Source organism: Populus euphratica, unplaced genomic scaffold, assembly GCF_000495115.2.
Source record: "Populus euphratica unplaced genomic scaffold, PopEup_1.0 scaffold45.1, whole genome shotgun sequence".
NCBI classification, from domain to species: Eukaryota; Viridiplantae; Streptophyta; class Magnoliopsida; order Malpighiales; family Salicaceae; genus Populus; species Populus euphratica.
This window is the reverse complement of record NW_011499886.1, coordinates 301,807-371,119: the sequence shown is the minus strand read 5'-3', so window position 1 is coordinate 371,119 and position 69,313 is coordinate 301,807. Positions and strand designations below refer to the sequence as shown.

Here is a 69,313-nt window from a genome sequence, read left to right as displayed (position 1 = left end):
ACTTTTTTTTGGCAATAATTGTCTTTTTTTTTTTTCCTCTCTCTCTCTACAGTTTCCTCACCCAAACCTTTAATTTTGCAAAATAATCTTTTAACTTGTTTTTTTTTTTATATTTGATTCTTATTTTCTTGTTTTTTTATGTAAGATAATTTATATATTTTTTATTTTTTTATTTATTATATCTTATCTTTATTTTTTTAACTTTATTTCTTATTATTTTATTTTATTTATCTTTTATATCAATCTTGATCTTTATTATTTTGGTTGTTATTATTTTTTATTGATTTATTTTATGTTTTAATTATGTCCATTGCTGTTTATCTGATTTAAATTTTATAGCATACCTAATCATTATTTTTTTTAATTATTATTTATTTTATTTTATAATTTTGGATGATTAAGAATTTTGTTTTAATTTTTTTTATGATTTTGTCTGTTATGAGGTGACCTGGTTTCATGATTCATGTTAAGAGTTTAAAAAATTAGCTTAATTTAACTTTATTTTTTTCTTTAATTTTATAATTTATTATAGAGCTTTTTTTTGTGATTTTTGTTGTTTTTTTTTATATAAATTTATCTCAATCACATATCTCGAGTCATAGACTAGGAAAATCGATGAAAGTTAATTCAAGTTTTTTTATATATATTTTTTTAATTTTAGTCGTCACCATTTAATTTTTCTAAAATGAATCCTCTAATTTTTTCTATATAGAATTATACTAGCATTATAATCAAGTTACGAATTTAGCGTATGGTTAAAATTATATTATTTTTATTAAAAAATTATATTTTAATATTTATTTAATTAATAATTAAATTTTATATTTAATTTTTATGAGATTATACTTTTTTTTATTTAATTTTTATTTTGTTATAGTTTAATCACGACAAATGAATATAAGACAGTTGGAATGAAAGACTGGGCACACCCAGTACTTCCCATTTGGTTGGCTTTGTGGTATATTCTTGTTTTCATAAAAATATGTGACCTTTTTGCTTATTCGGTCAGAGAGCCACCTTCGCGGGGAAATGTTTTTGATAACACGAAAGGAAGACTTGGCATTCATTGTCTTCAAGACTCTCGAGGGAAGCACGACGAGCCCATAACATTGCTTTCCAGTACTTGCTGACTTCACCACGCATAATATTGCTTTCCACATGTTTAGATGTCATCTCTAGGGGAAGCACAATCAGCCCGCAATATTTCTTTCGAGCACACAAGTTGTCCAAAATTCACAAATAAAATTAGACAAATGAAAAACGTGCTAGTTTAAAACATGGTATCTTGCAGTCACAGCTCACAAATATATATATATATATATATATAATATGGTATCTTGCAGTCACAACAAGATGAATATATTTATATAAATTAAAACAAAATCAAAAAAAATGATATGAAAGTAAAATTATAGGATGCTTGCTAATCATACAATACATATTTATATAAATTAAAACAAAATCAAATAAAGATATTTATCTGCTAAAATACTTTAGAGTTAATCAAGTTTTATTATTATCAATGATTAATTTTTTTATTTTTTAAATTTTATTATTCTGCATTTGATGTAAGAAAATTTTGTTTAATAAGCCTTTTAAAATTCCAGCATCACTACTTTATTGGGAAGTATTCATAAAAATGAATCAATAAAATATTATTCAATTATCTCTTCATAAGAGCTTCATTTAAGCTCCGAAAGAGATTTAGGAAAAAAACAAAACAAAGCTTTAAAAATAGAAAAACAATGCTAAAAAATTAGGTGAATTAAAATGTTAAATTTTATAAAAACAGTATAGAATTTACCACCCCGAATACTTTTTCTACAGTCCATAGAGAATTTCGAGCACCAAAAACCGATGAACTCCACCAACAACTTTAATTACTCACCATAAAAATAATATTAAACTGAAATGTTTTTTTATTTAAATCATATAATTTTTGAACTGAAGAATTTATTCAAGTATTATCGAAACAGTCCTCGAAAAACAATATGTGATGTATTTGATCAGCATAAGTTAGGAAAGAAGCACAAGAAAAACCTGGAGAATTTACAAGCAGCTGCTGTTGGCTACAGTATTTCCAAAATTCTGAAAAATTAAGAATTGGTATTTAGTTTTGGAAAACTAAACGGATTGATATATGGAATTACGTGGGACTTGTTTGGAGCTTTGTTTGTACAATAGTTTAGCCAAAAAAATAATTTATTGTATTTGATTTTATATTTTTGGATTATTTTAATAAACTTTGTTGAAAATAAAAAATAAAAAATATTATTTTCATATATTATGTTGAAAATAAAAAAATAAAAAATATTATTTTCATATAATTTTTTTTTAAAAAAAACTTTAAAAACCAATTTCAACTAAAACCAGCCGTAAATCAAAGGCTCATCTCATTGTATTTTCCTTTTCTTCCCTGTCTCATTTAAGATAAAAGAAAAAGAAAAAGAGAACAAATACTAATAAATATTACCAGTCTCCTCTCTCTCAGAAAACCATACCAGACAAACACAAACCCTCGTTCCTTTCCTTTCACTACCAACGAAATCATAAACAAAATTCTCATTTCCCAAACAAACCCTAACAAACTAACTATTTAAATCCAAACAAGGGCAGGGAGAATTGTTCGTTAACGAGGATTGTTGAATCGGTGAGTTAAATCGGGATCTGAGTTGAATCAATCGATGCAGTAATGGGTGCAGCAGGTTCTAAACTCGAGAAAGCTTTAGGCGACCAGTTTCCTGAGGGCGAACGATACTTCGGCCTTGAGAATTTCGGCAACACTTGTTACTGTAATAGCGTTTTACAGGTCTCTTATTCTCTCTTCAATTTCAATCATCATCCGTCGATTTTTATTTTCTCTCGATTTAATCATTTTCTACCTTAGTTTATTTTACCTAGCTACTCTTGTATTGTGTCGATTATTTGACTTTTTTTTCCCGTCTTAGAATTTATATTTTGATTTCTAATTTAGTGTTTCAGTCAGGTTAGACGCGAAGCATTTATGTTTTAGCCTTAAATTTATTCAATAATATTAAATTGGTTTTTTTTTTTTTTTATGTTTGGGATTGAGAATTTAAATGCATAATTTTTGTTCGTAGAAATGATATTTTGCATGCTTTCTGCTGCAAGTGGTTGTGTTTATCAAGTTGAAAACTTTAACTTGTTGCTGATAATTAGTACGTTGTTAGCTTGATTCTTTGGAGAATCATGGCAACATTTTATTGTAATCCATGCAGGTCTTCTTGAAAAGTGTTTGTGAATATGATTTTAAGGCATTGTATTTGGTTTATAATGATAGCGGAGGGGAATGTACTGTTGTGCTACATAGCTCTCCGTTTGTGTCTTATCGGTGTTTGTTTCTTTGTTATGCAGGCGCTTTACTTCTGTGTACCATTTCGAGAACACTTGTTAGAATATTATGGTAATGGTAAAAGTATTGGGGATGCGGAAGAGAATCTCTTGACTTGCTTGGCAGATCTATTTACCCAGGTAGTAATAACTCCATGATTGGTGTTTTTGCGTTACTTTTTTGGTAACAGTTCTTGTGAGATGCTATGTGAAAATTGTTTTCGTCCTTTCAAGTGTTTGCAGCACCTCACCCCATAAGTTTATTCCTTTACTAGATGGTCTTACATCATGGTTACTTGGACTAGTAGGATTTCTAATCTCCATATCTTCACTGCTATTTATTTTTATTCTTTGTTTTCTCCTTTTCTGCATGTCAGCTTATGTTCTTTCTGTATCATTTTGGTGCTTGTTCTCCGCTTGACCATCTCCTTCATTTGAGTTTTCTTGTCAAAAAGAGAGGAAATAAATGCATGTAGAAGTATAGAGTGATACTTATTAAAAGAAGAGAACTGAGGTGTCATTATTGTTCCTTTTAACCCATTTTAGCTGCAAATCTTTCTCTAAATGCTTTTTACTTAGTCTGCTGATGAGGGGAAAAAAACTCTTATCAATATGCCATATTGGGATGCGTGATATCTACATCTTCTGCTAATTGTTTCCTTTATTCATGCAATACCTGTAGTTGAAGGCAGAATATTGTTTGTTCGATATGCTTTTCTGAAGTTTTATTTCCTGCTAAGAACAAATCAGACAATTTCACAGGTTTTTTGGGTCTACATAAGGAACGTAATTAAACCAGTCATTGGGTTCTAAATCTAGTTTCCCCTCTTGTTAGAACTACATTCCTTAGCCATTATTCTCAATTCTTTTCCTTCAACAGTCGTTGAACAAGCCAAGACCTAACTGTTTGTTGATATTTTTTATTTGATTTTGTCAATAGCTTTGATAGCATCCTTGCACTACACTTTTCAGATTCTTGTGCTCTTAAGTGGTGCACTTGGGAATATTTGTGGATATTTTTAAATCCAAAGCTGCTCTCTCTGTTATTGATTAATGATCTTTTTCAACAAGTGTAACTAGGTCTCCAATTCTTCATGAGCAGGATATTTCTTGGTACTTGTGTACTTTCTGCGTGCTTGTGTGCTCTGTGCATTTTCACAAAAGTACAGAGAAATGAGGGGAAAGAAAGAGTTCCCTGTACAGAACATATATTTGTTACTTATTTAGTAGTTTAGCCATGGTGCTGGAGCTAACTGTTATTTCTTTTGCATAGATAAGTTCACAGAAGAAGAAAACAGGTGTCATTGCTCCAAAGCGTTTCGTACAGAGATTGAAAAAACAAAATGAGCTTTTCCGAAGCTATATGCACCAGGTATTTGTTCATTTAATTGTGAGTCTGGGGATTGGTCAGACACAAAATGTGAAATGATATAATAAAACAACAAGAGGAGTTGAACACTATCTCTGTTTTTCATGTAGGATGCTCATGAGTTTTTGAATTTTTTGCTAAATGAACTGGTTGACATTCTGGAGAAAGAGGCCCAAGCTGTAAAAAGTGATCCTGAAACTTCTTCCCCACCTGAAAAAATTGCAAATGGACCAAAGCATGCTCAGGGAAATGGTGTTTCAAAAGAGCCTTTGGTTACTTGGGTGCACAAAAATTTTCAGGTGACTTTAAGCAGCCAATACATTCATTCTAAATTTGACATTTTCTATGTGGTGAATCGTTAATGTAGTTGAATGATCTTAATGTGAATTTGTATTTTAGTTCCTCACACATGCATTGTTGTATGGAGATGGAATTTTCCCTTTTCTTCTCTTCTTTTAGGGTAGAGTTCTCATCGTCTCTTATGTGTATATAAATCAGGGAATACTTACCAACGAGACAAGGTGCTTGCAATGTGAGACTGTGACAGCAAGAGATGAAACGTTTTTTGACTTGAGCCTTGATATTGAACAAAACAGTTCCATTACAAGCTGCTTGAAGAATTTTAGTTCCACAGAGACTTTGAATGCAGAGGATAAGTTTTTCTGTGACAAGTGCTGCAGGTAGGTGCTTTTTGCTCAATTATTTCCTGGCATTGACTTGTATCAATTCTGGATAACCCCTTCATATTTGTTGAATATTTGAAATCACTTTCTGTTCCAGTATTTGTTTCCCAGTAGTCTGTACGGTGAAGTTCAGTCAATGTTTCTTCTGGAATTATACAGGATACGATTTCACTTACTCTGGACAATTATTCCCTGCTCAGAGCCTAGCTAAGAGATAACAGTGACACTAAAGCATTCAGAAATCTCTTGAACTAACATACAAATTATATTTTATTTCATGTAAAGGATTGTGATAAATGATATATCTTTGTTGTTTTATAGGTAAAAGGCTTTGTTCCCCCCTTGTAAAACCAGATGTGGAAAAATTAAACAGTTGGATTGAGTAGTAGTTTGGTTTGATTTCCTGAAAGGTTGCTGAACTACAATTTGAATGAACAGGGCGATCTTAAATATCACTCAGCACTCGTTTTACTGGCTGAACAATGTTTTTGTGATTCTTTTTCAACTTTTCATGGCCTGATTGAACTTTTGACTGTTAACTTGGATGATTGGTCCGTCTTCCTCTGATGTTTCAGAGCATTCAAGTGATTGGACATTTCTAGTCTAGTAATTATGCAGTAAATCTTCTGTATTGTTTCCTTTGTATGCAGTTTGCAAGAAGCCCAAAAGAGGATGAAGATAAAGAAGCCTCCTCACATCTTGGTCATCCATCTGAAGAGGTTTAAATATATTGAGCAGCTTGGTCGGTACAAAAAGCTGTCTTACAGAGTTGTCTTCCCACTTGAGCTGAAGTTGAGCAATACCGTGGAAGACGCAGATATCGAGTACTCGCTATTTGCCGTTGTAGTCCATGTGGGAAGTGGACCTAATCATGGGCACTATGTGAGCCTTGTGAAAAGCCACAACCACTGGTTATTTTTTGATGATGAAAATGTCGAGATGATTGACGAGTCTGCTGTGCAGACATTTTTTGGGTCAGCGCAGGAATATTCGAGTAATACGGATCATGGGTATATCTTATTTTACGAGAGCATTGGTGCTAGTAACAACAAGAGTTGAGAGGTGGTTTTACAAGTAGGTGTTTAAATGATTGAGACTGGACTCGCCTTTTGTTTAATCTGTTATTTTTGTTTTTCTTTCCCTTTTGTCCATCAACCAATGGGAAGAGCTCTCAAATATCCACACTTGATAAGACGATGACGAGAACAACAAATGTATACTTGGGTTATTTCCATGTACAGGTGGAAGCACACCATCCTTGTGTTTTTCCAGAATAAGAGGATGAAAGAGCGGTGTATATGGTTTGAAAATTTCACAGAGATGGTTTCTATTGTTCATGGTTGAGAATATTTCAACAGCAGAAATCCAATCCAATTGGGAATTTGGTCGGAGCTATCCTCATGCTACTGAACTTGTTCTACATCTTCGTAGATCTTGTTAGGTTTGATACTGGTCATTGATCATGCATTCATCACATGTAGCATGCATGCATGCTATAGTATTCTTAACAAGCTTCTAATGTACTGTTAATCCAGGCTCTCTTTCCACGGATCCTGCCTTTTCATGCTTTGATTTGGATGTAACAGTTGCTAGATTCACTGTGGCAGGGCCGGTGAATCTTGATGTTTCTCGTGGAAGGTAGAGATACAATTTCTACTATTCAAGAATTTCTACGAATCGTCTTTGTACCGGACGCATGACGCAATCCGACCCCAGCCCGCTCCCGTGGTAAAAAGAGCAGCAGTAAAGCTTTTCTTTTATAATGCTGTAGCCTTGGGGATGCTAGCCGTGCTATAACTTTGAAGAAGCTTGGAGCAACGGAAGATGCCAGGGAGTTCTGCGTGTTAGATGTAAAAAAGCAGCAGTAAATAATGAATCTCTGCTTGGCAAGATCGTCCGCGATGTATTTTGCTACTAGATGTAAAAAAGCAGTAAATAATGAATCTCTGTTTGGCAAGATCGTCCGCGATGTATTTTGCTTCTCTCTTCGAAAAAACGAGGAAAGCAAACAAGGAACAAGGTAAGGGTTCGGTACTGTATTTCAAAAATATTTTTAAAGAAGTTTGATTTTATTAAAAAAATTAATATATTTTTAATATTTAATTTTAAAAATAATTTTAAAAAAATAAAAAAATATTATTAATATTTTTTAAAATAAAAAATACTTTAAACACCACCATTTCCAAACATATCCATGTACTTATCTGATCTCGTTGAGAATACCCTGTATTTCGAAGGTGCGGAATCCAGATTGTTGAGCCAGCAGTTGTGTTCCTAGTCATGGCTTAGCTAGGACAATCTGGGTTTATTTCGTTTAATAAAACTTTGTTTAAACAATTTTTTTAAAGAAAAACTTAAATGATGTTATTCTGGATAAAAGTAAAAAGGAATTCTTAAAGTTAATTTTGCTATAGAAACAGATTAACTCTTAATTCAATTTGAAAGCAATTTTAATTTTGTTTAGATGAATCATTAAATTAACTCATTAACCATTTATAATTTAATAATTATAGGTGGGTTTTCCTCCAAGATTTTTTTTACTAATTTAGTAGTTTTTTTATAGAATATATAATTATTTTTTTAAAAAGCAATTCTCATTAATTTTATATTCCATAGATTCACATAGCATACAGGCTAAAAACACAATCTTGGGTGCCTCTTTCATTAATGAAATGTTAAGAAAGATGATGATATTAGTCACGAAATTATAATTCTGAAAATAACAATAAAATTAAATCTAGCGTTGTCAAATTCCCCATGGAGCAAACAAAGAACCCCCCACCCCCACCCCTCCTGCTAACACTTTAAATGAAAATTTAATTTTTTTTAATCAAAATAACAAAATAATAATAATAAAACAAAGCTACAAGAAATAATAAGATCCCACTCAAAGTCGCCGAGCAGAGCAGTCAGTGTATCAGTCACTTGCAGTTTCTCACACCCCCCCCCCCCCCCCCCAAAAAAAAAATCCAAAAATAAAAAGTAAAAACCCTAAATGGCTCGGAAACACCTGATCGAAGAGCCTCCACCTGCCGTTTCGTCTTCCGAAGAAGAAGAAACCGATGACAAAGAAGAAGAACCTCAAAACGGCACCGCCAAAACTCAGCAAAACGCTGCCGGTGAGAAATCAAACGACGACGAAGATAGAACTGAAGACGACGAAGAAGAAGATGATGATGAAGAAGTGGAGAAAAAGAAACCCGACTTGCCTTCCAAACCTTCAAAGCCAAGCTCGGAGTCCGACTCGGACGCTGACTCAGAAGATACTGAGTCAACTCATCCACCGTCACCTTCTCTTTCTGGTTTCACTATCAAGCCCATCTCGCCGAAGCTCAAACCTGACCCAAAACCAGATCAGCCCAAGAAGGAGAAGGACGTTGATGACAAGAAAGCAAAGAAGGGAGCCGGACCTGAGACCGGAGGGTCTCAGCGTATATGGAGTGATGAGGATGAGATTGTGATATTAAAAGGCATGATTGAGTTCCAAAATGAAAAGGGGAAAAACTCTACTGCAGACACTGGTGATTTTTATGGATTTGTGAAGGAATCACTCTGTTTTAATGCATCCAATAATCAGTTTGTTAATAAAATTAGGATGTTGAAGAAGAAGTATTTTACTGATGTGGAGAAGAATGAGAGTGGGAAATATGAGACTTTTAAGAAACCGCATGATTTGGAGTGCGTAGAGCTTGCAAAAAAAATATGGGGTGCTGGTGCTATTGTCGTGGGGAATGAGAGTAATGCTAGTAAAAACAGTGGGAAAAATGTTAGTGGTGGTGGAGGAGGGATTATTCTGGCGTTGGCGAAATTGGGGAGTGGGGAAGTGAATGGGAAGGGAAAGGAGGCGAGTGTAAAGAGGGGGAAGAGGGGTTCGAGTGAGGAAGTGAGCGGAGAAGGAAAGCAAGGGAATTTGAAGAAGAAAAAGCGGGTTTTGAGTGAGGAAGGCGATGGGGGAGAGGAGGGGAATGTGAAGAAGGGGAAGAGGGGTTTGAGTGAGGAAGTCATTGGAGAAAGGAAGGGAAAGGGTGGAAAAAAGGAGAAGCAGGCTGCTAACAACGAGCTGAGTGGAGGAGAGGATGCGAATGTGAAGAAGCAAAAGAGGGTCGTGAATGGAGAATGGAAGGAATCAAGTATGAAGAAGCAAAAGGCAGTGGAAAATGAGGAAGTGGAGGGAGGTGAGAATTTGTGGGATAAGTATCCGTATTTGCGTTCATCGTTGCTGGCTGAAGATTTGCCTGAGGATGTGAAGGAGAGAGCAATGATGATGCTGGGGAAGGTTCCAGAGGAAAATTTGGTGGAGTTGGAAAGGGAGTGGAGGAGTTTGATGAACGCTAAGTTGGAGTTTTTCATGATGGAAAATGATTTGATTGCAAAACAGATGAAGCTAGCTTTAGATGCTTTAAAGTCTCAAGATTATTAGGATGGTTATAGCATAGAAAGGAGAACCTATTTTAGGGGGTGGACTAGTTTTGATGGACCTTGAAAATATGTTTTATTTTGTTTCTTTGGGTTATATATGATGGTTTAGATGGAGATGCAGATTGGTCTTTTTGATTCTTCAACATGCATGGTTTTCTTTTGTTAAGTTTCAAGGAACTTTGGTTTTTGAAGTCGGGCCCTGTTCTCTTTTCAGTTGATATCAATATAACAATAGTCTTTCAGCTTGCATTCCGTTTCTGGCAATCTATTATTTTTCTTAGAACGTTTTCTTTTTTTTCCCCGATGTTTTGAGGGAGACACCAATTATATACATGAAGGAAATGAAACTCTTACGGTAATGACCATAATTTTGTTTTTTTTTTTTTTACCTTCATGAATTTTCACATTATATTGTGAAACTCACCTTTAGGACCTGTCACTGAAGGAGTGAATTTGAGGAAGCCTAATTTCTTATTTGAGTCTTCCTCTATCTTTCCAGGACAGTTCGTTTTTATTTGTTTATTTGAACCCTATTTTATGGTTGCACTCTATATGCATCTTTGAATCTGTGTTTGGTTGCACTGTGCATGCATCTTTGAATCTGTTCTTTTGGGTTTTAGTTGCAAACGAAGCACTCAATTGCTGAATAGTCTTCCTCTATGACTTGTTAGGAAGCTAAGCAACATGCAACATCGCGTTAAAAAGAAATCTCAAGAAGGGTGAGGCTGCCCCCTGTCCTTGCTTGGAAATTGTTTGTGCATTTGTATTAAATTTTGATGTGTATTTGAGGATGGCAGTCCAATTTCTGTTATAAGAGTTAGTGCCTTAGTGGTCAGTAAGAATAATTTGTTTTATCAAGGTTAAATGATAGTGATAAATATAAAACGAAGGGTTTAAACCCAATTCTGAAGGAAGGAAGGTGGTCTGAGAAATTGAGTAATTTAAATGGGTCGTATTTTGGGTGTGGTTGATTGCACCGTGATAAATTCTTTTTATAAGCATTTATTGGACAACAGCTATTCAGGACTGCATCTGTGGAGGTCATCTCTGAGTGGCAGGTACGTTCTTATTGCTCTCTTTGCTCCAGTTTAAGGTATTGTAAGCTGTTGAGCAATTTATTAAAATCAAACTCGGTGAGTTTCTTGTGCGTTGTAGCACATGAAGCTGACAAGATAGACATGCTTGGAACTGAATGTCAGGTATAATGCAGTTCCTAATTGGGGAGCCACACAAGCACCTTGAAATCAACAACTAAGTTTAAGACTTTAGCAATCTTGGATTGCTCTAAAATAAATCTCTTTCGCCACTGTTATGTAATAAGCTAAAAGCTATTTGTGTGTGAAATGGATTAGTATTTTTTCTAGTGAAGTGATATGTGTCCTTGTTCAAGTGTAACAGATGACTGTTCAAAGACTCGTGAAAAGAAATGAGATAGTACTAAAACATCTACCGAGTACGCGATTTCCTATATGGTGTAGATCAAGAATAAAGTTATGGTAAAAACTTAATCAGCGCCCATATATTAAGTTAAGGATGACCTTTGACACATCTAGATAGGATATCAAGGGTGTTAGAGGACATCTGCTATAACTTATTGACTTTGATTATAGAAGAAATTTAGAATTTCAAACATAGTTAATAAATTGAGATTTATCGCTGAGTGCGGGTCACAAGAAAACATACCACTTTGGAACATGCCCCATAAACTGTTCATCAATATTTAATAAATTGAGATATATTGCTGAGTGCGGATCACAAGAAAACATACCACTTTGGAACATGCTCCATAAACTGTTCATCAATATCCCGTGCCGGATCCCTGCCTCTCTTTGGTTGTTGGTGGATTTTCAGACCCCGCACTAATGGTTCTCATCTCATACCTAACTGGGTAGCTATCATGTTAGCCACTGCTGTTGCTAATTCCGATTTGTGCCTGCATAGGATTGGGTGATGTCAAAGCTACGACAGCAAGCTGTCAATTGTAAGTCCATCAAAGTATGGAATAGTTTCAGTGTGATGGTTTGTTGTTTCCTTGATTCTCAACATGCTATTATGAGTACAATGTAAATGATCTTTTAAGGCAGTATACTTATTGTATAAACTGTATTTTGATGGAATCAAATGCACACAATTAATGGAGTATTCTGTGGATTCTTTATACACTGATTACTGGATGAGAAATGTTTTCAATTATGGTCAAGCAATATAGCAAGTACCAAGACATATAACGAGAAAACACCATAGATGTTATAAAGCATTAGGAATAACACCCACTCCTATCTCTTTTTATTCAGAATGTGAGTCTAGATGTGTTTGCTTGAGGTTTTCTGTGAAACATGACTTGTTCGCTTCGTGTTAGTAAGCTTGCAAAGTGCATGTGTTGGTATGTCCGCTTTTATTTTTTAAGTATAAATCATGAAACTGATTCCTCTTGAATTTTATTTTTGAGTCTTAGTAATTATTGGTGTGCTTGTTTTGTTTCGTCAAAATTCTATTTGTTAACTATGACATCATTGCTTATCAATAAAGGACTCTGGATTTAGGGTTTACTTCATGCATGTAGATTTAAAGGTCTGTTAGGGGTTGACTACTGATTTTGATGTATATGAGATGCCATGACGCTTTTTCTAAAGTATTCAGAGGAAGGTTAGATCTTTTGTGGGTCGAATTCTTCAGCATGCGTAGGTTGCATCTTGCCAAAGCCTCCTGTGTTGAAGATCCAAATTTTAGTTTTTGTTTTGTCATATGAACTGAGATCTGTATTTCTGGAACAAGTACAGAGCTTCTTCTTGTCTCTTTTTGATGGTAGTGTGCAAACATATACCGGCATAAAGACATGAGCTTCGTTGAAGATGATCATAGTGTGAACTTAAGATTTTGGCATGGTTTGATTGCCTTAAGTTCTCATTTCTGTTACGAGCTTGGTATTCTTTAAGTTTAGTTTGGAAGCATCTTCTGAATTTGTTTGTTAGTTTGGATCAAGGCATGAAAATGTGCCTACATGTTTGTTGTTCAATCATTATTTTAGTCAAATAGGTGGCCTGGTTTTCGTGCAAGTGCTTTTTGTGGTTGAATTCCCTTTTGATATGCTTTTTAATGATCAACTTAATGATATAAAACTGCTACTTCAGCTTTTAAAGAACGCTTGACTCATTGTGACAAGGAACATGAGCTCAGATCGTCATTGCTGCGGTAAGGTAATAAAATCATCAGCTTCGCTAGGCCAATTCTATCAACGTTTTCACTAGGTAACCTTTCTTATGTGCTTCAGCTAATAGTATTAGCCACTGTTTTTCTGATCTAATGACACTTAATTGTTGATTTTAATTATTAATTCATAAACTTCCTTTTCCGATCCAGTGATCTTTGATTGTTAATTTTCATTATTAATTCTGATAAGAATCGTTCTTTCCTTTCGAATCTCAACTGTCATTCATATTTTGCCCTTATTTTTGTAGATGCCATAAAAAACGTTTTATATTGAATGGAATTTGTCAGTTGTTGCTGCCTGTGTACCCTCCTCAGATTCAATTCCCTAGAGTTCCTCCAGGTAATTCATGTTCTCAAGAGATGATCAAAACTTCGATGTATAATAAAAATGCCATCCTTCACAAAGCCGCAGGAGCCCTCCCGCAATTCTCTCTCTCTTTTCAACAAGATGGTGGATTTGAAACGATAAAAAAGAGAGCTAAAATGAACATTAGACACGTTTTGATTCAGAGAAACCCTTGGACTTTCATTAATTCCTCCATTTCCAGGACCTGAAGCTTTGGACATTGAGAATCAGGTCCACCATTCTCCCGTTTTTCAATCTCCAGTCTTCATTATTGTTTCCTCAGGAATATGCGCGTCGTCTTCTTTGTTCAGAGCAATTTCTCCACTGGGATTAGATATCAAGCTTTGTTCCGCAAAAGCCGCCTCCTCGCACACAAAGCAACTAATTAGAAGTATGGTTCAATGAATGTTCTTCTTATGGTACTCTAAAAAAGTACCTCTCTTTCCAGAGCTATTATTTTTTAAGATTATTAATAACGAAACTATTCTTAATATATATTAATAATCAAATGATTTTATTTGGTTTCTTTTGAAAGAAAAACAATATTTAAAACATGGAATATAATTATAGCTACTGATTATCTTAATTAATCATCTTATTAACCTTTTAATTTAAAAATTTATGACCCTCCAAACCAGCTTTGGCCAGTACTGTCCGACAACTAAACGCAAGGAAAGCGTACATTAGTGTTCGACAACGTACTTGTTTTTTAAAATTATTTTTTTAAAATAATAAGATTATATTTTTCATGTTTTATTACATTAAACCAATATAAAAACATTCATTTTAAATAATTTTGTTTAAAAATTTAATGAAATGCTGTGAAAAACACGGCCTCTAATGAAAAGGCTGATTTTAGCTTTTCCCAAGCCCCAGCGATGTGATGGCTTTCCAAAGACTTACATCCACGCGCATTTTATTATTCGATACACCGTTGGATTTACGGTTTTTCAGTTTCAACAAGAATCAATAGTATCTTTTCTATAATTTTTAAATAGCTAAATAACTTAATTACCTGTAACTTAAAAAAATAAAATTATTTTAAATTTTTATCTTCATTTTTTTAATTATTAATGTTTAATTTAAATTTTTTTAAATAATTAACTTATTTTAATTTTATTTTTTTACATTTAATTTATTTAGGATTGAACTTCTTGTTTATGTTCTAATAATCTATATCACTATCACGGGTTTTAAAAATTATCTATAATATGATTTTTAAAACTAACTTATTTGATTAGGGTTCTAACATGAGTTATTGATTTTTTTTTTCATTAAAAAGCACTTACAACACTTAAATATTTACAAAAAAAAATATAACATGTACTCATGGTATAGCACGAGCCTCATCTAGTCCCTTGCTGATTGTTAATACCAATCCATGTTAAATCATGATTTATTAAAAAGTAAATTAGTTTTAGAATCAAAATTTCTTTTAATTTTTATTTAGGGTTTTTTTTAATATTTTTATCATGGTTTTATTTGTTATAATCAAGTTGATTTAAAAAAAAATTTATCTTTTAATCAATTTATAATATAAATAAAAAACAAAAAAGTAGTTGGTATATACTAGCATGTGGGATGCCTTTGTGTTTTCAGGTAATACATGTAGAGGCTTTTTATAGATAAACATGGACTTTTATAACGGCATTTGAATCTTTTTAGCGTCACCTCTATACCTAGATGGTGTGTATTGACAATAAATTTCTGGTTTGATGCTGATAATATTTTTTTCTTTTAGTTTTCAAAACAGCTCTCTATTTATTTATTTTTTGGATTTGATCCATATTTTTTTTATTTTTTAAATTTGATATAATTTATAATTTTTTTTTTTTTCAATTCATTCTCATTTATTTATATGTTAAATTTGATGTCTATTTTTTTTGTTGTTTTTTTTTGTTTTAAATCATTTTCTTAATTAAATATTTTTTAATTTTTTTCTCTATTTTATTTTATTTTTGTATCAAAGTTAATCTTTATTCTTTTGATTATTATTTATTTTATTTTAAATATTTTTTTATTGTAACTTTTTTTTTAATTTAATCCTTTAATATTTTATTAATAAAAAAATTCAGCTTCATAATATTTTTAAATTTGATTTTTTATAAAAGAATCATGATCTTAGAATCTGAAATTAAAATATTAATTAAAGTTGACTTAATTTTTTTTAATTTTCTTTTTACAATTAATTTTGTTCAATTATAACATTTAATATTAAATTGTTAAAAATTAAACTTAACTATTTTTTTTTATAAAACCATTTCAATCTCATATATCATATTACAATAAATTAATCCAAACATAAAAGAAAGGACCTCAACAACCCATCTTTATGACCCTCTACACCAGCCTTGAGTCCTAGACCTCAACAACCCCAATGTACGACCTTCAATCCAACGCTTCACATAGCAAGAAAGCAGAACTTCAACTTAGACATGATCGCAAGAAGCGTTGCAAAGCATTGAAAAAGGCCCTACTAGCCTCGTGTGGTTTGGTCAAATTTGACCACCCATGGGAAAAATTCTTTTCAAAAAGGTCCTGTGCTCCATTCTATTATGGCAGAAAAAGCTTGCTTAATCCCCACGAACTCAACTCAAGAAAGCCAACCACTTGCAAGTACTCAGAACTTAGTTTGTTTATGAATATACCATTTCTCTTATGACTTCAGTTCTTATTACAACTCAATAATTCATATTACTGTGCATAGAGATTATCACTAGGACAATACAGCACTACTGCTTCCATTTGACACATTCCTAACCTACTTCAGTTATAATTAGGATACTCAATAGGGACATTTACAAATCAATTTCAGCATCTAATCAAAGAGGATAACCCGAGGTGGGCTCAAGAATCTGTAGGCAAGAAAGTGTCACCATCCCATAATGTTTCGAGATTGATCAGGTCATCAAACTCGACCATCGCTTCTGAATTGTTAGCCCATTCGTACATAGCCTGTAAGATTTACAAATCATAAAACCAATCAGATTATAGAAAATGCGTTTGCTGCATCCCCTTGAAAGCTAATGGTTGTCGTTGATTAAAGCCTTGCATTAAAGAAGGTTTCAATTAGGGATAATTCCAAGCTACCAATTCAGAAATTTTGAACATTTTCCCACTGATTTACATGTCCATAATTCATTTGAATCTTACTCTGCAGAGTGTATGTGGGCTGAAATTCAAATCATTTCCCATGGTCCCCAACCTAGTCCGCTTACCATCAACTGTTTAAGATATTTCTACCAGTAAAAACCAGACTTGGCATAATATACTGAAGAGAAGTTGTTTTAGTGAAACAACTACCCTTCATTGTTGTCTCTAATGCAAACTGTCAAGCAACCGCAAGGAAAACAAATAAAATAATAATCCGTTACCTTGGTCTCTTGGATCTCAGCAACAACATTGCGCAGCCTGTGATATTGTTCTCTTGCCTCCGGATGCTGATGCATGGATTTCACCCTTGCAAGGGCTATTTGTGATCTTTCTTCTGTTTGCTTTCTGCCTTCTTTAAGGAAATCATCATCGTCATCCTTTGAAGATACAACTTGCATGCTGGAACCCTCAGTAAGTGCTTCAGATTTGAAGCCACGCAAACCACTTCCTTTTCGTCTCCAACGCAAGATAATTTTATCCAAAATGCCAACAGACCAGATTATCTTCCTATAGTTTTTCCTGACCTGGTGGCCTCGTACATGGGCCTTCACAATAAAGCAATTAGAGGTTAGTTTTCAAGAGTTCTATGCTTCATACAAGGAAATAACTTGCAAGAGAAAGCTGATTGTACATGGAAGTCTAAAATAAGAAAATGGAAACTATAAAATAAAGGAGGCAGGAGCAATAAATGCACCTGAATTTTAACAATTCGCTGCCGGATTATCAAAAATTCTTTTCTACCCTTCCAACCACGGAACTTGTTCTGAATTCTTATTGCTGCATGAACTGGCTCATCATATTGTCCTGCCTTTTGCGACTTGACTGCAATAAGCGAAAGAGCACGCTCATGTGACATTCCAAATTTATCATCACCGTACTCTTTTAACTGCTTCTTTTGGAAGGACTGAACTCTGAAAACTTGATGAATACGAGCAGCAGCTTGAGTAGCATTACAAACAGCAGCTAACGAATCCTTTAGGGACAGTCCAATTGGTATGTCAGCATCTTTGACTGGAGTTTCATTACAGTCTGAAACTGTCAGTGATGCTGGTATTCCAGAACTTTCAGCAGCATCACCATCCTGCTTTTCCAGATTCAGAGAAGATAGGTGGGCACTCAAAGCAGATTCAGCAAGAAAGCCAGAAATCCCTTTGTGTCCATTAGCAGAAGCTAAGTCAGCAGGTGTTCTGCCTGTGGGGTATTTGGGAGTTGGATCTGTTATTGCTCCAGGAGCAGCACCAAGATGGATGAGGGAAGCAACTGTTCGCTCTCTGATATTTGAGCCAAAGTACAATAAATGAGTACTAATTCAATAAGCATTTTGAAAAAGGTAACCGGCAAGAAATTGTAAAGAGCCAATAAATGTGGATGTAACTAGATCCCAGCTAGGATTAAAGCTAGAATTGATGCCACTATAATTAATAATAGCATGCTGTATTTGGTTTTAATATGGTACATTCATCAAGAATTCCCATGTCCAATAAACTATCATGGTATAGTGCCCTTTGTTAATCCCCAGCTTGGAATATGAGGTGCTGAGAATGGAAAGGAAGACAAGGAAATGAATGAAAAAACTCATTTCTCTCACCTGCCATAATATGCTGCCCAATGAAGTGCAGTCCATCCATTAACATCGCGGAAATTGACACTTACACCAGCAACTATTGTAGGTTCCAGGGCCCATTCATAGCCAAGAGCAGCTGCAAAATGTAGCACCCCTTGGCCACCCTCATCTAATACACTAGGGCCTTTTCCGCCTTCAGCTACCTTCTGCAAAAGCCATTCATGTAACTGTTCCTTGAGTGCCTTTTGAAGAAGCTGATCCTTCAGTTTTTCTGAGGAAAATCCCTCCAGTGAAGTAAGCTTTAACATCTGGTCCCATGTTTCATTGCCCTCTTTCAGCAATGAACTGATTTTATTGCTCAATTGGGAAATCTCATCAACATCACTGGAGTCATATTTTGAAGGGAAGGCCGAGCTCAAAGACAACAGTTTTGCTAATCGCATATGAAGATCTTCAGTAGCAACGTTAATATAGTTATAGGTAATATCTTGGACATGGCTAAGTCGATATTCAAATTCACGCACTTCACTACATGCTACCCTATTCGAACATGTAACATAAAAGGGAACCCTTCCAGCCTTATGCAAAGGAGTAGCGCAACGAAGAATACCATCAGCTAGAACCTCTGCCGGAACTTCCACTTCTCCAAACATAACTGACCATTTAAAGTTTTCTGCTGCTTCTCGGCTCTTCAAGAATCTTCCCATGACTAGGACCTGTATAAATTGCACAACAAATGAAAAAAAGAACATTATTATATTAAAATGAAGTGATTTACGAAACTCCACTGAGGAGTGGTAGCTCAACTTAGAAATCTCAGCATTCCATTCTATACTCCAGTACCTTGATCTCTGTGCCTGCATATGCCCAGTTGGGCGAGAAATCAATAATGCTAAAGAGTTGGTCCTGGGAGAGAGAAGGACCAAGCGTATACGTGTCCAGGTGTCCTTGTGAGGGATTGTCAGCATCAACCACATTTTCACTTTCAGCCGTAATCCAGTATGTCCCAGAACTGGATTGCAAATGTGGCTGATCTACATCTTCAAGTTCTTTGCTCATCCATCGGGTGAAACTATCGAGCTTCTTCAAACCTTCTGTCCTTGAATCATCCAAAATATGCTGTTTCACAGATGTAGAGTAGATGGATTTCCCCTCTAGGGTCATACCATGATCTGAATTTGCAGGCTGTATTTGAAGGTCCTTTCGGATATGATTATCATTTTCTTGTGCACAGAAAGGTTCAAAAGTATTGATAAAGTTGCCACTATCAAGTTGTTGATCATGAAACCTAGCAGTGAGGTCCGCGTCCAGATGCAACTTTTGATCCAAGGACCACTTTGGCCGATGCGAATACCCACCCTCAATAGTCTGTTTGAAAGGCAATTTAAATTACCACCTAAAACAAATAAGTGAATCCGAAAAGGAAAAGATAACACATCTTTAATTAACATATACCGAGACAAATGCATTGATTTAATAATTTAAAGAATTTTTAGGAGGCAAGTAATTCACAACTCAGCTCAACTAAGCATCAATCCCAAATTAGTTGAGGTTGACTACATGGATATGCCTCCTCCATTCAGTTCTATTATGGGATAAGCTTTTTCTAAACTATTATAACACTAGATCCTCTATTAATCAGAATGGGTCATTTCCGGTCTACATATCCCCTGGGTTTGACCATGTGGATCTGTCTCCTTCATTCTGTTCTATTACGAGATAAACTCTCTCTAAACTAATGCAACACAAGATCATTCTTTATTAATCAGCACACATCATTTCTGGTCTAAGTCCCCCCTGCTTTCTCCTAAAACTTCAATATGATCAATTTTTCTCCCCAGCACATCCATAGGTTGAAGTTAGAAATGACAAAAAGAAACCACCATTCTCAACTTCCTAATCTTCCCACAGATGTACTCATTTCTTACTCAGTCTTATCTTGCGTTATGACTCAACAATCTTACAATCACATCCCAGTCATACACATGTTACGACAATTCATCTATTATAGATATCGACATCTGATGTGTGTTATAATCAATTGCATGAGAAGCAATTATGAGATTGAGACTTCTATATAATCACATCAATTTCACTCATGAAGCATATGAATAAAAAATGGCTACCACCATTCTTCCATCCTTGAAGATTCACATAGAAGAGTTTGGAATTCACAAAATACCATTTTATCTGAATTAAATATGTGCTGCAAGGATTTATAACATACAGCAAGGATCACACCGACCTGCCATGCTTCTTGATCAAGTAGGTGACTCCCAATATCCTGACTTCTATCAAAGCTATTGGTAATAATCTTCTCCAGTATATCTTCTTGCTTAGGGATGACTCCCTCCATACCCTGCCTTTTATCAAAGCTATTGGTAAGAAACTTCTCCAGTATATCATCTTGTTTAGGGATGACTCCCAATCCCACTGTATCCGCTTGTGACAGAAAAGTTGTCTGGAAAGGCACAGATTCAATTTCACGAGAACAATTTTCTAATACATCCTCCCATGATGGTAAGTCAAAGTCTTTCTGGGGCTCAGATGCTGGTTCAGTACCAATAGTGTCTTTGGCTGTATTCACTTGGGCAGGTGAGATAAATTCCATCACAGGAACAGCTGGCATTTTTCCTTGATAACCACCTATTAAAATACAAGTATTGTTGTGTAAGTTCTTATGTATTACCTAAAAATATTGGTGCAGTTACTCTAGAAAGATAAAACATCAGAACCAATATACTTGAAAACGGCATGTGATCATAAGGAATAGATGCGCCTGCATCCATTTTCTCCATTGCTGGCCTTTGCATTTCGAGAAAAGAGTGAAATCTGGAACTGGCTTGGTTATTATATCCTGCAGTAAATACCATGGCCACATATGAGAATATGGAATACCAAAGCATTTGTCATCACATCTTCTAAAGAATCTGACCCAGAAATTCTTGTTACTCGAAACTAATGCACAAAAAATGAAAAAAAAAAGGACCTGATTCAGCATCTTCATATTCTGATGCCAGAGCACTATTCATGCTTGTCGAATCTGTAGTTCTTGTGGAAACCTGGTAACCATTAGAGCGGAAACTGGAAGAAACAGAAGTATCCGTCTCTGAATTCAGCATCATGTCTTCGGTTTCTTGGGAACAAGGTATAGGCTCTTCATGCTCTTTAATGCGGTTAACATTTGTCCTGGTTCCCTGATGAATATGAAAATTAAAGCAGTTTAAACCCAATAAGAAGATTGCTAAGTTAATAGAAGATAACCACAAGCTAAAATAAGAAAATTGAGAAACTTTGATGAGGTCAACCTTGTTCCTCTTCTAGACTAAGTGATGCAACACTCATGACATCCGTTTAGGCAATAGCCACAAGACAACAATCATAACATAAGCAACTGTACCAAATTTGAGTAACAAAAATCTGAAAAACATGAATATCAAAACTGAATCATGATTTTAAGCATCAAAGACAAGAAATAAGTGCACATGGATTCTCCTGTCAGAATGGAGCAAAAGATTCTCATGAGCATTTCCAGCATGACAATCAACAGTAGACCTGATGTTTAATTATTTGAGATGGAAAAAATTCCAATCCCATGCGAAGGTATCTTATTAAATAATTTATTTGAGATGGAAAAATCTCCAATCCCATGCGAACTTGCTAAATAATTTCTGTTTACTGTTCCTGCTCTGAAGTCTGAAACACCAATCTACTTGTTTTCATACATGGCTATTGTACATATATTTCAGGTCTAGATTCAGCACTGCAAAAGTGCTACACATATTTATCATCATTTTATCATGCCTAGAATACATCATAAATTTTTGATCTTATCCAATGACTGCTATTTTAGTCTGAATCACAAATACACAAACAAATTATCTATTTTCAAAAACCCGCTCTAACACTCAAATCTAAACATAGATTTATAATTTTAAGTACTCAAAATTCATCTATTAGCTTTTGCACCAAAGATACATGATAGTCACTTAATCCTCGGATAAATAGTTGTGTTTTCATTGAGTTTGTAAAAGACATCCATTCATTATAAAATGCTTCAATATCACACAAAAAAATATACTAGATACCAATTTAATGAAATGACACTCACAATCCAATGATCAGTTAAGGCATCATTTTCACCAAAAGGATCAAACCCCATCATATTCCTCTCAGAGCTAAAAGTCATTATTATATTCCTATTACTAACTTAAAAAAGCCAGATGTTGGAGCCTCAGAGGTGTGGCCACTACATGTTTACCATTATCCAATACATCTTGAGATTCTAAATTGTGGAGACAGATTGCTTTCCTTTTCCTTTAATTTTTTTCATTTCTATTCCTTTTTCTAGCATGAGAGGGGTTTCGATTATTGGTGCAATGAACATAATAATATGGAAAATACAGATACCAACCCATTCAGTAAAAAACCACAGAAGAAAAAAAGGCTAGGTAATAGAAGTATTGGATTCTATCTTTCACAGCACAACCTAATAAATATTTGACAAAGAATAAAGGCAACAAAAAGTAGAGTCGTCTTTAAAGCTATCCAACAAAACCAAACCTTTTGGAAGACAGGGTGACAGATTAAAATAACTAAAAAAGACAGAAAATATAGGAGTGGGCAATAAAGAGTTACCTTTACTTCCCGATAATGGACAAGTACAATGTGTGAAAGTTCCCTGCAGTAGAGTCAACTATGTAAGAAATAGTAGAAGGTCATCCGTCTCAAAAGTGGAATCTAGAAGAAAGAACCAGCTATTATTTCAAGTGGGCATTTTAAACCAATGATATCAGCTAAAAAGATCAGGTGGTGGTCAAAACTGTCAAAGCCTTTAGCTAATTTACACTTCACATGAAAGGGCACAGGCATAAAAATATTTTAAGCATCAAAGCACTATTGTGCAATATATGTGTGCTGAGAGAGAGAGATGAGTGAAAGTTAAGCATAACAACAACCAACTTAGCTTTCAGGCACAAATAAAGTTTTTTTTTTTTTTTTTGTTGGCATTGATATCTTGATAATCATTAGGCCTAAGGTTCTTCAGAAAGTTTGTGACCAAGCCTATAATTTTTCAGAAACACTAACCAAAGAAAAAAAAATAGTGAAGAATTACATGGCCATGGAACTCATGTAGGTCAATAATTTCCTTAATTGCACAAAAAACTTGAAGCCTTGATTATCATGCCTCTGATTATTGGAACCCCAAAGTAGAAAGTGAAGTCATAGCAAAATCATATAGTTACATAGTGTTCCAAATAATATAAAATGACAGCTATAATTCAGTGTGGAATCCACATAAATCAACACATTCAAGTTAGAACCGGTCCAATCTTCTAAATCTTGCCAATTATGCCACTTTATAAACCATTGCAAGTATGAGACCAGACAAATAGTTTGAAATGCAATCATTTAGATCCAAAACAAGAGATTGGAATGATCAGAAATGAAAAGATTCAAGAACTCACTCTTCAAGCATCCAATAACTGCGCCTTTGAAAATTTTCATTGTCTTCTCCATGTGCATAATAACAATGCAGCACATCAACACTTCCAGACTGGAAGAAAAATACACTTTTTTCAGTAACTGTGATTTGGAAGAACACAAAAATAAAATATAAATAATGTCTCTGCACCTGAGTAAAATATGTTAGCTAGAAGACAAAGGCGTAGGCTCAAAGATGCTAGAATTAAATTTTTCCACCTCATATTCTTGATCAGTGCTTATGTCAATAGATAAAATACCTAGTATGCTTACCTTAAGCCTCTCGTGAGCTTCTTTCACTGTTTTCCCATCTTTTTTCTTTCTCCAGTTATGGCCATCTTTTCTGAAGTATCTGAGCACTTTGCGATCAAAAAGAAACAATGAACCACCTGAAATTAGAGCCAAGATATGTTTATGACTGCAAATTACCCAGAGGAACTCAATCAAATTGAGGCCTATGTGCCCATAGTGGAGAAGATATCGCACTAAATGTAAATAAACACTAAAATAGGACATAAGCACTCACACTACAGATTCAGCTGCTATCTATGAGCTTCTCCTAATGTAAATTACCTAGACCCATTAGTATTCAAACAAGAAGGGGGGGGGGGGGGGGCTCCTTATGTGGGAACTCCTTAGATAAAAGAAGCCACAGAAACTTGAAACTCAAAACAAATAGAATTGTATATGAAAAGCGACAGGAGTTGAAACAAACAGAGTTTTATTGGATAAGCAAACTTAAACAAGCTGTTATATCATTTCCTTTAAAAATTAATAAAAAACAAAACAAAAAATCAAAATCAAATCGTTGTTTTAGAATAAATGTGATTGCAATTTAATGTTTCAACTGCTGTAGACCTGTGAGAATGATGTCCAAACTGATATCTGACAGAAAAGGTTCAAACGAAAGAGAGTAAGAGAACAATAGGTGAACACATGATTACTGATCTGACAATCACTTTGATCTTAGAAACATAAAGCTACTGCAAATGAATCTATCAAACATATGCCGGTTCTATGGTCTTCCATCCCGTATGACACCTTTATCCTCAGGATCCACCCATTAGGCGATATGAAAATAATAAAATGAGAGATAGGTCTGAAATGTTGCTTGCAAGACATTATCCTTGGCTCAAAGGCAGTTAGGATTTTTAAAGAAACTTGCCACATGGATCACATGCAAAACAAATTTCATTGTAGATTCTCACAAAAGAACAGAAAATAACTAGAATGAACAAGCTAAAAACAAAAAAGAACTCTTGTTATCCCCCTAAAGACAATGCAAGGCAACTGGAGTAAAAGGTTCATTGAATGATTCTCAATGAAGGCAGTGTGGTTAAAGTCTTACTTGGAGGCATATGTGCAGGTTCTGGGGCAATACGAAATCTCTGATAATTGCTAAGAATTTCAACTATTTCAGCAGGGCGTAGCCATCGATTCTGTGCTTCTACCAGTATCTGCTGAATATCTGCATTCCACCATAGGACATTTTTTTGTTCTTTTTAAAAGCACAGCACGAACAATAACTTTACAACATTTAAGTATTAAAAAGAAGAAGAAAAAAGACAAGAGGAGTGTATAAAGCATGAAAACTAATGCCACCATTGCTAAACTACTTTATTTCACCTTAAGCCAGCATGAGAGAAGAAGTTAGAGACTGACATGGCATGTAGAAACTACATCCTTAACAATAAAACAGAAATTTCAGGCCAGTTTTTATCATTACTCTGAAATCCAGCTATCAATTAATGATAACATCTTGACCAAAAATTTCCTTCTTTTTCACAAATTCCCCTCAAAATCTCAAAGCCCTCCCCCAGAAGAACATCAAGATTATCACTAGATTCGGTAAATAAATTATGTTTGCTGGACTATTGCACTGGTAAATAAATAATAATGCTTAAAAGCTGTCCCTTTCGTCCTAAAAGTAAAAACCCACCAATAAAAATCCAAGGTTTCAGCCCGGATCACAAACTGAGTCCTACTAATTAATATCTTCTTCTCCTAAACATATACAAGCCAGACATCAAACAAAACTGAAATCTTCAAAGAAGAGTTCTACAATACACTATACAAATGAATCCTAAATAAAAAAAAGTTCTACAACACACTATACAAATGAATCCAAAATAAAAATAAACAACAAATAAAAAGAAAAGTTGAAACACTCTTACCTAGCTGGTTACCAAGAGGGTAACGTCTAGAGTCAGCCATGATTGATCAGCTCCTCCTTTTCAGTCTCTATCTCTGTTTCTCTGCGATGTCAAATCTTGAAAAGAGACATTAATTACTGTGTAAAACAAATAATTAGGAAGCTCTGTCTTTTGATCTGACTTTCTGGGAAGAAATCTGGAGGATAGAAGTTGAAGAAAGTGAGTTTCTTTATTCTGATTAGAAAATTAAGAAGGGGATAGGAACAGAAGGAGAGGGATCGGGTAGCAGCCTAAATGGAATTTCGGACAGGGAAGGAGGGCAAGGCGAAAGTGCTGAGTGAGTTGAGTCTCCCTTTGACGTGATTTCCGGGATGGTGCCTTTTATGTTTCAAGTGTGAACACTGGACAGAACAATTACCTCTTTGACTTGCCCTTTTATTGACAAGGAAACTTCATTTAATCCTCTAGTATTGTTATCAATTTTAAATACCCTATAACGCGGAAGAACTGCTGTAGCTTTCTCTACATTTTTTTTTTTCAGATTTTACATTTTTTTTTTCCTTTTTTTAGGTTTTACATATTTTTTTTCCAGGATTATATATATATATATATATATTAAATTATATTTATTATTTTTTAATATTAAATTAGTTATATAGTTTAAAAAAAACCATTATAAATTATTATGATATTTCTTTACATTTTTTTTCTTTGAGTAATACTCTAAAACACGGGAAGAAAGTACTATAATTTTTTTTATATTTTTTTGTTTAACAATTTTTTTGTTTATTTCCTTTTTTTACTTTTTACATTTTTTTTCTTTTTTTTCCAAGATTATCTCTCTTTTTTATTCTTTTTTTATTTTTGTATTTTTTAAAATTATCTTTGTTGATTTTTTAATATTGAACTAATTAAAATTTTAATTTTATAGTTTTTTCTTTAAAATATTATGAATTGTTATAATGTTTCTCTATATTTCTTTTATTTTTATGAATTTTTTTCTTTATTTTTCCAAATGATGTTTGTGAATTTTATTTTTTTCATATGAGTTGGTTGAGAATTTTGTTTCGTAATTTTCTTAAAAAACATTGTGAATTGCTATAATATTTTCACACATGGTTTTTGTTTTGCTATAGTATTTCCCCATATATTTTTTTTAAATTATCTTTGTTATTTTTTTTTTAATATTGAGCTAGTTATTAGGAATCTAACTTTAACTTTCATTGCATGTTCTATTGCCTTTTTTTTTCTCCAAAATTATCTTCTTCTTTTTTTCAATTTTTTTGAGGTTTTTTTAGAATTATTTTATTTATTTTTAATATTAAACTAATTAAGAATTTAACTTTACAGTTTTTTCTTTAAAACGATGTGCAATGCTACAATGTTTTCCCACATTATTTTTATGATTTTATTTTATGTTGAACTAGTTGAGAATTTAGCTTCATAGTTTTTTTTTTAAATATTGTAAATTGCTACAACATTCACCATATGATTTTTTTTTATGTTTTTTTAAAATTATCTTTATTGATTTTATTATTTTTAATATTGAGCTAGTTGAGATTATAATTGTAAATTTTCTCATTAAACACTATAGATTGCTATAGTGTTTCCCTACATAGTCTTTTTCTTTTTGTTTTTTATAATTTTTTTCAAAATTATCTTTATTAATTTTAATTCTTTTAATATTAAGTTAATTAAAAATTTAACTTTGTAGTTTTTTTTAGAAAACATTTTAACTTGCAACAATTTTTTCCTATATAATATTTTTTATATTTTTTCTCCAAATTCCCTATAATACATAAACATATCACAAAATCACGGCATTACACAGACATGACATTTAGGCCCCGTTTGTTTGCAGGAAAGTTGTTTCCTTTTGGAAAGTGAATTCCGGGGAAAGTGAATTCCGGGAAAGTGAATTTCGAGAAAAATGAATTCCTGAAAAGTAAAGTATTTTCCGATGTTTGGTAGTGTTATGGAAAATGAACTGGAAAACACTTTCCAGTGTTTGGTTATGTTGCCAAATTTTCCTTTGACTGGAAAGTGTTTTCCATTTATCAACTTTCCTAACAGCAAATAAACACAAAAAAGTTTGGAAAATGATTTCCCATAAATCACTTTCGGCAAAACAAACACAAGAAAGTTTTGCCAGAAACCACTTTCCAGAAAACAAACACAGCTAAAAAGGAAAACACTTTCCTGAAAATTAAGCAAAAAAAATTTTTGACTAAAAAATATTTCCGTTGACCAGAAAGTGTTTTCCGTTGACTGAAAAGTGTTTTTCGTTGACTGAAAAGTGTTTTTTGTTGACCAGAAAATGTTTTCCGTTGACCAACTTTCCTAATGACAAACAAACACAGAAAAGTTTGGAAAGTGGTTTCCCGGAAACTGTTTTCCAGGAAACAAACATGACCTTAGTTCAAGTGTAGCTGATGTTGGCAGGACAATGTATATAATGCTTGTTTGGTAACGTGGCTGCATATGAGGTTCCCGCAGCCACACATTATAGCATTTGGTTTAAAAGAAAAAAATATATCATGCTGGTAGGATCGACTAAAATAAAAAATTGTGCCACAGGTTTTGAGAATAGTAGAGTTATGCTCCACTATCGCACTATTCACTTTAGTGAATAGTTTAGTTTGTTTATTTTTTTTAAATCAATGTGAAAAGTTTAGTTTATTTTTTTCTTGTATTGTTCACGTGAACATGAATAGTATTTTTTTTATAATTAGTTTGAGGTGAATTAAATTGTAATTTTTTTTTTAAAAAAATCATGTTTTACTCGAAAAACTAGTATTTAATATTATTTAATAACACTACATAAATTAGAAGGATATCGCATGATGATGTAGTATTTGTGGAATTTGATTGCAATTTCAATTATCTTCTTACCGGGTTCGACTCAGTTAAAAAAAAAAATCAATTTTTATTTTTATTTTAACTGTGTTTTATTCAAAAAATTAAAAGGTGATCGTTTGATGACGTAACAAAAAAATTCAATTTTTGTTGTTGGGCGCTTAAGAGACCTTGGAAAATATAGTCCTTGCTGTATAGATTTCATATGTGATGACATTCCACATAATTTAATGGAATAATAAAAGATATTTGATATCAATATTATTTATTTCATGATATAATAACAGTAGTTAAATCTACAATGTTTAAATTAAAAATCAATAATATTTATATATATATATATATATTATTTTATAACCTTAATTTAAAAGGTATTTTTTTAACCAAACAAATTAAACTACTTCCTATTCAACTTTAATTTCAACCACAGTTTTAACCAAACATGTATTTTTCCAAACCAATCTCAACTAAAAATACTTTTTATAAAACAACTTGTTTAAAACCACAACCACAACAACAACTTCAATGCCAAACATAGCCATAGTGTTGTCTAGTAACTACACGCTGTCTTCAAGGGTGACTTTCTAATCTTCTTGACAACCCTTCCATAACATATCCTTGGTTTAGCGTTATGATCTTTTTTTTTTCTTCACCTCGAATTTTGTATCTACCTCTAAAATTTTTCAAAAAAATACTTTAATTTGTTTTTTTTAAACTTGATCTATGTTCATTTGATTATTATTTTTTTATTTTAAATAGTTTATAAAATTAATGTCTTTTCAATTTAATCCTTCTTCAATTTTTTTATCTTTCAAATTGATATTTATTTTTTTATTACTATTTTTATATTGAATTAATTTTTATAGTTGGATTTTTCTTATATTTTTATTATTTTTTTTTGTTTTTCTATTAAATTTGATTCTTATTTTTTATTATTATTTTTTTACCATAATCAATTTTTTAAATTGATATATTTTTTATTTTATCATATAATATTAAGATTCTTGATTGAATCATAAGTCTAGAATTTCAAATGATACGAATTCAGGAGATTAACTTAGGTTTTTTATTTTATAAGCTTGTTTTTTTTTTTTAATTTCAACCTTAAATATTTATTTAATTAAAAATTGAGGTTTTTTAATTTAATTTCTTTTACTTTTTATAAAAATTTTCACTAATTTAAAAAATAACCCAGGTTATCTTAGTTTTTTTATTTATTTTTCCTTGTAAATTTTTTTTGTTTTTAAATATATTTAATTTTTTAATTAAATTAATTAATTATAAGTATAAAATGCATACTTTATAATATTTTATTTAATTTTGATTAAATATAAACAACAAGACAAGTGATTAGATTTCGTTATTAACCCTTTGGCCACCCCCCAAAAAATTAAATCTCATGACTTGGATATATATTTTTTTCTGGGCACAATTTATTTTTTTTTAATTCAGCCCGCTCAACGTGTGCTCCTAGCGAGTTTATTATCTACCTTGCGTGTAATTGTTAAATGTTTCCGTCCAGGATGCTAAGAAATTATTAGATATACTTCAATCATTCTTCTCATATAATATACCATAAAAAATTATTTAAGAATTTTATTTTAATATAATAAAATGTGGATAACTCTTGTTATACTGAATAGTTTAATTCAATGTGGTAAACTAAGCCCCCGGCCTATCTTAAAATAAGTATAAAAGAAAATTGTATTATGATTTAACATCCTTATACTTTAATATTTTAGATGAAATTATTTATGGACCACATTTAAATTAGATGGAATCTCTTAATAGATGGATGGAGGGTAGCGTTGTTTAACATTGATTACTTTCAAGGCAAAATAAATTAACTCAAGAGTCAAGACGTTGGAAACTTAATTGATTATGAGTTAAAATATTAATTAAGGGCTAAATTAATTTTTTCCCTTTTATTTATTCACCATTCCCTAAAAAGCACTTCTTCACCTGCCTTCACCCTTCACTATGTTTGCTATCCTATGCCCATTTTTAGCGGGTGAGGGAGTGTGGAATTAGCAACACAAATAATATTTTATTTAAGTGTTTGTTTTTGCACACTAGACTTTATTTTTTATATATATAAATTTACCTTTTGTTTTAATTTTTAAAATATTTTTGAATTATTTTAATATATTAATATTCTTTAATATATTTCTAAATAAAAAATAATCTTTACTACAAAGTCAAACATTACCATAACATCTTTTATTAGAGATATCTTTAATACTGCTAGGTGCTGACTGGGTAGATTTATTTATTAAGCTGTTTTGACCACCTTGCAAAATAAATTTGAGGATGATTGCACTAATAATTAGTACACTCTATTTTTTCTTAATCCACGTGAATTTTAATTTTTTTTATTTGAGTACATTGATTTTCTCAAAAGAAATCTCAATTAGGTATTTTCATTTGCCTTCTGTTAATTTTTTGCACTGGCGTATATGAATTTTACTTCTTTTTTTTCATTCTGATAAACCAACTTTTTTATTGTTTAGATTAGATATTTCAGTCAATTTTTTATTTTTTTAATATGCATTTCTTTTTAGTAAAAGTACCCTTTAAATAAGATTATTTTTAATCAATGAAAATATTGTAAATTGAAATAAATTATTTAAGAAAAAAATATTTTAAAATGTAAACTCTTTTTCACTGAAAACTATTTTATACTTAATTAAAAATTATTAATAAAATGAAATATTTATTATTTTAACTAGATAAAAGAACATCATGTGATTGCAATATAAATAATTTTTAAGGATAATTTAACTAGTCAAGTATTGAGTTTGACAAGCATTTAAAAATAAATATGAACACGTTTTTTAGTAAAAGTATTTGACTGGCATAATTAAAAAAAAAACAAATAGTATGCCAAAACAAGAAAAAGTAGTGCTCATGTACTATTGAAAAAAACAAAAAAGCAACTATAGCTGATGCACCGACGTTGCGATTTTCCTTTAGTAAATGTCGAAGTCCATGTCAGCAAAATGGAGCCATTAACATAGTTTGGAGGGAAGTGCTTGATTAAATTCTTGAAAATATTAGTGTGTTGGAATGGGAAGAGAAATTATATACTTGATTGAGAAAAGTTGTAAAGCTAATATACTAACAGTTTTTTTTTCTAAAAAAAATATATATTAAAATAATAATTTTTATTATTTTTCTAATTTATTTTTACCATAACATATCAAAACAGTAAAAAACATAAAAAATTAATTTAAAAATATAGTTGTAACGTAAATGTTTTTAAAAAGCATATTTTTTATGCTCATGGATTTGTATATTGAACTCTCGGACGTTGTTGCCATTGTATTGTATTTTCTAAATTGCTTGATTGTTTTTGTGTTTTAAAAATATTTTAAAAAAATTAAAAAAATTATTTTTTATTTATTTTAAATTAATATATTTTAATGTTTTTAAATGCTATATCAAAAATAATTTTTTAAAAATAAAAATAAATTATTAATATGCATTTTAATATAAAAAAATTATTTAAAAACAATGCTAGGTAGTGCTTTGCTTTATCATCGGACAAAAAAAAACAAAAAAAAAAAGTCTTAAATTAGAATTTGAGATTTGTGTTTGATCTGCATCATCTGCCAAATTTTTTTTGACGAGGATCCTCGTCCTTTGACTTGTTACTATTACTTCTAACTTGTCGCCGACGACAATTGTGAAATTACAAGAGAAAAGAGCAATTGTTTTTGCATGCTTTAGAGTTATATTGAAAATGATAATGACTTTGCCAAGTAGACAAATTAGAGTCAAACGTTGATGGTATTTTATATAAATTGGTCCAACGATGACGAGCTGCATGATATATTGAACTCTCGGACGTTGTTGCCATGTCGTGTGTCGTTATTCAATTGCAGGTTATTCTTTAAAAGTTATTTTTTAAAAAAATAAAATAAAAACCGATAACATGAAAAAATAAAATAAAAGAGAGCTATAAAAATAAAAAAAATTAAGCTGTAATTTTTTTAGAAAATTCAAAGCCTAATTGTACCCTATTATGCTCAAAAATAGAAAAAAAATACAAATTCAAGGTTAAATTGAATGATTATTGAATGAATTTGTATAAAAATTGAGTCCAATAACATAATTAAATTTTTAATAAGCCAAATTGATTTAATTATGGGTCAAATTAAATTTTAATTATATTTAATAATTAATTTGAGTTCAATTGAAGGATTTAATTAAGTGCAACAACTTAATTATACTTTAAATGGGTCAAATTAATTTTATTTTGGGCTTCATTGATAAGAAATTTAAGTTTGAGAGCCTAATTTTGGCTTAATTGAGAAGATTAGAATTTTAACAGACTAAATTTAATTTTTACTAAGTTAATTTATTGAAATTAGGGGCTAAATTGCATTTAATAAAAAAATTAGAGTCAATTAGGTTTCAATTGAAAGCAATTGAAAGAGGGAGGATTGAAATGAACTTTGACAAAAACAGGAATCGACATTGTTCATTATCTTCTTATTTTTCTTTGAAAAAGATAATCAGGTTATCTACTTTGCAGCTGTGCTTAATGTCCACTAAATTTGACAAATCTTATATGAAAATGATCCTCTGCACTTTTTCTACAACATCATGTGATCAATTTAGGCTAAATGACAATAAATCATATCTGGTGATAGCCTAAAGAGGCAAACTCAGTCAGCTTTTGTCTGCAAATTTGTAACTTATGATACATACTTTGAGCTAACGATTGTGATCCTTTCCAACTGAATCAAGGGCTGCAATTTTTCCCTAATATAGACAAGATTGCCCTCTTCCACTGCCTATAAATAGAGGTGGATTTCATGGCCTAAGGGAGGAGAAATTCGAGTCTAAAGTCAACAAAAAAAACAATTTTTCTACCAGTTTCTGCAAATTTTCTTCTCTCTTTCTCTCTCCACTGTGACCTTTAGCCACCACCACCCTCATCACCGGTTTTCTCACCATCAGCTCCACCACAGGAAGCCAACACAACCACTCACCTATTACCAAGAGCCACCATAAGTTTCTCTCTCCTATTTGCAGCCCCTTCAGTGCGGTTTTTCTTCTTCTTTTGCTTCCTCTACCGCCAGCCACCATCTATCACAACCTCAGCTACCGTCCTCACGACATCCCTCACCGTTTCTACCACTAGCCGGCCACCAAGCAGCCACAATGACCTTCTTTCCCTTCTTCTTTCAGCTTTTCTCTCTCCTTTGCAACCTTTTCTTTTTCTTCCCAAAGCCAACTCCGACCACCATCATCTCAGCCGAAACCCCCTAAGCCACCAACCGAACCACCTCATCATAGCAGCCACAACCCCTTCAGCCAGGTGAGCCTCCTTTCTTTTCCTTTCCGCCTGCCTACTGTTCACTGCGTGAACAGTAGGTGTGAAATATAATTCACGTCTTACTGTTCATGTAGGACGTGAATTATATATATGTGTTTGTGTGTGTGTTATAATAAAATAAATAAAAAACATTGAAATCATTTTTTTAAAAAAAATATGATTTTATCATATATTTTTTATTAATTTTGTATAATATCAGGTTGTATATTTACACTGTAAAATACAAATCTAATATTAAAATACCCGGTTTAGATTGAAATTATAAAAAAAAATCTCAAAAAACTTTTAAATAAATTTTTATTTTTTTAAAAAATATTTTATTACATACGGCCAAATCCTGAAATTTTTCCAAGCATATTTTTCATAAAAAAACAAAAATTGCATTTTTTTCATGTTAAAAAAATCCAAAAATGGATATCATAACCAGTTTATGATTATCCATTAAGATTTAGCCAACATGTCAAAAATATTTTTTCAATTTTTTTTTAGAATCTAAATGTAGACTTTAATATTTGTGTGGTGTAAAATTACACAATAAAGTATACCCTCAGGTATTAAAGATACAAAATGTAAATAAATACGATGCTAAAATTCAGACTTTAGAATGGTTAGGATTTTACCCAATAAGGTAGAGACTTTCTTACGAAGATAAATCTGCCTTGAGCCTTAGAAAATACCAATAGATACTCGACTCAGAAAAAAATAATTACACAACAATGCAACTTATCTTAGGTAGGGTGCACTAGGGGTGATGCGTCTTCTTCTTGCACAACCAGTTCTTTACTTAGATTCTCGCAGACCATAGGTTCCTAATAACTATAATACTAGGTGGTGACTCATGAACCTTAATCATAATTTTATGATTAAATTCAAAACCCTTTCCAGCACATAACACCTCACACTAGAGGCACGACAAAAAGCCTATGTCATTGCCAGACGATATCACGCCGGCTCGCACCCCGCGACATCGTGTCTGGAAAATGAAAATTGAAATTTCAAGATTAGGTGAAGTTTTGTTGCTCTAAAAGTCAACCCTGTGCTTTTCAACAGGGGGTTTCAATTCTGGAGATCGCAACTGGCAATCCATGAAAAGTAAGCAATAGTTGCAAGATTGATTTCTAATTCCTTTATAACACAGACAATGTTTGGAATCTGATAGTTAATGTCCAATTACTGCTTTCTGCTCCCTTTTTCCTTTGAACTAAACTGGGATTTTCCCTTGCATTTCTCCTTTAAAAACAGGCAGAAACTAATGGATGGTGATTTTCCCTCAAGAAGTTGACAAAGATCAGCCCCTTCCAAGTATTTAAGCACCAAAACAGCAGAAATTAATTGTTTGTGCTGCTATACTTTGAACACAATCTTCATGGATTCTAATGGTTGTGCTGGGACAACACCTCATGTTGTTCATGGCTACCTAACCACACCTCTTGTTTTGGGCCAATGTCCAAATGACCAGATTTTCTCCTCCTCCCCACTCCCATTTTTTCTCTTGCATGTTCTCTCTCTTTCTATCTCTCATGAATCTTCCACACATATTGTACATAATGCAACCATCTAAATATTTTTTCAATCCACCGTCCATTTACAAAATATTTTTTTTATGATTAAATGATAAACACCAACATATTCATCACTCCTCAAACTCTCACTCTTTCTCTTGCATGTTCTCTCTCTTTCTATCTCTCATGAATCTTCCACACATATTGTACATAATGCAACCATCTAAATATTTTTTCAACCCACCGTCCATTTATAAAATATTTTTTTTATGATTAAATGATAAACACCAACATATTCATCACTCCTCAAACTCTCACTCTTTCTCTTGCATGTTCTCTCTCTTTCTATCTCTCATGAATCTTCCACACATATTGTACATAATGCAACCATCTAAATATTTTTTCAACCCACCGTCCATTTATAAAATATTTTTTTTATGATTAAATAATAAACACCAACATATTCAACACTCCTCAAATCCTCCAAATTTCAAGGGAAGCGTTATCAGGATTTATAAATATTTAGAATCATTGAGTAAACACAATAAGTCATAATTTTTATCAAGCAAAGTCTTCTTAAAATTATCAATTATCAATTAGAATATTTAAAAAGAACACTAAAAGAAACATTCATGATCACTTGGCATTCCCCGAGCTTTTGACCATACCTCTCATCTCCACATGTACTAAGATATTAGTCTCTATCAAGAAAAAAACTTTATACAACACTTACCCACATGAAAAGTTGTTCAAACACAAAACCCTAATAAGATTTGTCTTTTATATTATGACCATGAGCATTACATTAACGAGTGTCATGCCTTGAAAAAAGAAATAAAAAGATTAATCGCGAGAGGTTATTTCTTTCAAACTCTTCACATCATAAAGTGAACATCATCAAGGTCTATAAATACCTTGGAGTTACCAGTTAAACATAAAAGGATCATAATTTTTCCTAACATAATATTTTTTTACATATTTTCTCTCTTGTATTTTCTCTCTCATATACCTATCAATTTAAACATTAAAAAGTCACTCGTTTCATACAAGATGCTTATTTTCTTAGGAATGATCGAGTCCATAACTAAACCCATAAATCAATCCTATAATCAAGTTCACATCTCTTGACTTGAGATCACAAATGTTAAAAACCTAATATTTTTGTTAAGTCTTTTCACAGCTTCATCAAATTCATACACATAGTAAATTGTTGCATAAGATGGTAAAACCTGTTGGTTCTAGGTCGATTCAAATTTATTTCCTAAGAGAACGTTTTATCAAACACTACAAATTTCAGCTAATTAAGCGAGATTAGATCATGCAGAAACATAAATTTTTTACTAATCAAATTTCACCACATGTTATTTTATTTTAAAAAAGAAAGAATAAAATAAAATTGAAATATATGATATGAAAAATAAATGAGCCTTCATATATTTATTGTCAATGAAAGGTTGACACTTGGGATGAGATATTCAATATATCTTGTCATAAATGCAAGATCTCGTCGAGATATTTTGTCATAAATATAAGATCCCGTCGATAAATACCAACTAATAAAATTATGTCTTGTGGCATTGAAAAAGAACCTAAAAGCCCCTACAGATCTCTATAAATGGAGGGCCTCAATTTAGAAAAAGAGGATGCTCGGAGAGACAAATTTCCTTCAAGACAAATTCTTCAAGCAAGGAAGCTCTCTTTTCAAGCAAGGAATCTCTCTTAAAAGTTCTCAAGCCTTCTTTATTTACGCTTGAAGTCTACAAAGAATGAAACTATGTTGGATCAAAGCCAAAACATCTCATAAAAGTTCTTCAACAACACATTGAAAACAAATCAAAAGTACTCTTCAAAGTATCAAATCATCATATCTCGTTTCGCAATACACGTCTAAATTTGCGTTCTTGTAAAACACAAATCCTGACTTGATTTATCAAATAAATCAAGTCATCGTACATCAAATCCAAGGAAAGAATTAGATAATTATTTTATTTTTTTTGAAAGAATACTTTAAATAAAGATTATATCCATTTATATAGTTAATAAAATTATATATTTATACATGTGTATACTTGTTTAATTTTATGTATTCAAAATTATTTTTACAATCATTTAAAAAGAAATTGGGAAAAAAAAATCCCCAGCAACAGCCAGCTCCCACAAATCAAAAGTGCCCCTGAATCGGTGCATTATGCACACACAGCTGCCAAATCCTAAACTGGAATATCTTCGGCACAACGCATTTACAAGTCGTACATCCCCAGCTTCCCATGGTTTAGAGACTGTTTTCTCCATGGACATTTAAGGATTTGAAAATTGAAACAGATAATGCACCTTTAAAAAGGAGCTGGAAATGTGTGGCTAAAAAACAGTTGACATTAATCACTCATAAGCATAATCCATTGAAAAGACGTGTGAATGGGCAAATCAGAAGTTCCCAAGTCACAGGATTGTGTGGTAGGGCAAATACCATGGAAACTTCTGTGTATCAATCAAAAGTTAAGAAACAACCTAAGATCAATCTGCACAAGTCGTACCATATAAAACCTATAACATTATGTTTGTCCTTATAATAGTTTTTACTGTTATAATTTGAAAAACTGATTAATTAAATATTTTTTAAAATATTGTGAAGGAAAAACGTTACCACGCCTTAACAGTACCAAACAGTGCCGCTTGACGAGCAATGCCGGACAAATCATGGGGGGAAAGACCGGCAACCAGTCAAATCAACGTAGTTCTCAGGCTCAAGGAAGATGAGGGCAACTGCTGCTTTATGTTTCGAAAACTGCATCCAACTGTAAACTTTATGGACAGTAGGTTTTTTTTAGAAAAATATTTTCCTAAAAATTAAACTAAATTTTTCTTTAATTAAAAAATATTTTACATTGATCAATTTTTTTAATAATAAACAAATTTTAAAAAATTTAAAAATAATTTGTTTAAAAATAAATTCCAATAAACAATCCTATCCTTATAATCTCTCTAAAGGCGTGTCGTTTCCAGTCTTCGACTTGTTAAAAAATAAGGAATAAATCTTACAAATTAAAAAGTTAAATAAGAATGAAATTGAAAAAAATAATAATTTCATAAACGATATTAAATAAAATAAATAATAATCAAAATAATAAAAATCAAATCTTAAAAAAATAAAAGATGAAGAAATTAAAATAATAATAATTAACATTTCATAAATTATTTCAAATAAGATAAGTAACAATCAAAATAATGAGGACCAAATTTGATAGATAAAAAATTTCAATTAAAAAATAGAGAAAAACAAATAACAATCATAAAAATGAGAACTAAAGTTAATTTAAAAATCAAATTCTAAGGGATGAAATTGAAAAAAAAAATTTCAAAACAAAATATATATATCAATCAAAAGTTTGAAGGCCAAATTTAATATAATCAGCAAATAATATGATATTTTTAAATTTTTTATAATTTTTGAAAAGTGTTTTTTGCCCAAAATAAAAGGAAAACACTTTCTTGGAAACCAAGTTAAATTTTTCTTTGACCGGAAAATGTTTTTTATTTACCAACTTTTTTAATGACAAGCAAATACAAGAAAGTTTGGAAAGTGGTTTCAAGGAAACCACTTTCCACCAAACAAACGAGGCCTTAATTGCACTCCATTTTGCACTTAATTTAAAGGGGCAGATATTGCCTTACCATCTTGCCTTCTGGGTGTTAAAAAACATTTTTATGTAGTTGAGATTTAAGAGGTTTACTGAAAACCTACTTTTCTGTCTCCTGTTGGCTCATGAAGTATTGAAAAAGACTTCGGCTATTCTGGCCTTTTGCTCTAGTGTCATAGGCAGCAACATGTGGGAAGAAATTGTGAGGTGACGGGTTAGCCAGCATTTTGTTGCTTAACAGCCAAAAAAGTAATTAATAAAAGTGATATTTAGGATGTGATGTATTCTAACGCACACCTTAGTAAACTGAAGAGGCTTACAAATTGCTTACCTGGTGCATATGAAATGTAGCTGTGCCTCAAGTTAGTTTGCCAGCTACGGGGCATTGAGAAACCACAATTTGCAGAAAATTCATTTCTCACCTGATTTTACTTTTAGTGATCCCATATCAAATCTGCTGATGCCATGCAAGTCTTGATAGTTTGGATGAAATGTCCATCTTGGTTGCTTCTTGTATTTTTCATACTTGGAATCCACAGGTTTCTGGATGGTAAAAGCTGGTTTACGTTGATTTTATCTCAAGATTAGTCGGAAACAGCAATATAATTTGCGCTCTTGTATGTTCCATTTTGAAAGCATTCTTCTGACACTTTCACCATAACTACTTGCTTGCTACTTCAACATTCAAATATGAAAATCAAAATAAAAATATTTAGGATTAAAAAAAAAAAAACAACACGGGAATATTAGTATTAAAAAATAAAATTAAAAAAAAGATCAAAGATATAAATTAAAAACTAAAAAAACAAAGATGGAATTCAAAAACAAAACAAATTAAAAGTTAACTCTAAAAATTTGTAGGGCCGAAAACAAAAGAGATGAGATGGAAAAAAAAAACAAAGAAAAATGAAAAAAAGGAGAGGATTTCCGCCACCAGACCAGAGGTTTGTTCATGATACATGTCGTGCAAACATGGAGGGTTGTCGAGAGGATTTGAGCATGGCTGTTTGTGGTTAATTATCATGCTGCTACCAAGGTCTAATTCCGATCTCATGTGAGATGATATTTTGTGTGTGCGGGAAAGCCAGTGATACTTTTAATGCTCTTATCTATTATTAAAAAAACAATAACTCTTTGTTCCTCAACTTCACCACTCTTTTGCTCCTGTTGTTTCATTCCCTTTGAATTTGTAAAGGGTCAAGGCTGTGAAGCAAGTTCATTGTAAAACAGCTATGGCTTGGAAAGAAAACCTAACTTGTCTTCCAATAGAAATCTGAGCGCGCTTTGACAAAAACGCAAGGAATTGAAGAAGATCGACGTTCAACTATCATATATGAACATCTACGAACAGTTCATATTCCTTTGCAACAAGTTAAAGCAGGAACTGCAGCAACTTCTTATTGATCTGAAAGAAGAGCTCCTGTCCAGATTATCATTCGCAGTGTATATATTCGAAGTCGAACTCATTTCCTACATCATAAACAAGTGAAGAATCCCGGATTTGGATTATTGGCACAAGACTCCTAAATCTCTATGCCCAGCAATGTCCCTGTGAAAAACAACACATTTTCAAAATATCGAACCAAGATCTGATTGATCATGAACCAAGATTTTAGACAAATAAATGATTAACAGGTCTACAGATCATCAAATTTAAGGATTTCATGATAAAATGCGTGAAATACAGTGTTTTTTCCCCCCTGACTACTTCAAATTTCTTATGTTTCAATAATCGGCTTCAAGGTTAAGAGTTTTTTTGAAGAGGTTATCAAACAAATTAATGAGAACAACATTAGCTTCTTCAATCTAAAAAAAATGGTATTATTCTTTTTTTATTTAAAAAATAACTTAAAACTTATAAAGGAGAAATATGAATAACTTCTAAAATGTGTTTTTAGTACAATTTTTTTTTTTTTAAATGAAAACTAGTTTTTCAATTTTCTAATAAAAAATGAAAACTAGTTTTTCAATTTTCTAAACAGAAAAATATTCATTTGAGCAAAAAATTTCAATTTTCTTTTTCTAATTACAGTTTTCTTAAAAAATTTAAAGTATTACTATATTTTTCTTCAATGATTTCATTGGAAAATAAAAAAATCCAAATGCAGAAGGATTACACTTTTCTCCTTAACGTATGATTTTGATTGCATATCCGGTTATGTTGCCTTACCAACTACTACCTCTCTGTTCTCAATACTTTGAAAACTTATTTTTTCCTGTTTCATGCTCCCTCAAAGTTTTTTTTTTAATTTACAGTGATAAAAATCAAGCCAGCATCAAATAATCATCTTATTTTTCTAAGAAAATTTATATTATATTATAAAACTTGAAGAATAGTTTTATATTGCGCCTTAACATCCAATAAGTAATTGTTTGGTTTCTAGGTGTCTCGCTAGCTAAGCAAGTTCCAGACGACCAAGCCAGAGTACTACTACTCATTGGGTTGGCTGCCATCACTGCATAGTGGTGGCTTGAACTATCTTTCTTTCTTCTTCTTTTTTACCTTAAACTGGGTGCTGGCATGAGTTGTTGTGTGGACTTTTGATGATGATGATGGGATGTTTTGTTCTTCTTGGATTGAAGACAAGCAAAGAGGGTGGCTGGAGGAGGTATGTGAGCGAAGGAGTTGAAATTGAGGACTACTAATGTTGTCTGGATATCAGCTTCATATGGATTTATAAGGAACTTAATGTAATAAAATTGATGAGAGGCTTAACTATAGGAGTTCAAATATAGTATGCCACTTGTTCGAACCACAATCCAGAAACAATATTGGTTTTGAGATTTAACTGGCTATCATACTTGTCTGATTTTCTCGTAACCAAATTCGCCAATGATCATATCAACATATATCCATGTCATGAATTTTGTTCCACCAAGATCCAAAGAAACTTTATACAATGAATTCAAAATTTCAAATTACAGCCATCAATTTTCTTGAATCACAAAATGGGTAACCTAAAGATTACCTCCTATTGCAGTTAATATCTGATAATGGTTTCACAGACATATCAAAGGTTTTCCAAAGAACAAAAGAAAAAAAGAAAAGAGAGGAGAGATATTAAATGGAATACATCTGAACGGTCAATTTTCCTATTCAACAAATAGCAGGAATCTGCAACTACGTCTTATTGATCTGAAATAGCCCAAATAAAAATCATCATTTGTCGGATTTTAATTCAGTTGGTATAACCTGGTATTGAAGGTGCTTCCTTTCCTCGATCTTCCTCATATCCACTTCTCTAACATGCACAACCCCCTCCTTGCTGTTCTGCCTGGGAAGAATTGACAGTCGGCTTGAGGTTCACATCAACCATGTCTTCCTGTTTTGTGGAAGAAAGGGTTTCCATCCCTGGCAAGGCAGCAGCAATCTTGCGGAATAGAGGCTGCATTTTTTCATTCAGAAATCAGAATACATACAATAACTTATCAAAAATCTTTAGCTACCTGCACAAGGAAAAATGAAATTATATGTTCACATAAGGCCATATTTCCCCTAGGATTGGAGCAGCTTGACAATATCAAAACCTTGTGTCTCACTCTCACCTTTATATTAAATCCTGCTTTCGCACTGGTTTCTATAAACATAACTCCAAATTCACGAGCCTTGCCGTCTCCTTCCTCTATTGAAACTTGCCTGTTTGATCACCGAATAACATAATGAAAACAAAAAAAAGATAACAACAGTGCTGAATTGTTTCAAGCTAAATATAGAATTCAACTAACAGAGAGGACTATTAACTCCAAGTTCTAAACAAAACAAAGGATCGCAACCAGCAAAGTTCTTAATTTTTCAAAAGAGAAAGAGACTAAAAGAATCAAAGTAAAGCTTTCGTCCTCATAAAATTTAAGACGCGCGGCTAGACATTCATCTTTCACTTCTCAATAACTGAAAGTAACAGAAAACAAAATTAACTTTACGAATCGAATAGGCAGCATTACTATGTAGAACTGCCGATACAGTTCCCCAGTCTTCTCGCTCAAACACAAATAAGAACAAGAGGATTTGAGTAGAGCAAACAAATTAATAAAGATGTTCATAGAGCTCTTATGGCAGATGATGCTCGCTTCTCCAATGACATTCCTAGACGCTAAAAACCAGAGTGATCTCACACACAACGTGCCACGTAAAAGAACAAAAGCCGAGAGGTCACTCATATCTAAGTAATGTGGATATCAAACCAAGAAACATCATCCATCATGTTATTCTCATTAGTTAATTTCTTACCTCTTATCAACAAGATCGGTTTTGTTTCCAACAAGGACAACAATGACATCACCACCTCGCTCAGTCCGTACCTCCTCAATCCATTTAGAGGTGTTTAAGAATGATTGTCTATCTGCATGGACACAGTTTAGCAAGCAATTTAAGAATTACAAATGTTACATGAGTACAACACTAAATATCGCCTTACAGGCAGCGCCCCCTCCCTTCCCCTCCTAAAAGAAGGGTGAAGGTACAAGCACACATGGGCAGATGTTATACAAGAGATCGAGGTTTATTTTCTAAATTCTAATATGTACACACTAGAACACATATTTCCAATAAAACCAGTATTCAGTTCTTAAGATAACTCACTAGCTACATCATAGACAATTACGGCTACAGAAGAATCCCGGATGTAGCTCGGTATAAGACTCCTAAATCTCTCTTGGCCAGCAGTATCCCTGTGAGTTAACATACACGAAGATTCACAAACTAGAAACCAGGAGGAAAAACAAATACACCATGGAAACAAGATACAAGAGCATTACAGCACGAATCAAGTTCTTTGACAGAGTAACTGAAATGTTGCGTATAATTATAACACACAGTATTTCATGAAAACTCGACTGACACAACACATTGTGCTCAATTCAGACCAAGGTAATAACCCTGTCTTAAAAGGGCATCATCTTGCACAAATATTTTTCTTTAAAAAAAATGAAACAACGTTGTAGGTCCTCTCCACTCAATTAGCGATACCAGCCACTATAGCAGCCTGTTAACAACAATATTGATTCTTTAGGGTGTCCATTTCCACGATCATATGCATTACCTTACTCCTAATTAATTAATTTCCATGACAAAATCACCGACCACATAATTTTCTCAACCTTATACGCCTGCTAGGTATCGACATGATCTGGTAATCATCGTCTTTCGACTAAAGAATTATGATACAGGTAAAATGAAATGCATTTTCCCCCAATTTCATTATATATATAATAATCTTAATTAACAAAAAAATGAAATTGAGACAAAAGGGCTCACCAAAGTTGCAGCCGAATTGTCCGATCTTCGAGGTACATTGTTTTGGACAAAAAATCAATTCCAATAGTTGCCTACAAATTCACAAAACAAAAAATTAAGGGATCAAGAATTGAAATTAAGTCTAATTAGCGTGCACAGCACGTAAGATTGCTCTTGGAATCCAAACATTCAGATTAATAATGATTAAAGAAGGAAGGAAAGATGGAAGAACCTGGTAAGTGGTGTCGAATTTATCATACATAAAGCGAGTGATAATGCTGGTTTTACCAACGGATTGATCGCCAAGGAATACCAGCTTGTATTTCGCCAGAGGGGATACTGTTGCCATTTCTTCTCCTCCTTTCTTCTATTTATCAATATTTATCAGATCTGTCTCATCCAATATATATTTATTTTTCCTCCCTTAAACAACTGCTGAGAAAAACGCAAACGAAATTACGCAGAAGCGATGGCAGAATGATGCTTCGGTTTATATGGGGGAGGGAGGCTCTTTTAAGGGAATGAAAGAAACCGCCAACCAGGATGGGATGATGCGGCTCAGTCAAACTCAGTTTTTTTGTTGATTGACGTTTATGTCCTCCTTGGAAGACCCGCCTACAAGGCTACAACCAGGCCACAGGCCCCCTGATCTTCATTGAAGTCAATGCCCGCCTCTCTTGTTCATGGTATTGCTCTCTTTTTTACGTCAGTTGGTCCAAATAAATAATATAAATGTATTCTATTAAAATTATTATGTTTAAATTGTATCCATATTTATAAGGATTTATTTATTTATTTTTCTAACAAATGGAAATGGTCAAGAAAAGAAACTCATTTCTTTTATTATATATCCCAAAGAACTTCAATAAATTAAATGCTAACAGGGTTAAAATTGAATTTTTATTTAAATTTAATGAATAGTATTATTTAATTTTAAAATTTTATATTATAAATAAAAACTTAATGTATGCTCATAAGTTAATATATTTAATTTATAAAAATAAAAACCCATCACGAAGGTCAAATTATTTTCATAATAAAATATTGAACAACAAGTATTCAACAAAAATGAATTCAAGAAATTGTCAAGACATAATTATATCACAAAATAGTTTTTTTTCTTTCCTATGAATCATTTTCAAAAAAATTTCTCCATAAAACCCACTTCTTTGATTATATCTATTTTTTCTTATATAACAACATATTTTTTTATTTATAGCATAATTCTTTTAATGAAGACTTGTTGTGTGATTTTAAAAGCTAGGTTAAGTAAAAAGGCAAAAACATTATGATTTTTTTAAAAAAGGAATAAATCATTTGAGAAAATTGTATAAAACTACACGGTAAAAGAATTAGGCATTTTATTTTTATTGAATACTCATGACTCTTTTTTTTAATAATGGACATATTAGTTTCATATATAATTATTCATAAAATAATTGTTAATATCATCATTAAAAACTTTTATTTTATTTAAAAGGTATATTGTTATTGTGTGATTTTTAAAATATCATTGTAATTTTTTATTTGAAAATAATTTTATTTTAGAATAAAAAAATATTTAAGAAAAAAAAAAAGTAGAGTGGCCAGGGGAGCCAGGTCTAGGCACTTTAAGCTTGTCTAGATGGCCAGGCTTGTGCACTGGACTTGAAAAGGAATTAAAACGCCCGTGCCGAAGTGCCTGTTTTTTCAATAACGAGCGAGCAAAACATCATCCGTTTGGGTAGATAATAAATTCCAGCCACTAGGGCTTGAGAATTTATTTATTTATTTTTTAATATATACGTTAATTTAATAAATTTATATACAGACTCAAAAGGGTTTGGTTAATTGAATGGAACTCCTTCCTTCCTTGCTTGCTTCCTTCCTTCCTTCCTAAAATAGACTCAAAAGGGTTTGGTTAATTGAGTGGAACTCCTTCCTTGCTTGCTTGCTTGCTTCCTTCCTTCCTTCCTAAAAACAATATTGTGAAAAGTCTTATTTCTTATTGGGACGCAAAGGAGTCATTAGTTTTAGAGTATTTTAGGAAGGATGATGAGCTTCTTAGCACAAAGTTGACGAGCTCTCCCACAGATTCTATTGTTTTACCTGTTCAAAAGCAATCATCTAAGACACGCAATTGACTAGATCAAGCACTGATGTGAACTTTAGATGAAGCATTCTTTTGTTTGAGCCTCCTCCTCCTTTCCGGCAGAGACGAACGATTCTACAAGGCCATGCACCAAATGGTTTTCGCCCTTTGGTCGCTGTCTTTTTATTCAACAAAATTGATGTGAGCTTGAAACCACAAGCGTGCATGCAACTGTTCTCAACCCCAAGGTGCGGCTGCACTTGGTCTCTTCCTGGCCATTGCCCGATTCCAAGAGGTTTTTTTCCCTCTAGAGTCGTAAATTTTTTTATAATTTATGGTTTAATTTGATGTTTTTATTTACTGGTTTTTCAAACTAGTTTAATAATATTTTTTTTAGTTCAGTATTTTCGATTTTTTTTCTAATGTTTTTGATTTTTTTAAACACACTTTATCTTCACAACTATATTTTTCTCTTAAAAGGAAAAGAAAAGGAGAAAGATAAATTAAAGTCTCTCTTTATAGACACACACACAAACACACATCAAGTATGGCTTACACGTATAGCATCCCTAATCTTTGAAAATCTTTCCATGGCTCTTAAAAGAAGTTGTTGTTGAAGGTAGTCGAATCCACAGTTATCAAACTTAGCTAGGGGTTTGGCTCGGAAACAAGTTACACAAGAAAATTAGAAAAGATAATTGAAATTTTAATATTTCAAATTAAAAAATTAAAAAATAATTCAAATATATGTAAGCTATATATATTATAAATAACAAAATTTTAAAAATTATTTTAAAATATTTATCTTTTCTTTTTAAATATTTAAATTAAAAAGTTCTTTTATTTGATATTAAAAAAACATAATGTTTTTCTTAAATCTCATGTTGAAAAAATAAAAACTTTTTTTTAGAGTCTATATAATAAAATTTGATATGAATTAAAAACCAATAAGTAAAGGGTAATTGGTTTATGTGCATAATAAGAAAAAAATCTTTGATTGCCTCTCATGCAAAGGCAATGCAAATTACACGCGGAAATGTTCATGTTTGTAGACATGCTATAGAAAAATACTAGCTATCTTACCCGTGTCACGCCGCAAGTTAAATAAAATTTTACTCATATATATAATTAAATAAGAGAAATCAAGAGACCGGTGATCAAAATATCTGTTTGGCAGCATTGTGGGTCTAAACAAATTATAGGAGACTGGTGATCAAAATATCTGTTTGGCAGCATTGTGGGTCTAAACAAATTATTATCAAAGCCCTCTCATCCCATGTAACTCATGGACATTAAAACAATTCATTTTGTCGGTTGGAAATTTTTTAAATGACAACTTTTTTTTTCATTGTTAAAATTTAACGACTCTTCTTTTTCTTTTTTCTTTTTTCTTTTTTAATCAGGGATTGAAAAATAATATAAAATTTTTTTATACTAAAACCAATTTTGTTTAAATTTTAAAGGATTAAAATTGTATAATTTATGTTATTTTTTAAAATTTAAATATATTTTTCATATAATTTTCAAAATTGTATAATTTATATTATTTTTTAAAATTTAAAAATTTAAATATATTTTTCATATAATTTCTAGCACGTCATCTACAGTCATATCTTTTTATTTTTAGTTTTTGTTCATCTAAAAAAATTCAAAACAACTTGCCTTCAATTATAATTAAATTATCCAAAATAATCTTTGAAAATCAAAATAAATTATTAAAAGAGACCGTGTCAATTTCTTTGTTTATAAACAATGTCGGCTCCACGTTAAACACCTCAAACGATTTAGTTTTTTTAAAAAAAGTCGTTTGCTAACCTAGCTATTCGTTGATTTAATATGGTAACCCGCGAGGATCATTGCATCCTCGCAGCTCGAGTTTATTTTTCCGAGATACAATGCCAGGTGGTTGAATGAGATGTGTGGAGGAAATACGAAGCCGTATTGGGAGCTGCGAGCCCGGTGAGCTTGAGGACAAGTGGAGAAAGTGGGAGGTTGCTGTAGCTGAACTTCAGGTCAAACTGATCATGCTGGCACAGTTGCTCCAGCAGCAGATTAAACTCCTCGCAGCAGTAAAAATTGATCATTATTATGCAGATGATAAAATTGATCATGCGGGCACAGGTGCATACCAAAAATGTATTAACAATTAATAATTAATAAATAACAAATAAAACTAAAACAATATCCTTTTTAGTGTTCAAGAATCCATTACTCATGACTACCAGAAAACTGTACTTTTAAGAAAATTTTATTTTGATCCCTATATTTTGCATGTTTTGCAATTCAGTCACTTAAATGTATACCTTTTCAATTTCATTCTTTCAAGTTATGTTTTAATTTGTTTTCTCTAACTTATCTAATATGTTGTTAAATGTCTCAACATTGAATTAATGATAATTTTACAAAACTAAGTTTTTGCTTCTTTTTAAAAAAAAAACTGAATTGAGATATAGAAAATTGAAATAGATATAAGAAAAGAAACAAAGGTCTTTTCCATAAAACACATGTAAAACTTTTATTTGATCCCTTAGTTTTAATTTTCTCATATTTTATTCCTTTTATTTTAGGTTGAGAGAAGAAAGAGAAGGTTATTGAAAAGGATGAGGAGAAAAAATGCTCTTGGATGGGTGAATTTCAACTGCTAATAACTTTGATTTTAGTGTTTATGTGAAATTTCACATTAAAAGAGGATAGTAGAAGTTGTTTTCAATTTTGATGATGCAAAAACAAATAGATTAGGTTTATAAAAAGCTAAAATTATTTGATTTTGATTTTTAGACCAATTAAAATATGTTTTGTTGTTGAAAATAAGATTTTAAAGATCTACAAAATTATTTTTTTCATGTTTCTGGGTGAAGAATAATTGAAGGTTAGATCTTATGAATCCAGAAACTTAAATTTTAATTTTTCAATCACTTGATGACTAGTAATGATTATAGAAAAATAATACCTTATTTATAATTTTTTTTTTTTAATATCACCTAGGCTAAGCCTAGGTGTGTAGGCTTAGCTAAAGGCACCTACACTGAAAGCCCAGAGGAATATAGATCATTCTTTTATGTTTAAGCATGCTTAAGCTTGATTTCTTAGGATTATATATATATATATATATATCTCTTATAATATATATATATAAATTAAAAAATAAATTAAGAAATAAGGAAAAATAATATTTGGCTCAATATTCCCTTCAAAATTAAAAAATAAATTAACAAATAAGGAAAAATAATATTTGGCTCAATAAATACATTTTTTTCTTGTTTAATTTAAATCATTTGAGGTTTGACAAGTATTTATTTTAATTTTTATAAGTTATGCTCGAATAATTGTGTTGTTAATAAAAAAATTCATTGTTCATAAAATTAAAAAACATAAGTAACAGAAAGGAATTTCAACAACAAAATGTATTTTTTTGTCAAGATTTAAATCATTAGTTTTATGAATATTTATTTTAATTATAGCAAGAAAAGTTAAATCCTCCTGAGTCATTTGCTGATACATTTATAAAAACAAAATCATATATACTTTATCAAGAATTAGAATCCAAGATAAATAAGAGAAAAAGAATAAAATGAGAGAAAGATAATCCAGGTAAGATATTTACATGTACATCTATCTTTATTTTTTACAAGAAATGTTAGTTTTTGGTTTTTAATAAGCTAACAACACTTTTCACGATTAAAATCCTTACTTTTCAAAAATTTGAGTTTTTATGGTAGTATTATTAATTTATTTATTAAAAATTTTATTTAAATATGATTTATAGAATTGTATTTTTTTTTTAAATTGCTCTTGAATATACAATGAAAATATTTTTTTTATTTTCTTATGATAATCTTTTCTAAGATTAATTATTCTCTTGTATTGTTTCTTGAAAATCATAACATGATTTTAAACATGAATAATGAATAAGGAAAGAGAGTTTTGCGAGAGAGTGAATGTTTGTTTTGTGTTAGGTTTACATTCAAAAATTCAATATTACTTATAAAAGATACGTGTTTTTACTAAGAAAAAAAAACAAATGCATTGATAGGAAAATAAAATTTGAAGTAAAAGAATTTTTTTTATAATTTCAGTTCATTGAAATTTCTTAACATATTTATTCTTGTTATCACAAAATTAAATAATAATAAAAATTGAAAATGGGGGTGCGCAATACATGAGTAGTTCATACGTATGGAGAGAGAGTTTCTAATAAAAGAACTAAATTTGGACCAATGCCATGATGACATCAGGCAGGCCATTAACAGATATAATGGATTTGATTTGGACAGGAGGCACATGCAATCTCGTCTCTTACCAGTATAGAGTTGAAGGCCCTGCAATTCTGACACAAACTAAATGCTAGAAAGTAACGTACGTGGATGAAGATCGACAATTCAAATCCTGACATTCTTTTTTCCCATGAGCTCGATAGATCTGTATCAGAATTTTCTGAAATTCTCAGCTCACCTAACAGCGCTCCCATACCAACCACAGACTCACATATCAAATTTATGGCCATGCCCCACTGTCTCCTCCCCCCATGTCCTCACACCATTAAATGTTCAGGATCACAACAACAACGCCATGCAGCTTCACTGTAACCATGAAGAAGTCCCTTCCACCTGTTCAATCACAGAGCTCAGAGAGTGGTTCTGGTGGTGCTGATCAAGTTTACAGCCAAAGCATCATAGTTCCTCCTACAGCCATATCAATAGCCGATGGCTTTGAAAAGAATGATCACTCATGGTACAACTTAAATCAGCGATGATACAGGATTCTCAAGCCAGCGATTAGAACTAGCAACGTTACTGCTAGTTTGTCGAAAGACAGCTAGCGTGTGTTTTGTTTCTAAATCATAACCAAGCTAATGTTAGAATACCTAATCATATATTTATCGTTTTGGTCCTTTTCTGTTTTCAAACTTCTTGTATCTCTTACTGATGCTTTTCTCTGTTTGTTTTCCACTACACAGGTTTGTCAATTCCCAAATCCCGACGGATCTATCAATTCAAGTTCAAGACATCACCTTTACTGTTCACAAGGTAACTAGCCAGCATGATAAAGTTACATCTCACCTGCTCAGGTGTAAAATCATTATATATATATATACACACACACACACATATCAAACATTAAACAAAATTATAACTAGGAGTGTCCATTAACTAAAGTTTAGCAAAGGAGAAGAATTGGAGACTTTCAGGGTGTAGGTTGATGGCAATTAACTGGGTTTATACTACTGTTCTTCGGGAAAGGGAGGGGGGGATAAGAAAGGATAAGAGAAGGACATGGCTCAACTTCAACAATGGCTAAAAACATCTCGATTTATTCTCTTATTTCTTCTGTTTAATATAGTAAATACAACTTCATGCTATGTTACACATTAAGAAAAGAAAAATCAATTCACAAAAACATCTTAAGTTATGAACACAACAAAATTAAGACTTCATCTGCGCTCACCAGAGTCATAAACATATTTCCCTTTTGCTCTTTCAATTGATTTATGAGTGCAAAATGTAAACAATACCAACAAGTCAATTCTCAAGGTACGAGCAAATCCTAATTAAGGTAACCTCCCTTGGTACGTGACAAGATTTCACCTATAGCTAAGGCAAAGTAAAACAACACACCAATGGATCTAATGCATTGTCTGTAAGAAATGAACTTCCAATGTGAATGAGCTGATATCATTTGATAACCACACTATTTCTCCTGATCCAGTATCCCGTGGTATCCAAATGTAGCTACATAGGCCGCTTGGAACTTCTGCCTTCAATTTCAAATTTTGGGTACGAACTCAAGCTTGAAAACTTCCCAGGTGGACCAGAAGCTTTTGAAATCATTCTAAAGTTCTGTTATGGTCTTACACTAGAATTAAACCCTAGCAACATTGCTCCACTAAGATGCGCATCAGAATTCCTAGAAATGAGTGAAGAACTTGATGATGGAAATCTCATCTCAAAGACAGAAGCTTTCCTCACATTTGTAGTCCGCTCATCATGGAAAGACACCATAACTGTTCTCAAATCCTGCGAAACTTTATCTCCATGGGCAGAAAACCTCCAAATAGTTAGAAGATGTTGTGAGTCAATAGCATGGAAAGCTTCTAGAGACAATTCAACAATAGGAGATATGGTTAATGATGAAGGATGTTGGTTTGATGATGTGGCTTCCCTTCGAGTTGATCATTTCATAAGAATTATAACTGCAATAAGGGCAAGGGGAACAAAACCAGAGATCATAGGTAAATGTATAATGCAATATGCAGAAAGATGGCTGCCAGGCATGGATGTGGAATTAGAAGGTCCAAGGAAATATGGAAATGGAAAGAATGAACTGCAGTTCAGTATTTTGATTGGAAGGAAGGAAGGTGAGGGTATTGAGCATAGCCAGGAGCAAAAGTCTATTTTTGAAAGCCTAGTAAGCATACTTCCTCCTCAACCAGAAGCAGTCCCATGTAAGTTCTTGCTGAAGATGTTGAAAATGGCAATGGTTTACTCTGCATCCCAAGCTTTGATCTCAGAGCTTGAGAAAAGAGTGGGGATGGTGTTGGAAAATGCCAATGTGAATGATCTTTTGATTCCTAATTATAAAAGTGAAGATCAGGAGAAATTAGTGAAGTGAGTATTCAACAATCTTATTCTCCTTAAGATTGCTTGACCTTCCCTAAAAAAATGTTGCAAGTCTTTTCACCATATCTAATTATGATTCATGTATTCATACAGCTCACTTGAACAACGAACAATGCACAACATAGAAGTGATACAGAGAATCGTTGAATATTTTCTGATGCATGAACAAAAGCAGCAGCAACCGTCACAGGCAGCAGGGAAATCAAGTGTTAGTAAGCTTTTGGACAGTTATCTAACTGTGGTTGCAAAGGACCCTGATCTCTCCATTACCAAGTTTCAAGTTTTGGCTGAAGCCCTGCCAGAAAAAGCTCGGACATGTGATGACGGTCTTTATGGAGCCATTGACACCTATCTCAAGGTTTGCCTTCAGTTGTCTTTCTGGTACTCATCCTTTTAGATAAGCATTATGGCAAAGCCTAAAAACTCCATTATTCTTTCCAGGATCATCCTTTGCTCTCTGAGCATGACCGAAAAAGGCTGTGCAGAATAATGAACTGCGGGAAGTTATCGCTTGATGCATGCTCGCATGCAGCACAAAATGATAGGTTGCCTCTACGAACAGTTATTCAGGTAAAACATACAACAATCCTCAACTATAAATCAAAAATACTCATCATTTCTAAATCAAAACAAATATGCCTGTCATGGTGCCCGTGTTGTAAATTTATGTCTTTTCTTTCGGTCATTAAATCCAAAGCCATAAGGGTGGCCAAGAGCCACAACATGTCAAGTATAAAGGAGGATCAAGTGGTATGACTCTACAATGCTTAATAAAGGACACAGAAAATTGGTAGTTTAGCTGTTTAGAAGGCAAGGAAAGCTGCAATGTCATCTAGAGTATAAATTGGTAAAATCTGAGAGATAGCATCAGGTCAACTTTGCGCATTTTGAAGAACCTTCCAAGTGCCAACAAAACACAATGCACTTCACATAATCACACATGCTCTAAAAAGTTTCCGACTAACAACAGTTTTATTCCCACAGAGGTCTGTTATATGATTCTACTTTACTCTGCCTGAGATATCACTCAACACAAATTTTTCACCACCTTGAACTACATTCCACTCAAGCTTGCAACTCCTGCCCATATCAAACCACCCTTACCATCATCAGCACAAGGAAAAATATTCTAATTAAGTTATCTTCCAGTTGTTCTTTACTAACTTCATCTGCTTAAATACACAGTCCTTCCAGTTCTGTCTCTCTGTAAACTAAAAGGGGCTCTGGATTAAACAAAGGATAGGGGGATTAATGCAGTGAATGACACCTAATTACATAAAATCTACAATTACCCTAATACACAATTCTGAGATACCAAGAAAAAGCCGCAGGAACGAACTTTTGGACACCAAAGCTACATGAAGTGTATGTGTGTCCAAAACATTCCCATTTACTACCACTGACTTCCATTTCAGCCATAGGAACCTAGTAATCAAACTAAATGCAATGTGTGCTACCCCTGTTGTTGAGAAATGTGTGCTATCTCAGTTGTTGTTTTTGGAATGTTTTACTGTAAGACAATGCCAACTTCTATGCAAGATGCAACCACATAAAAATGAAAGAAGTTTTATATGACTAACTGGCTTGCTTTATTGTCAATCCCCACTCTGCCACATGAGAGATTGATGATATTGTAAAAAGCACGGTAATCAGCAATATTTCAAAACATTAGGTCAAATCCAAAAACCACTCCAACCAAAAGCTGCTAAAACACTCCCTGTCTTTGAACAAGTATTCTCAAAAACAAACCCCAGTGTAAATCACAGACCTTTACAGCATGGTGTGCAAATACGCGCCAAAAACAAAGGGAAAGACTATAGGACTTTTATAATTCATCAAAATTTACATTTCTCATCTAAGATGAAATGGGCATGCAGGTGTTGTTCTGTGAGCAAATAAAAATAAGGGCAGCAATGCAAGGAAAAGAGCCAGTAGCAAATGGTAACAGCTCAGAACAAGAAATAACTCAAACATCAACAAAAACTGAGATCAGGACCCTAAGAGCAGAGCTAGAGAATGTAAAGATGCAAATGACAGAGCTGCAGAGGGACTATTTTGAACTGCAACACGATTACAGAAAGAAAAACAACAAGCATATGAATAGATCGGCTTGGAATTTTGGTTGGACAAAGATCAGAACATCAGCTCTTTTCCATAGAAAATCAGATGGGAATTTAAGCGGACAAGTACATAAGATACCCAATTCACTTGGCCACAAAATGAATTTCAGAAGAAGACTATTCATATCATGATTTTATATGAATTACATGTTTTCTAAACGAAAGTCCACCTGTAACCAAAAAGGGCTTGGTGCATCTTTCTTGTTGAAGCATACAATAAGCCATGTTGTAGTTTCATTCAATGTAAAAAAAGCTTGCCAGGAATAAATCCCAGTGCATCACATCAGCCTCATTCCTATCAATCCTATAGGGGTATCCACTATCCCACTCACTGAAGCCATTACCAAATCCATAATTCGAAGCCCACTTTGTTTCAATAACAATCAACTGCCAAAAAGAAAACTTTGTTTTGCACTAGCATTCTACAAGCACATGAATCCTAATCTTTCAAATAATAATTTGCAACTGTGATAGCTACCATCAATGTAAGAACACCATTATTCCCATGTTATATAATATCTCAGCAGCACCAATCAAATTAAATCCGATAATATCCAACACAAATAATCATAGTAAACCAGAATTTACCAAAATCAACCAACATTTCTCATTTCTCAATTAAAATAAAACCCGAAAATCTACACTACCTAGAATTAGCAGTGGAGCTCCTCATGCTGCTCCAAGGAAACTTAGCCTTCTCAGTCGCCACATCACCGCGACCACGACCGCCGCGCCATCCGCTGCCGCCGCCGACACTTTCCTTCTTCTTGTCATGAAGCCAGTGATTCTTATTATCCTCAACAAAACTACTCTCCGGTGCCTTCTTACTCATTTTCGCCCTCTCTTCCTCAATAACTCTAATCGGAAATAAATGGGGCGAAATCGAGAGGGGAGTTTTAAGCGTGACGTATGCTTTTTTATAGTCAGGCTTGGCGATTAGGAATCCGCCGCGTTTCTTCTTTTTTCCTTCCATGTTAAGAGTGCGTACCTTTTCGACGTCGAAGCCGTAGAGCGATTCGAGGACGCGCTTGATTTCGATTTTGGAGGCTGAAGGGATTGTTTTTAGTGCGATTTCAGAGATATTTGTGTATGTTGTAGGCATCAGGAGTTTTATGGGGAGGTTTGCGAAGTTTATTACTCTTCTTCCCAATCTGCCTGCCATCTGTTTGCTGAAATGTAGCTGCTATTGCCTACACCAGTGAGCTAGGAGGAGGGTTTATAAGAGTGGGAGGAGAAGCGGTGGTGTCAAGTGCGTGGTTTGTACAGTTGTGCTGGAGGATTTGGGCTCGAAAACCTTTATTGGGCTTGTGTTTGGGCCCTTCCTTCCTTAGGCAGCAGATGTTGTGACGACTTGATTTTTTTCCCTCTCCTCGTCCTCTGTTTAGTTATATTGTTTTTATGGAAATTTACTCCCTCTACTGTAGCTTAATTATTTTTTAATAAAATTATCGTTTATATTTTTATAATTTGATAACACTGTATATACAAGGAAAAACAAATCAAATTATTTACAAGATTATCATTACATTTTAATTAATAACTAAAAAATCATTATTATGTTAAAATTACAAAAGCAAGAGATATTAAAAATTAAAGGAAATCTAAAAAATAAACCCTAAAAATTCACCAATGAAAGAACATGAGTCTCTTTTCTATTCCACCGATAACACTGGGACTCTATCAGCCCTGTTCATGAAAATCAAAAACACCAGCAACAACATTGTTCTTAATCGAATATCACCCACATCATAATCTCCTTCTCCATTCAAGCAAACACAACCCCTCTTCCACCCAAAACCAATCTTTTTTCTCGATCCATATCCATCATTTTTATCAAAAAACACTAGCCTCCTTTTCAATTTTTCCCATCGCCGTACCTAGCCTCAATCATCTCCTCTCACAACACAACTTGTGACCACTGTCTAGAGGAGACTAAAATCCACACCAAGAAAAAAAATTAAAGGAAATCTAAAAAATAAACCCTAAAAATTCACCAATGAAAGAACATGAGTCTCTCTTTTCTATTCCACCGATAACACTGGGATTCTATCAGCCCTGTTCATGAAAATCAAAAACACCAGCAACAACATTGTTCTTAATCGAATATCACCCACATCATAATCTCCTTCTCCATTCAAGCAAACACAACCCCTCTTCCACCCAAAACCAATCTTTTTTCTCGATCCATATCCATCATTTTTATCAAAAAACACTAGCCTCCTTTTCAATTTTTCCCATCGCCGTACCTAGCCTCAATCACCTCCTATCACAACACAATTTGTGACCACTGTCTAGAGACTAAAATCCACACCAAGAAAAAAAAATCAATCTTCCCTCATTTTCCCAAGCTTTCTTTTACTCACACCATACCATAGTCAATCTCATCCCCGTTACCCTTCAAACTGAATTAACGATCATTTCAACCGCCACTGCAACCTCTTTCTCCACCAATAACCACGACAGCAACTCCAAACACCCACAAAACAAAAGGAACAATAACCTTGCACATAGGCTACTATCACCAACAAAATGAGATCTAATGACAGAAACAGTAAAATGCCCCATCTGTGGGAGACTGAAATTAAACAAAAACAAAACCATTCCAAGCATTTCAAATGCAAACATCTTAAAAACCTTGAAAAAATTAGGAAACCTATAATTCAAAGAAAAAACAAATTTGGTGACTTCAACTAAAAATCAAGGGAAAAAAATAACACCCACTGGAAAGCCAACCCCACAAAACCCAAATCTGCGGCTCGGAAATAGATAAATCAAGGCCCAAACATCATTTCAAAACACGTGCGTGGTTTTGTTATCTGCATAAAATCCATTCTTACCTGAGTCCACACGTGCAACAAGAAAATATATTCATTTTGAAGGGCTTCAATACACAGATTGAGATTCTAAAGAACTCTAGTCATCCGTATCTCAAAGGAATCACAAATCAAATCAATACCATGTTCTCTTCCTTTTGGTAGGAATCCGTGTTGAATTCAAATGTTCTCGAACGAAGACTGCCTAGATTTTAAACCAAAAGAAACCTCCATCTACTGGTAGGAATCTGCATTGAGAAGCATTTATCCATGTACAACTTGGATGCCTAAATTTTAAACCAAAAGTAACCTCCATCTACAGGGCTACTTCAATGAATTCCCTTTTGCTGTCAGGGTGACTATGATTCCTTCTTTTTTACTTGGTATGGATATTTCTGGTATATTGAAATGCTGCTCATGACGAGTGGAAGAGCCACAAGAATGTAAATTGAAGGTGGCTTCCCTTCAAACAAGAACTGAAGCAAGGCCGTTACAAGAAGTGCAGAAACAATGACAAACCCCTGCAGGCATCAAGAAAACTTTGTGGGGATAAAGTTTTTATTTTATTTTAATACCAGATAATTGCATTATGAAGTAATACTTGTACTTTATGATTTTTTCTAATTGTGTCTGTGTGTTGATTTTATTTTATTTTCTATTTGAGTACTTGTACTCCCACGATTTGATCAATTACATATCTCCATTAATTTTGTTGCCGAAATGCTTACATGACAATTAACACTTCATCAGCCATTGATTTTGTTTTTCTATTTGAGTACTTGTACTCAAAATTTGATCAATCAAACGCATCAATTAGTTTCTAATACAAATATGCTGATGTGGTATCTATCTCCATGTCAAATGGGTCTAGGTGTTAGAAACTGACATGCATAAATGGCAATTGAAGTACCTTTACTTCATGATTTTTTCTCAAGTAAATGACTCTATATATCCTTATATAATTCAACAAATCTCTAATATCTCCCTAATTTCTAATTGTCTTTTATGTCCTTATATATACCACTGCTCTAATATGTATTTTTATCCAATTTGTTCATCCAAATTGGCATAATTATATTCTTTTTATCTTAAAAATACCCATGAGAAATACAAGGATATGATTTTAATTTTTTTTAAAAAGAAAACTTTTTATTTTAAAAAAATTTAAAGACCGAGTAATTTTGACTTTTTTTTATTTTTTATGACATTTAAAAAAAAATTGAACAATTTTCCTACCATATCCTCATACAGCTACATGATATTTTTGAAATGAAAAATATAGTTATGTCAATTTTGATGAAAAAACTTGACAAACGTACATATTGAAAAATTAAATAATGTACAATGATATAATATAACAGACAATGAATTAAACCCTAACTAATGAATAAGAAAAATAAAAGTTCACCTAACTAATTAGATTTATTGGTTTTCTTTTTAATATTTTGTTTTCTTTTATTATTTTTTCAATGTCTTAATAGAAAATTGAAAATGTTGTAAAAGGAAGAAATGATGTTTATTTCAGTTTTTTCAATTTCCTGATAGTTTTATTGTTTTTCTTTTTAATATCCACTTTAACACTGCATTTACCTTTCTCACACCACCAGCGTAGCTTGTGACAAGGCCCACGAGAATTCCACCTAGAGCATTCGCTACAACTGGAATCTGAAAAATAAGCAAGCACAGCTTGTCAGTGTTAAACCACACATGATACAGCTGTTAGCAGGTATGCCATTAGAAGGAAAATTAAAAATGCTGTCCGTAAGATAACTGGCAACAATTTTCGTAAACTTTAGAATGCAATACAGCTGAGGCTTGAAGAAAAGAAGCTGGAGGAACAAAGAGCATCATGCACACAACATATCAACTCACAACTACTCTAAACCAAATACCCACCCCCCATCCTCAGATTCTGAATTTCAAAATATACATACTTCAAATATATATCGCAGATAAATTTCACAAATCCAAAGCAATATGCAACGCAAGATGCACACTTGAGGCCCTCAAATTAAATTACTAACTGGAATTTTAACAAGCCCACGAGATAACCAGCTACCTATTGTTCCTTGAGTAACCAGAAGAAGAAGAAAATTCTGAGTCACAGGAGATTGGCAGCAAACCAAAAACATTCCAAATCAAAGCAGGTATCCTAACAATAACAGCTGCCCAGTATGGATGAGCTTCACCATCCAGCTATAATTGTGTCAGTTCAAAAGATGTAAACCAAGGGAAGACAAATATGATCTAAAGACAATTTCTCCTGTCCTTTGGACCACCTAATGATTATGAGATGCTCTATACAGCAAGAAAACTTCTTCAACTGAAAAACCATGACCACAAATCAACTGGAGTTGTTTTCTATTTCATGACCAGATTTGGATTGAGAACTTTCACCAATCCCATTCCAACTACCCTTTGTCACTTCAACTATTTTGCCAAGTATGCCAAGGTCATCAATGAGATCAATTGCAAGAAGTATTGGATAAGATTATTACCATTGTTAGAGGAGTCCAACCATAAAAGTATCCATGCTGTCTGATAGCTTCTCCATCTGGAGACTTAGTGGTGCTGGCCAACAAGCATAAGCTTCCAACAATTGACATTTCTACAGTCATCAGGTATGACGAGTGTTTCTTAACCTGAAATGATGGGAAATAATGTTGGAAGGGATGGAAAAGAAAAACACCTGTAAGATCATTTAAATACAAGTTTCAAACCTGAGAAGCCCACTGACACAAAGCTGAAGCTAGACCAGAGAGAACTGAAGCAACCAGGACAGGAATGATCCCATAAAATAAAATTTGCTCAGGATCACTACTGCCAGAGCGTTTGCTAGAGCCCTCACCGATGCTTAGAAGAACAGCTGCCATTATCAGCAAGAACAGAGCCCCAATTTGTTGAATTGATTGTTTCTGCCTGCACATTCCCATCAGAAAATAATATAAAGAGAGTTTCCAATACAATCCTAAAACTTATCATAACTGGTTCCATATAAATAGATACAGTTGAGTGTCTTTTCATAATCTACTGCATGCTATTAAAAGATGATGACTTTAAAAGATGTTGGTACCAATGGATAATGGCATGGAAATCTGCATACTCATAAAATATCCAAAAGATGTTGCATGCTCATAAAATATCCAAAAGAGAAGGTCATCATATAGTAGCTCTGGAAAAGAAGATGACTTTAAATACCAGCTTGATCTGCATGCTATTTCAAGAATTCTTAAGCAATCAAGAGCAAGAGATGAAAGTCTACTAAAGATATAAACCAACAGCAATATGTACATAACAACTTCAAGCCTTTCTTACACTGACTAGTGAGCCACTGCAAGATATGAACTTGTAAGGAATTCGTTTGAAAATAAAACAGTAAGTTTCAAATCAACGAGACAGTTATTGGGTGGAGCATTGCAAAGACATGAGAATCAAGCCTCAAATAAACCTAGATAAGGAATCATTTCAATGTTCTATAAGATATTAAATGCTTGAACTTCGAGAATCATTGCTGCATGCTTACTACAGTTCAAAAGCAACGAATAATGTACCAATAAAAAATAGAAATTCATGAACATACCTCAATATTATGTATGTAAAGAGTGCGGTAAAAAATACTTTTGTCTGGTTCAATATTGAAAATGTGAGTGAATCAAGATTCTTGTAAGATATCAGCAGCAAGCTGTTTTGCAGAGCATAAATAGCTGCAGGAAGTCCTGATGCAGTCAACGACCCAACCAAAGTCCACTGACTGAACACTTTCTTCAAACTACCATCTCTTACCATGAGAATTAGGGCACATACAACCTGAAGAACATAAGGAAAAGAGTAGATGATCATTTGTGTTTAAATATAGTATCCATTCTAGATTGAAAAAACAAAGTAGGTATTGCTCTTGACCTTGTCCTCTCCTATAAAAAAATCAATGAAGAGAGACTAAAATTAATGTACGTGGGACTTTAATTACCTTAGCTAACTCACATGTCAAAACAGACGTAGTCACGATTACTTCACGTCTGCATGAAACTCAATGAATTGGTGACTGAAATTTCACAGGAAATACTTACCAATAACATTTGTCAACATACAGGAAACAGATAAGACCATAACAAATCACATTCATCGGATCCATTAAAGCTTGGGCTAGATTAAGAACCCAAAACAACAGCCAGATTGTGCACAATTTCACAGATTTTCCGGGCCGCAGGGGCGTCAGAATCAGTGAGTCAAGAAACAAAAGCAAACACGGAAAGAAGTCTTGGTATTGATAAGATACGTCCAACGTAGCTGATTTTAACTTGGGGCCAAATAAAAGGAAGAGCTGAAACAACAACTATAATAGACCTAGATGATTTTGTAATAAACCACGTCAAGTCAAAACATAAAAGTATTTATGCATCCAGATTGTTGCAGTACTGCAAAACGCTAACATTGGTTCCTCAACTATGACCGGAATTCGCAGTCATTGATGATGTAAATAAAGCAGCATTTTAAATCAAATTCATTCAGGAGAATTGAATTCTAGCAGTACCAAATTTACATGGAAAAATAATAAATAGGAAAGGCTTATATAAAATCGTAGGGGGGGAGAAAAAGGAAAGTACCCGGTGAAGCGTTTGGAGATGAGAGGCTGAGCTCCGTATTGAAGAGTGAGCAAAATGGAGTATAGCCAGACCCTTGGGTTGGTTCTCTCCGATCCGGAGGCTCCACCTTTCCGCTTCGTCGTCGCCATTTTTGGAGAGGCGACCTTCGTACTCACTCTCTCTGTTTTCTTGCCTTCTCTTTTTCCTGTGTTGTCAGCTCTGGAAATTAAAATCCACGAAGAAAAGCATTATACTTTCCTTTTCTTCTTCTTTCTTTCTTTCTCTCTCTCTCTCTCTCTGTTTATCATTGACCACAGCGTTTACGTCGTCGCATCGACGTTTTATTTTTATTTTCTCATTATCGTGAATGTTGCCGACAGTACTGTTCTAGTATTTGTTTTTTTATAAGTGTTTTTATTTATAAATATATTAAAATAATTTTATTAAATTTTTTTAAAAAAATTAATATTAGCATATTAAAATAATTAAAAAATATATAAAATAATTTGAAGCATGAAAAATACAAAAAAATTATATATTTTAAATATTTTTAAAACACGAAAACAAATGGGTTATTGGATTTGTAGCGCTGCTTTGCCATAATAATATTTTTTTAATATAAAAATAAAATAATACTATAACAACCCTATAACAAGGAAAACAAATCTTAGATAACTCGAGTTAGTCCATAAATTTAGTGATTATGGCACAAGATTGAGATAAATCCAATAAAAATAAATGATAGGATGATCATTTTCAAATAAATTAAACTATGAAAAATTAAATTAAAATAAATAAATTTATAAAAAAGTTATAAAAAAACCAATTTATATTAATTTTTGAAACTAGTAACTTTAGTCATGAACATAAAATTATTTTCATAAAAGACAAACTATAAAAAATAACAAACAATGATAAAAAAAATATTATTTTTTAAAAATAAAAAAAAATAAAAAAGAAGGAAAGCCAGGGCAAAACTCCCAAGCTTCATTTATCTCTCAACTAGATTAAGTCAAAAACCTTAATTTTTAATTAATTTAATTTTAAATAATAAAGTCATAAAAAAAACTTGCCCAAGACAAAAGACAACAATAAAAAAAATAGGATTAAATTGTACTTTTATAACTTATTAAATTTTGAAGCATGAAAAATACAAAAAAAAAATATTTTTTAAATATTTTTAAAACATGAAAACAAATGGGTTATCGGATTTGTAGCGCTGCTTTGTCCCATAGATAGAATAATATTTTTTTAATATAAATATAAAAAAGTTAGATTTTAGATTATTAGTTTAAATAGTAATTTAAATGATATTACTAAAATAATACTATAACAACCCTGTATCAAGGAAAATAAATCTTAGATAACTCGAGTTAGTCTATAAATTTAGTGATTATGGCACAAGATTGAGATAAACTCAATAAAAATAAATGATAAGATGATCATTTTCAAATAAATTAAACTATGAAAAATTAAATTAAAATAAATAAATTTATAAAAAAGTTATAAAAAAACTGACTTATGTTAATTTTTGAAACTAGTAACTTTAGTCATGAATATAAAATTATTTTTATAAAAGACAAACTATAAAAAATAACAAACAATAATAAAAAAAATATTATTTTTTTTTTTTAAAAAAAAGAGGAAAGCCAGGGCAAAACTCCCGAGCTTCATTTATCTCTCAACTAGATTCAGTCAAAAACCTTAATTTTTAATTAATGTAATTTTAAATAATAAAATCATAAAAAAAAACTAGCCCAATACAAAAGACAACAATAAAAAAATAAGATTAAATTGTACTTTTATAACTTATTAAAAAAAAAGATGATGAAATTTGAAATATTAAATATTAAAAAAAATAAAAATAAAAAATATTTATAATTTCGTTCAAAAAAAAATAAAAAGCACATAAATTAAATGCAAATGAGAAATAATTTTCAGGTGTTAGTGCGACTTTTATAAGAGAGCTAGCGTTGCATTTGAGGGCAGGTTAGAGAAAATAAAATAAAAAATAATTATTGATGTCAAACATGATGTACATTATTTGCATGGTGTCGATAACTTTCAAACACCATCCTAAAAGATTGTATTTAATGATCTGATAACCTTTTATTAATAGCATGAATAACGCAGGGGTTGTCTACACGCTAATATACAATATATGCAAGCTCCAATATATTTTTTAATTATATTTAATAAATTTAATTTACAATATCCTTAAATGCACTTAGAATTTACAATAAAAATAATTTAAAATGAAAAAAACCCATTAAATAAGAGTTTTGTGGTTGTATTACTCTGAAAAAATTAAAAATATAAAAATATTCTTGAGTAGTAATCATTAATGTTTTTTATTACAAAGTTAAATACATATTTTAACTGTAAAACAAAATAAAATTATCAATCTAACTCTATATAATTTGTAAAAAACAATTATACTATGATAAAAAGATTATCTTGCATCCAATATCTAATTCAAAGATTTTTTCTACTCAAGGGTGATTTTATAATAATATTACTATAACAAATAATAATTTGTATCTATAGCCGTTCAACTTTTTTTGAAAAAAAAATAATTTCAACGGCGAAAGTTTCATAAGAATATTATCTCATTGATTTGTCAGGAGACTACTATCATGTTAAAAAAATATTATGAATTATCACGATGATATAAAAAAATAATAATTTAGGGACGTTACTGTCAAAAAATGAAAAAGAAATCAACTTAGCCTCCGATGTGGTCTGTCAAAGGTCAAGTTGTCTCCTTTTTCAACGTTGTTCTTGTTTTCCTATTACCAGCCTTTAAAAAAACCATCTCATAAAAAACTCTAAGCCCAGTCCAAGTCAAGACGCGAGTCAGCAAGATCCCAGGTAAATTCGGGCAAGCTGAATACACCAGCCCGTTTATTATTAAAATAATATTTTTTTTATTTTAAAAATTTATTTTTAATATCAATATATAAAAAAAATACTAAAAAAATTAATTTTAAATATTAAAAAAAATTAAACCAACAGTTTGAACAGTCAGGCATACCCTTAACCTTCTAGCAATGAAATCTAATGGTTAAAACTTAAAAAATATATATATAAAATGAGAATGCAAATATACGTATCCACATTGAAAAGTTCCATGGATAAATGGAAGAAGATGCATTTTTTTTTCTTTTTTTTAATTTATGTGAAATATCCAGATCAATTTACGTTACGTACTCTTTCTTATTAGCCCCTGTTATTGACTTACTTTGCATGCACTGTTTGAAAATTATTCAAATGGAAAAGTGAAAGTCCAACTTGTCTGTCTGGTCCCACAAGGTTCTCTCTGCTTACTGCGCAGCCGCACATGGCTGCATGCAGACTGGTTTCTTGAAATGCGTCATTTAGGGATTTTTTTTAATTTGTACAGTAAATTAATAATTTAATGAATTAATATAAGTTCCAAAGATTTAACAAAATAATATAGTTTCATATGTCACAATTCAAAAGGATAACATGAAAACACTCTAATCATGTGTCTTAATCGACCGAGGTTAATTATATTAATTAATTAATTATTTCATATAAAAATTATATTTTTATAGAGTTTTTTTTTAAATATGTTTTTTAGGTTAGAATATATATCTATCCAATATGTTGATTAAAAATTAAATTTCAATTAAAATATTAAAAAATTATTATTTATATAGTAGTTAATGATTTTAAACAATCAAATATAAATTTGGTATAATTAAATAAGGATTTATCCAAAAAAAATCATGTAAATGGTTTTACAAGTATATTTATATGTCAGTGAAATAAATTATGTCTGAAAGAAGATATAATCATGCTGTATTAAAATAACAACTTAAAATTATTATAATTGTTGCTTCAATTCTTGGACTACACTTAATTTTTTATAAAAATTTTAAAGATTATTTCCTCTATAGTAACTGTTATATTACTATACAGATTCTTCTAATATTTAAATATAAAAAATCTAAGTTAATACCCTTGCTTTTAACAAACTTGATATTATTTTAATTTTTTCAAAAGTGGTTCATATCATGTACTAATAGACTGGTTGAGTAAAAAAATTACAACTATGGTAATATTTATCAAATATTGTTATTTTAAAATACAGGATTAAATTGTACTGTTTGACTAATTTTTTTAACCTCCATCAATTTATCAATTTTTTTAATTTACTATACTAATTGTCCTATTTATCCATCGCATAGTGAGTCCAAGGAGACATAGTAACATAAAATCCAAGCCTTACATTTTGATCGACACAGAGATTCAGTCATATTTTTTAAATTTTTAAATTATTTTATTATACTAATATAAAAAATAATTTATTTTGAAAAAATAAAAAAAATCAAATAAAAAAAATCTTGAAAACATCCATTAAAACTCTTTATAGCAGATTCTAATCAGCTCACTGTGCCCTGCCCCACCCCCCCCTACCCACAGCAGGCATCTTAGATACGCAAGCACGACAACAAAAAGAAAGGAATTTCGTTTTTTTCTTCCTTTAATTGATAGGGTTAAAATAATAGATATATATAAAAAAAGAGTTATGGTAACGATGGACGCCACTTGATCCTTCATTCAGCACGTGTATTCATGCCCCACGAGGTTAATGAACGGTGAGGCTTCCTGGACTCCACATCCATGGAAAATAATTAATGTAATTAACCTCCTATTTTTTAATTCCTACATTTATCTTTTTTTTCAAAAACAAGGTGCAAAAAAGCAGCTTTTTCATAGAAATGTCAAACAAGCAGTATTTAAAATAATAAATATTGTTTTGAGCCTTCTTATGACCTTTTGTCTATTGAATATTATTTTGAAAAAGGTTCATTTTTCATTTTTCATATTTTTATTTTTTTAAAATAAAATTAAACAGTACATATCACTGAATATTGATGATATTTTATACAAGGTACACCTAAGAACCATGGGAAACTCTTGCAGCATTTTTGTTTTTTTCAGTGCAAGAGCATTTTTTTTAATTTTTTTTTATATTTTAAAATTATTTTGTTATGTTAATGTTAAAAATAAAATTTAAAAAATAAAAAATATTTTTAACATATTTTTTAAAAATATTTTAAAAAATAAATCTAAACAGGCTCCCCCAATCATTTGAGCAAAAGAGTAAAACTATAAGTATTTTGTCTAAAATTCTACTCACTCCGCAGTAAAAAATAGGAAAGGTAAAAAGGGGCAGGGGAATCTTCTGAAATATACGTTAAAAAAGAGAGAATCAAGGGCCGCAGTTCAAGGGGCTCCTATAAAGGCATCCTATACAGCAAGCAGCCTCCGAGTATCTCCGCTCTTCTTTTCGCCCCTGCACAGTTACAGACTTCCAGACCAGACCAAGCAAATAGCAGCCGCCAATCCAATCCTCCATCATGTGCGGCATCCTCGCTGTTTTAGGTTGCACCGACAATTCTCAAGCGAAACGTTCCCGTGTCATTGAATTATCTCGCCGGTAAATTAAATCAAATCAAATCTCTCATTCAAAAATGAAAACAAAAAAGATTGAAATCCTCTTTTTTCTTTTTTTCAGGTTGAAGCATAGAGGACCAGATTGGAGTGGATTACATTGCCATGGAGATTGTTACCTAGCTCACCAACGTTTGGCTATTGTAGACCCTGCTTCTGGAGACCAGCCTCTTTACAATCAAGACAAGACTGTTGTTGTCACCGTATGTTGCCTCTTTTCCTCTCTCTCTCTCTCTCTTTATTTTTTTCATGCCCATTTCATCTGTGGGTTTCTTGTCAAATTTCGTTTTCATTCGTGCATTTAACAACTGGGTCGATAATTTTTTTTTGACATTTTATTTTATTCTTGACTGAATAATTTCTTGATTCAAATGAAGGCTATTTGAAAATGGAAACCTCGATGGTTTTTTTTTTTTTTTTTAAAACCTATGGTTTGTTTTTTTTTTTTTTTTTGTGTTCGGTTCAGGTTAACGGAGAGATATATAACCACAAGGAATTGCGGGCGCAGTTGAAGTCTCATACCTTCCGAACTGGCAGTGACTGTGAGGTCATTGCTCATCTTGTAAGTGATCTAGGTTTTATAGACATATTACCGTTTGCCTGTATTTTTATCATGTATATGATGAAGAAGCTCTAAGGCTATACAAATGACATAAACACAAGTCACAAATAAGCTACATTATATGCTCATCGGAAAAGTCAGTCACATTGTTTGCTTCTTCAGTTGAATGTATTTTTTCTCGTCATGGTTCGGATCTTGCTGCATGCTATCCCTAGCATACAACTTGAGTAAATTTACCAGGATGCGAGATGTGCTTTCCTTTTCCTGAGCTGTAGCCTGCAAATTGGAGTCTACTAACTCTAGCCTTTAAATAACTCATTTTTTGTATTTCTTTTTTCTAGTTGCTTGACATAATTTGGCTGTTTGTTTTTTTCCAGTATGAAGAACATGGAGAAGATTTCGTGGACATGTTGGACGGCATGTTCTCATTTGTCCTTCTTGATACTCGTGAAAAAAGTTTTATTGCAGCTCGGGATGCTATTGGTATTACCCCACTTTATATCGGTTGGGGTCTTGATGGTACGTCGGATTGAATTGGTGTATTTGCTTCATATCTGCCATGTAGTGCTAAAAGACATTTGGAAGATATTCTTTCTTAATATTCTATGGTAATGACTGCTCTATATAAGCTTCACTTCAGCACCCCTTTCTGGGTGAATTTGAATATCATCCACCCAAGTTTTCCAAAGTTGATGTTTTGAGGTTGCATTTTCATGTTGTATTTTTTTCCCTACATAAAAGAAATGCAAGCTTCTGAA

The 69,313-nt window shown here is 32.3% G+C and overlaps 7 protein-coding genes across 9 annotated transcripts in view; 3 read left to right on the top strand and 4 right to left on the bottom strand.

Annotated features, from left to right (window-relative positions):
* Nucleotides 1-2,407: 2,407 nt before the first annotated feature.
* LOC105130288 (ubiquitin carboxyl-terminal hydrolase 4-like) lies at nucleotides 2,408-7,064 on the top strand. The gene is made up of 6 exons (XM_011032717.1): nucleotides 2,408-2,809; nucleotides 3,376-3,492; nucleotides 4,625-4,723; nucleotides 4,831-5,019; nucleotides 5,219-5,400; nucleotides 6,054-7,064. The coding sequence occupies exons 1-6, from the start codon at nucleotides 2,693-2,695 to the stop codon at nucleotides 6,460-6,462; spliced, it is 1,113 nt and encodes a 370-aa protein (XP_011031019.1). The 5' UTR covers nucleotides 2,408-2,692; the 3' UTR covers nucleotides 6,463-7,064.
* Nucleotides 7,065-15,966: 8,902 nt separating this feature from the next.
* LOC105130287 (calmodulin-binding transcription activator 3-like) lies at nucleotides 15,967-26,135 on the bottom strand. Of its 2 annotated transcripts, none has more exons than XM_011032714.1 (13): nucleotides 25,754-26,135; nucleotides 24,928-25,047; nucleotides 23,853-23,968; nucleotides 23,564-23,652; nucleotides 22,734-22,776; nucleotides 21,085-21,292; nucleotides 20,839-20,952; nucleotides 20,341-20,741; nucleotides 18,939-19,463; nucleotides 18,120-18,811; nucleotides 17,226-17,802; nucleotides 16,753-17,076; nucleotides 15,967-16,333 (listed from the first exon to the last, which is right to left on the bottom strand). In XM_011032714.1, the coding sequence occupies exons 1-13, from the start codon at nucleotides 25,791-25,793 to the stop codon at nucleotides 16,226-16,228; spliced, it is 3,357 nt and encodes a 1,118-aa protein (XP_011031016.1). In that variant the 5' UTR covers nucleotides 25,794-26,135; the 3' UTR covers nucleotides 15,967-16,225. The 2 variants fall into 2 exon arrangements, with proteins under 2 accessions (XP_011031016.1, XP_011031017.1); XM_011032715.1 differs by having other exon boundaries at nucleotides 20,875-20,952.
* Nucleotides 26,136-41,943: 15,808 nt separating this feature from the next.
* RABH1C (RAB GTPase homolog H1C) lies at nucleotides 41,944-44,840 on the bottom strand. The gene is made up of 6 exons (XM_011032713.1): nucleotides 44,538-44,840; nucleotides 44,327-44,397; nucleotides 43,652-43,740; nucleotides 43,301-43,412; nucleotides 42,619-42,709; nucleotides 41,944-42,458 (listed from the first exon to the last, which is right to left on the bottom strand). The coding sequence occupies exons 1-6, from the start codon at nucleotides 44,652-44,654 to the stop codon at nucleotides 42,315-42,317; spliced, it is 624 nt and encodes a 207-aa protein (XP_011031015.1). The 5' UTR covers nucleotides 44,655-44,840; the 3' UTR covers nucleotides 41,944-42,314.
* A 5,686-nt stretch (nucleotides 44,841-50,526) lies between these two features.
* Nucleotides 50,527-55,394, top strand: LOC105130284 (BTB/POZ domain-containing protein DOT3-like). 2 transcript variants are annotated; one of them, XM_011032711.1, is made up of 6 exons: nucleotides 50,527-51,107; nucleotides 51,334-51,403; nucleotides 52,083-52,981; nucleotides 53,087-53,351; nucleotides 53,435-53,563; nucleotides 54,871-55,394. In XM_011032711.1, the coding sequence occupies exons 1-6, from the start codon at nucleotides 50,920-50,922 to the stop codon at nucleotides 55,243-55,245; spliced, it is 1,926 nt and encodes a 641-aa protein (XP_011031013.1). In that variant the 5' UTR covers nucleotides 50,527-50,919; the 3' UTR covers nucleotides 55,246-55,394. The 2 variants fall into 2 exon arrangements, with proteins under 2 accessions (XP_011031013.1, XP_011031014.1); XM_011032712.1 differs by having other exon boundaries at nucleotides 50,527-51,230.
* A 190-nt stretch (nucleotides 55,395-55,584) lies between these two features.
* On the bottom strand, nucleotides 55,585-56,359 carry LOC105130283 (Ribosomal protein L23/L15e family protein). The gene has a single exon (XM_011032710.1). The coding sequence runs from the start codon at nucleotides 56,273-56,275 to the stop codon at nucleotides 55,757-55,759; it is 519 nt and encodes a 172-aa protein (XP_011031012.1). The 5' UTR covers nucleotides 56,276-56,359; the 3' UTR covers nucleotides 55,585-55,756.
* Nucleotides 56,360-57,946: 1,587 nt separating this feature from the next.
* On the bottom strand, nucleotides 57,947-62,828 carry LOC105130282 (CMP-sialic acid transporter 5-like). Its single transcript, XM_011032709.1, has 7 exons — nucleotides 62,531-62,828; nucleotides 61,894-61,942; nucleotides 61,507-61,733; nucleotides 60,647-60,845; nucleotides 60,425-60,568; nucleotides 59,517-59,591; nucleotides 57,947-58,447 (listed from the first exon to the last, which is right to left on the bottom strand). The coding sequence occupies exons 1-7, from the start codon at nucleotides 62,656-62,658 to the stop codon at nucleotides 58,286-58,288; spliced, it is 984 nt and encodes a 327-aa protein (XP_011031011.1). The 5' UTR covers nucleotides 62,659-62,828; the 3' UTR covers nucleotides 57,947-58,285.
* A 4,938-nt stretch (nucleotides 62,829-67,766) lies between these two features.
* Nucleotides 67,767-69,313, top strand: part of LOC105130281 (asparagine synthetase [glutamine-hydrolyzing] 2) — a 6,260-nt gene continuing 4,713 nt past the window's right edge. The window contains exons 1-4 of the mRNA XM_011032708.1: nucleotides 67,767-67,979; nucleotides 68,058-68,196; nucleotides 68,460-68,555; nucleotides 68,933-69,074. Coding sequence (XP_011031010.1) covers nucleotides 67,900-67,979; nucleotides 68,058-68,196; nucleotides 68,460-68,555; nucleotides 68,933-69,074 — 457 coding nt within the window. The 5' untranslated portion in view covers nucleotides 67,767-67,899. The remainder of the gene's footprint in view (nucleotides 67,980-68,057; nucleotides 68,197-68,459; nucleotides 68,556-68,932; nucleotides 69,075-69,313) is intronic.

Coding starts and splice junctions, on each gene's coding strand:
- LOC105130287 (XM_011032714.1), bottom strand. CDS start 25,793: ATGGCTGACTCTAGACGTTACCCTCTTGGTAACCAGCTAG. Junction 22,777..23,563: donor AGTTATTGGATGCTTGAAGA/GTGAGTTCTTGA, acceptor ACTCTACTGCAG/GGAACTTTCACACATTGTAC. Junction 17,077..17,225: donor AGCGAATTGTTAAAATTCAG/GTGCATTTATTG, acceptor TTTATTGTGAAG/GCCCATGTACGAGGCCACCA.
- LOC105130284 (XM_011032711.1), top strand. CDS start 50,920: ATGTTCAGGATCACAACAACAACGCCATGCAGCTTCACTGTAACCATG. Junction 51,108..51,333: donor GAAAAGAATGATCACTCATG/GTACAACTTAAA, acceptor TCCACTACACAG/GTTTGTCAATTCCCAAATCC. Junction 52,982..53,086: donor GATCAGGAGAAATTAGTGAA/GTGAGTATTCAA, acceptor GTATTCATACAG/CTCACTTGAACAACGAACAA.
- RABH1C (XM_011032713.1), bottom strand. CDS start 44,654: ATGGCAACAGTATCCCCTCTGGCGAAATACAAGCTGGTATTCCTTGGC. Junction 42,710..43,300: donor ACCGATCTTGTTGATAAGAG/GTAAGAAATTAA, acceptor GTGATCAAACAG/GCAAGTTTCAATAGAGGAAG. Junction 42,459..42,618: donor AAGCAGGATTTAATATAAAG/GTGAGAGTGAGA, acceptor GAAAAAATGCAG/CCTCTATTCCGCAAGATTGC.
- LOC105130288 (XM_011032717.1), top strand. CDS start 2,693: ATGGGTGCAGCAGGTTCTAAACTCGAGAAAGCTTTAGGCGACCAGTTT. Junction 3,493..4,624: donor TGGCAGATCTATTTACCCAG/GTAGTAATAACT, acceptor TCTTTTGCATAG/ATAAGTTCACAGAAGAAGAA. Junction 4,724..4,830: donor TCCGAAGCTATATGCACCAG/GTATTTGTTCAT, acceptor TTTTTCATGTAG/GATGCTCATGAGTTTTTGAA.
- LOC105130283 (XM_011032710.1), bottom strand. CDS start 56,275: ATGGCAGGCAGATTGGGAAGAAGAGTAATAAACTTCGCAAACCTCCCC.
- LOC105130282 (XM_011032709.1), bottom strand. CDS start 62,658: ATGGCGACGACGAAGCGGAAAGGTGGAGCCTCCGGATCGGAGAGAACC. Junction 60,569..60,646: donor TGTGTCAGTGGGCTTCTCAG/GTTTGAAACTTG, acceptor CCATCATTTCAG/GTTAAGAAACACTCGTCATA. Junction 58,448..59,516: donor ACGCTGGTGGTGTGAGAAAG/GTAAATGCAGTG, acceptor TGATGCCTGCAG/GGGTTTGTCATTGTTTCTGC.